At 39.4% G+C, this 72,089-nt stretch overlaps 1 long non-coding RNA gene across 1 annotated transcript; it reads left to right on the forward strand.

Annotated features, from left to right (window-relative positions):
* Nucleotides 1-6,853: 6,853 nt before the first annotated feature.
* On the forward strand, nucleotides 6,854-46,588 carry LOC144454812 (uncharacterized). The gene is made up of 3 exons (XR_013483366.1): nucleotides 6,854-7,299; nucleotides 43,694-43,745; nucleotides 45,473-46,588. It is a non-coding gene; the product is annotated as an uncharacterized LOC144454812 (long non-coding RNA).
* Nucleotides 46,589-72,089: the final 25,501 nt, after the last annotated feature.

Here is a 72,089-nt window from a genome sequence, read left to right on the forward strand (position 1 = left end):
GGAGGAAGGAAGGAAGGGAGGAAGGAAGGGAGGAAGGAAGGGAGGAAGGGAGGGAAGAAGGGAGGGAGGGAGGGAGGGAGGAAGGAAGGAAGGAAGGAAGGAAGGAAGGAAGGAAGGAAGGGAGGAAGGGAGGGAAGAAGGGAGGGAGGGAGGGAGGAAGGAAGGAAGGAAGGAAGGAAGGAAGGAAGGAAGGAAGGAAGGAAGGAAGGAAGAAAGGAAGGGAGGAAGGGAGGAAGGAAGGAAGGAAGGAAGGGAGGGAGGGAGGGAGGGAGGGAGGGAGGGAGGGAGGGAGGGAAGGAGGGAGGAAGGAAGAAAGGAGGGAGGGAGGAAAGAAGGATAAATTATATGGACAAGAACATAATCAACTGACAAATTTACTATCTTTTAAACTAAAACATATTTCTTAAAACTGTAGAATCTAAAAAAGTCCTGGGAATAGAGAGTGGAGACTAATAACAAACATTAGTTTCATATAATTGAGGCTCCATGCTGATAGGAAGAGAGCAAAGGTCATTACATTATCTGATTCTGCCTCTGTGGTTGACATAATACTGGCTTACTCATCAAATGGAAGCAAACTTTTAAAACATCTTTGGTGACTCAAAAGAATAAAATCTCAGATATGGAACTGCCCCCCTCCTCTCGTCCCTAGACCATAATCACAATTCTCCTTAAAAGCTGCTGTAGCTTTCATTCAGCAATCCACTCATAACTGTAACATCGAGTCTGATGCTCCTAGAGATTCCACCTGTAGCCTTTTTTGTGACTTAGAGAGGCCGCTCAAAACCATGAACTCCCACCCAAAGTTTGTCCATCTTCTAAGGCCATTCTGCAAGGATGGTGTGTTTTCAGTTCTGTGAAGGCATTGATTCTTTTTTGTGGATTCTCCTGACTTTAGCACAGATTGAAACTCACCTATGCCCTCTTATATAGAAGTAGATGACTGGTATAGTGGATATACCACTGGGCCTAGAGTCAAGAAGACCTGAGTTTAAATATACTTTCAGCTATTACTTGCTGTGTGACCCTAGGCAAAGCACTTAACCTTTGTTTGCCTCAGTTTCCTCAACTGTAAAATGGGGATAATAATAGCACCTACCTCCCAGGGTTGTAAAGATCAAACAAGATAATTAATTGTAAAGTGCTTAACATAATGCCTGGCACATAGCAGGCCCTTAATAAATATTTAATTCCTTCCTCTTATTTGTTTCTTATCTATATCTTTCTAGCAATCTTACATAGAAATTGCACCATGCATGGTCTTTTTCCAGTTCACTTAACACTTTGTGGATACCAGTGCAGCATTTGGCCTGTTACCTCTCACTCATTCCGTGAGTCATCTAACTTCTTTTTTCCTCTTTTTAATTTTTAAAACTTTTTTGTTTAACTTGTCCAACTTTTTCCTTTTATAAATGTCTTTGATACTGTCTTTTATACCATTTTATCCCATTGATGCAGATCACTGTAGTTTCCTCTTTGTACTCATTATGGGTCTTTCCATGTTTTCAATAATAAGAAAAAAATCTCCAATTCAATTGAAACTCAAATTATTCTAGCCCTCTGTTTTGGATGCGGAATTGAAGAGATAAGGCCAATTGATCGCTCATTTGTTTGGGAGTGGGTAATGGAAAAGCAGTGTTTTATTCAACTTGTCAGGTGACTCTCATCCAGTCTTCCTCACTTTAGATTTGACTCTGCTTAGGTACCTCAATCCTTTCTTTACCTCTCTGGGTTATCATCTCCAGGAAAAGAAATCTCCCAGTCTCCCCAGTAGGCCCACTGGCATATCTGAACACCCACTGTCAGTTTAGAGTTACAAAGGTGATCCCAAGCACCCTTAATTAGTTGACTTTGGCCAGCCATGACCAAAGCCATGGCCAGCCATGACTGGACATGAAGGAAGCCTGTGTAATGGACAGCCAACAGAAGGAAATAAATGCTAAGCAATCCCTGAATATAAAGACCTACCCAGGAGTAGCTGGGAAGAAGTATACTTTGCAAACAATGTGTGCATAATAAATACAAGTTGAGGCTCATAATCACAATAATAGTTAACATTTACATGGAGTTTTAAGGTTTACAAAGTGCTTTGCATACATACATGTCGTCTGACCCTGATAACTCTGTAAGGAAGGTACTAAAGTATTACCATCTCCATTTATAAATAGGTAATTCAGCAAAACAAATATTAATTAAGCACAGTGTTGGGGTGGTAGTGGAGAGGCATCTTCTCCCCATCTCTTCCTTCTTTGGTCCCTCCCCTGAGACAGAACCCAAGCAGCACAATGCAATGGCTACCCACACTCTTTCCTTATCTTCCCCTCTAGCCCTCTTCCTGGCCTGGGTACCCAGAACCTGTCCAGGCTGCTTGATTACTCTCACAACTTAGATAAGATGGGAGTCATCAATTGTACTCCTTCTGGTGAGATGGAGGACCACCCGGCCCTACCATCTGTCCTGGTAACTTCCCCCAAAGGCTCTTTAAACCTTCCCTACACCATGAAGCCAGCATGACCTAGTGAATAGAGTGCTGTGTCTGAAGCCAGAAAGACTCATCTTCCTAAGTTCAAATCTGGCCTCAGACACCTAGTAGTAGTATGACCCTGGGCAAGTCATTAACCCTGTTACCTCAGTTCCTCATTCGTAAAATAAGCTAGAGAAGGAAATGGCAAAACACTCCAGTATCTCATCCAAGAAAACCCCAAATGGGGTTACAAAGAGTCAAACACAACTGAACAATGACACAGCAACAAAAACATCCTGAAGATCCCTGGCACTATCATCCGACCTACTGATGTAACTGAAGAACCCTGGGCCTTACCCTTCGCCCTTTGGCTGGCTGCCTTAGTACTTCTAGATCTTTCCATCTGCCATCCAGCTGAACTTTCTTTTATATATTGCCACCCCTAATTAGACCTCCTTGAAGGCAGAAATTATTTTGTTTTTTCATTTCATATCCTCAGCACTTAATATAGTCCTTAATACATAGTAAATGCTTAATGAATGCTTTTTATATTCATTCATTTAAGCACCTACTACGTCAAACACTGCACTGGGCAGGCACTAGGGATTAAAAAACAAACAAAAAGAAATCATTCCTTGGGCCTTGACTTGGACAGGAATTGGCACCAGATCTGATTTTTGAAGGAAACTAGCAGTTCTGAGAGATGGAGGTGAGGAGGCAGTCTGTCCCAGGGATGAGAAATAGCCTTTGCAAAGTCATGGAGTCAAGCTCAGGGAGTAGGTAATGAGAGAGTTTCACTGGATGTAAAGCAGAGTAACGTGAAATAAGCCCAGAAGGTTGATAGGAAGCAGAATTGTGGAAGGCTTTAAATGCCAAGCTGATCAGCCTGAATTTTATTTAGAGGCAATAGGAAGCCCCTGAAAATGTTTGATTGCAGTATTAGTATCATCAGACTTCAGTCTTAGGAATATTACTTTGGCAGCAGCGTGAACAAAAATAGGGGAGGGCATGAGAAAGGATTCTAGTTGGGAAGCCCATGATTTCATCTACATAAAAGCTATCTCCTCACAGGTAGATCACTGCTGCCTCTCCAATTTAGTAGATGGTCTTCATGATTTGCTGTGGACCAAAAAAAAAAAATAAGTATGACCTGAGACTTTTTGTACTTAGACTAATTTTCATTCAACAGACACATGACCCACTCTGAAAACCAAAGCCTTTCCATAATTAGCAAAGCCTTCAACAGCCTAAAGTCACTTTTATGACACAATGGCACATTCATTACTGTAGTACTTTACTGGAGGGATTCTCCTATTCATGACTTATGTAAGAAATACAGCATTTTAGTTGTGACAAGATAGAAGGCGGGGCAGCTAGGTGGTGCAGTAGATAGAGCACGGGCCCTGAAGTTAGGGGGACCTGAGTTCAAATCCGGCCTCAGACCAAACACTTGACACTTACTAGCTGTGTGACCCTGGGCAAATCACTTAACCCCAATTGCCTAAAAATGAAAAAAAAAAAAGAAGAAGATGGAAGGCAAAGGTCACAAGCTTTATTAGGTTCAGTCAGCATTTTTCAGTCTTGCTCCTAAGTAAATTTGCATGCTGGTAACCAGAGCTACTGGGGTGGAGGTGATGTAGGGGTTGACTAGAGTCTCTTCACACCCTTTCTACCTAGTGCCTCTGCAGTTTTGCTAAATAGAGTCTCCAGGAAGGGTTAAAGAGGGTCTGGTCTAGTGATTCAGGGGCATGATAGGAATTAAAATGAATTGCAGAACATAATTCAAGTAAAATTTTAGTTTGAGTTGAAGCAAGGGTATTCAAAAGATAGATTTTTAAATGACTAAAAGCTTCTCTAGCTAGCTAACTAGGTACAAATGGCTAGGATTTCACATTGGTAAACATATAGATAGATAATAGATAGATAGATAGATAGATAGATAGATAGATAGATAGATAGATAGATAGAAAGATGGATGATAGATACATACATACATATATACTTACATAGATGGATACATAGATACATACATACATACATACACAGATGGATATATAGATACATACTTACATAGATGGATACAGAAAAAAAAGATATATACATATATACATACCTAGATGGATGCATAGATACATACATACATAGATCGATACATAAATAGATGATTGATAGATAGATAGATAGAAAGATGGATGATAGACAGACACAGACATACATATATACTTACATAGATGGATACATAGATACATACATACATACATACATACACAGATGGATATATAGATACATACTTACATAGATGGATACACAAAAAAAAAGATAGATACATATATATATATACCTAGATGGATGCATAGATACATACATACATAGATTGATACATAAATAGATGATAGATAGATAGATAGATAGATAGATAGATAGATAGATAGATAGATAAATAGATAGTTGTATAAGTATAGGTATATATATCTCCCCTGGAGTATGAGTTAAAGAGCTGTAAAACATCCTTACCCTCACTACAGAGAAGAAGATATCACAAATTGAAGACCAACTGTTTGCAGCAAAGAACATTAGCTCAGGGAAGGAACCTTATCACAGTTGAAAATGGCAACACAGAACACCAGCAGCAGCTCCTCAGATGCAGCAGAGAACAACTCAGCAGAAACACCCAACTGAGAGTAATATGACGAATCACCAGAGGACCCTGGCAACTCCATAGCTTCAGAAGTGTGAGTTACCCACGGGTCATACATATTCTCTGTCCTCATGTATTCCTTGTACACATGCCAGCCTATCCCAGGGATGGGAAACAGCCTTTGCAAACATGTGGAGCTCAAGCTTGGGGAGTAGGTAATTGGAGGGTTTGGTTAGATGTAAAGTAGAGTAATATGAAATAAGGCTAGACGGTTGGTTGAAGTCAGAATTGTAGTACAAAATGTAGTACAAAGTAGTACATGTTCCTTGTATTTCCATGTTTTCCCTGTATATATGGTCAACTGTGCAAGGATGTAATCACGTATCTTCTTGTTATATTGTGTTATGCTGTTTAATGAAGTGTCTTTTGCTTTGAGCTTAATGGGCCCTCTTGGTTTGCCTAGTAAAAGTCATTATTATACTGATGTGGGCTTATGAGCTATGGTTGTAAGTGGGTGGTGCCCGACAGAAATTCAGTAGTAGTTTTCTGGGAAAACACATGCGAGAGGAATGCCAGGTGCTATGTGATAAATGGTCCCAGAGGTTAGTCAGCCCATGCTTCAATATTTACAGTAACACAGTGTTCACAAGGCAATTCCCATGATTAGGAAGTTCTTCCTTATAATGAATAGGTTGAGTCTATCTTTAACCCCCACCAACTGAACTGGACCTAATGCTGCCTCCTGGAGCTGCCTAGAATAAAAATTCAATTCCTTTGCTTACCTAACAGCCCTTCAAATATAGGATGTCTCTGACATCTCAGTGCAGAATTCTGGAACTCCCTACATATTAATACATATTATCTTATGTCAAATGAGATTATGTATCTATAGTTATAACAATAAGAAGATATGTAAATGTGAGCCATTATTATTTGAAGCAGTGATCATGCCCCCTCAAAAAATCTCCTTTTCCTATCCCAAAATGCCTTAAGTCAAAGCAAAATTCTAACCCAGTAACTAGAAATTATTTTTCCTTCTTTTTCCCTAGTTTGTGTTTGAAGACAACAATTCAAGCTCATTTCTGGTTTGAGAAAAGAAAAAGAGTTGGGTCTGGCTAACATATACATACACATCACTAATATAAATGTACTGTGTATATATACCCATATCTACTATGTACATATATATGATATATTACATATTTTATGTGTGTGTGTGTGTGTATATATGTATATATATATACATATATATATACATATATATATATGTATATATATATGTATACATATATATATATACACACACACACACACTCTTCCTGGTATTTTAGATTCCTTTTTTGAAAAGACTAAGAATTTGACTGTGCAGTTTTAAACAAGGCCTAAAATGAAGATACCCTGGGAGGGGTGACATAAGGATTCAAGGTCACACTTTGGTTCTTCTTTTTTAGGGAAAATAGAAGAGGAAGAAGAAGGAACAAAAACATTGGATGGGGGGAAGGGCGAGTTGTCAGTAAAGAGATTGAAAGTGTATGGAAAAGGGAGCTTGGAGACACTAAAGGCAAATTTCATCATTTGTCCTGAGGCCAGTTCTGCAGGTTAGTCAGCATTCCACAGCTATATAGTATCATCTGACCTCATGAAAGGTTCTCTTGGAAATATCACTGAGAAATTCTGAGTGGGAGGAGGAGCTTGAAGGAGCAAGGAACCTGTACTTTACACCCTGCTGTTACAGTAAAATGTTGAGATAATGAGGGTTCAATAGTAGGAAAGGGGGGGTGATTATGTAGCTGTAGCTGTATTACGGATGTTTCCCTTCCAGAATGTGCCAGAGCTTAGAGTATGGCTAAATGTGTCTGGGGTCTCTGTGGGGACAAAAGGGGTTCATCAGAATGTTGGGGTGTTTGCCTCTCTGGTAGACACAAGTTCAGTTTCCTTGCAGTGGGAGTCCAAAGCATGGGGTGGTACTAAGTCTGTATGACCTCAAGGAAAGTGGAATGAGAATCATATGGATTAAGATCATGATATAATCTACATCGAAGTGGTAAGCAAAGTTATGGAAGAGAGTTTGTGTCAAGAGAGTGCTGAATGAAAGGAGATGTGGTAACTGAGGCTTCCTGAAATAGTGGGAAAAGTCGTCATCAATCAAGACAGCCCATCCCAGGGCAGAAGTTCCCCCATGGTTACAAAGCAGTGGGTAAGTCTATAAAAGAGAAGTTCAGGAAGTGGGGAGAGAAAGAAAATTATATCTGGGCAAATAACCCTTCAGATTAGACCCTGAATACATGAACTGAGGAGCTTAGGTTCCATGTTAGTTTCAGATCTTTTACTGAAAATTGCTGTAAAAGGGAGAGGGGGAAGGGGGTTATGCCAAGGATTTATGTGGATATAGAATGACAGAGAGGGAGGTGTGAAGATAAACACTTCAAAAATTACCTGCTGGCAACCCTGCCTCTCATGAGCCCATGTAGACAGACACAGAAAATGCATTTAGTTTGCAGTTGTTTGTATTGTGTGGTTTCACAGAATAGCCTTAATGGCTTAGAAGGGCTTCTTATTATCTGTTAGTGCACTAGAAAATGTTTCCAGCATTTCCCACAATGCTTGAGGCTGACAGAGCCTTACTTACTGGGAGAGATTTTCTCAACTATGTTTTCCCAAGCTCCTGTGTATAAACTCATGGCATGGTGAGTGTACTACAAGTCAGGAGGTTTCTAAAAAAAAATAAAGTCAAGTAATGAGGGGACATGAGCGGACCTAGCTAATAGTAGCACAGAGTGGAGAGGCAAGATGATCATGTGGAATGGTATAGCCATGTGTCTCTAAAGCCTGGCATCATCGGTACAGCATGATAATTCTGAGGATGATATGAGAGCTTTTAGCTATTCTCAATTCTGCATCAAGGGTCTCCCAGGAAAGTCTCCAGGTGGCAGAAGGCCGTGTACTGTTGGCCACTGGGAATGTAAATTGCAAAATGATACAGCATTCTAATTATGCAAGAGAGCCAGAGGAATTAAAAGGGAATCAGATTATTGTACCATGGAGGTGTAGGAGATGGCACTCCTTTGTGTATGCATGCAAAAACCGCCTGTTTAATTCTCTTCTGGGCTATTTATGCTTTTTATGTCTTAATTAAATGCTTTTACTACTAGATTTATGTCTGTAGTATGGTCTAGTACTGAAGTGAAAGTCCTATGAACTGGGCCATGAATTTCATAAATTATTACCCCAAAACAGCTACACTTGAGTTACATGAGTGAAAAATAGAAGGGCCAGAGGATACTCAAAAGCCAAGTTCTCTATTTTAAAGTCCATAGTCAAAGAGAAAGGGAGAAGCTCTAAAAATGAACATATGAAATCCTAAGAATTATTTGTTGAAAAAGGAAAAGGAAAAATTCAGTCTAGAATGTACCTACCATTAATCTGACATTTTACTGCAGGTACAACCTTTGCCTAGACCAATTCATTCTTGTCATGTACAGTAACACATTCTATGTCTCAAATCTCATTACACTCAGACGTAGATGTTATCTTATTTGTCAACAGATGCTCTAGGTGACTCCAAATTTCATATATTCCTCCATTCTTAGTCTTCATTTCATTCCATTTTTTGATTCAACAACAACCCAAAAGCACATAATTACAAATGAATGCACTTGAAGTCATGCAGAAGATGGAGTAGAGTGTTTTAGAGGAAATGCTGTTTGCTAAGCTCAAAATAAAAGAAGCAAGAGGCCAGTCTCAACAGTCTCAGTATCAGCCCACATTATTGGCAAGGATGTTTTCAACAAGTCTTATGAGCCTAGTACCTTTGCAATAATTCCCTTACAAAAATAAATATACTAAGAGGACAGGAAATTAATCATTGGAGAAACTGGATCCCAAAGACTCTACAATGAAAGGAATAATGAAAAGCAAGCTTTTGTTCCATGTAATTTAATTTTAAGCAGAGACAATGAAAGATTTTCAAGTTTTCAAATAAAAGTGGTCCTCCCATATGAGACAGATGATCTTTAACTCTCTCCTACTATCTATTTGTCCTTAATATTAAGGACATGGAATAAAAATCCTACATCTTCTAAATTCAAATGTTTGAAAATACAACCAACATTCATGCAACTAAGGAAGGCAATCATCCAATTTCCCCATCTTTACTAATTAGGTGCTCAGAACCCTTTCATATATTTACTTTCCTGGAAAAAAATTATAATAACACACAATAACGGGACGTGCTCATTTCAATGTTCATAGCAACAAAAAAAAAAACCTAAAACCAGCTAGAAACTATGAAACAGCAAGAAAAATAACATTATACCAAGAGATTAGTAGCAGCTATCTGGATCCGCAAAAGACAAAAGAGAGTTTTATACCATTAATTATACCAATTTGGAAGTATTACACAGTCCCATAACCCTCAAACTGTATCATTTACTTCAATTTTTACTTCCTACTTGGACCAGATGAAAACCTTGTCACCAAATCAACTGTTTTGCTCATAATTACTCAGAATTGGTTGGTTAGCTATATTCCATACAAGAGCCAAAGGCTGGTTCTTATAACTTTAGTTTTTGTATCTTATTAATTTGCCCCACTGAACCCTTCCTCATAACAAAGAAAAACATTTAAGCAAAATCAAGTGAGATAGTGAATATGTCAAACAATGCATAACTCTTCCTAGGTCCAAAAGCCCCACCTCATTATTGAAAGGAAGACACATTTCCTTATCAGTTCTCCAAAACCAAGATTGTTCATTATAATTCATTAGTATGTCTGTTTTTTTAATTTTTATTGTTATTTATACTATTGTTGCAAGCCTTTCTAAGTCCTCTCAACCCCTTGCCCCTAAAATCTTCCCCTCTCATATTGACTTATATGTACTCTCTATGTATCTTGTATGTGACTTTACTTGTTGTCTCTCTCATTAGAATGCAAACTCCCAGAGGGTAAGGTCTATTTTTTGCCTTTATTTGAATCCCCAAGGCTTAGCACAGTGTTTGACACATAGCAGATATTAATAAATACCTGTTGACTGATTGATTTGGTCTCTTGGTACTGTTTTTTTTTCCATAGCACCACATTGTATGTCTCCCCACATTTCTCCAAAATCCTCATATGGTCATTTTTTATTATGTGGTACTGTACATTTTCTTCTATTTTTTTTAGGCTTTGACTTTGTTTTAATATTTCCTATTGTCTCATGATGTCATTAATTTCTATTTGGTCTTTCCAATTTTTAGGAATTTTGTTGCTTGAATAAGATTTTGTACTTCTATACCAAACTATTCATTTTCTTTCCAATTCTTTCTTCCACAGATCTTATTTTTTCCATTTTTTTGTCTTCAGTGCTTTCATTTCATCTAGATAATTATTTTAATTTTTTGTTTTAACTCTTACACCATCTCTTTCAGGAATTCTAGTTGAACTCATGTTCACCTTGTGTTTTTCTTTGAGAATTTGCTTGTTAAATGCTTTGGAGTCATTCTCTTTTGCATTCATGTCTTGAGCATCCCTGTCACAACGATAATAATGCATTTCACAATGCATTAAGGTTTGCAAAGAACTTTATTATCTAATTTGACCTTCACCTTGTAAGGTAGTTGTTATTATAATCCTTATTTCATAAGTAGGGAAACTGAGGTTGTGTTTTGCCTAGAATCACTCAAGTCTTCCTAACTCCAAATCCAACACTCTATCCAATGTGCCACCTAGCTAGTTGTCATAATAGCTCTTTAAGGCAGGATTCTTTTTCTGTTAGTTTGTTCATTCTTCTGCTTACTTCCTGACATCAGACTGTGTTGGGGCCAGACTCTATGTACTTCTGTATAAAATGTCTGGATTGTTCAAGTGTCTTATTGGGTCCTGCTGTTGCTTTCTTGGGGTATTAAGTGTTGGGGTCTTCCAGAATCTCAGGGACAGTTCAGACTGAGGACCCCACAAATTTTCAATGCTCCCAAAGTGACTTGATCTAGAGAAAAGTCTGAACACTGATTCCCTAGTGTGAGCACTGCAAATTCCTTACCTGGGTTAAGCTTAGTTTGAGCAACACAACTGTAGTTTTATCCCTGGGTGGAATTCTAATAAACTGCTATTGGCCTCAGCCACTGTCAACCAGTTGGAAAGCTCTGCAGTTCAGAGTAACAGACCTGCAGGCTCCCCTTCAGTCTGGGATTACTGCCCTGGTTATTCTACTACCAAATTCAGCCTGTGCTGAGAGCTAAAACTGAGACTCCCCAGTCCCCTCCACTCCTAGGGTCAGAGTCACATAACTGCTGCTTGCTTCTATGCTTGTTCCTTGCTTAGTACACAGCCTAAGGCCTTGGACCACTTCCTACCCTGGAACACCAATTTTAGGTGCAGATTCCTCCTCTTCAGTATGCCCTGGATCTTTGACCCAGAACTGAATGGGTGCCAAGTGGCTGCCTGCTCCCTGCACAAAGTCAGGCTCCTCTGTGCAGGTCTGGGATTTCTTGTCCTGGTACTCAGTTACAGGCAGACCCTTGGTTCATTCCCCATGGTAGAAGGACCCACTCGGTCACTTTTGGCTCCCATCATCCCCAATGTCAGAAGACCTCTCGTCAGTCTCTTCATGCTGACCTATACTGAAAAAATGACACATGATTTTTTTTCCCTTGGATTTCCCTGTGAGGACTCAGTTTGGTATGTTTTCCAGGTCTCTGTGGAGCAGTTGTTGAAGAAAGCTCACCTGTACTTCTTTCTGCTATTCTCCCATCTTGGCCAGTTCCACCATATTTACCATTTCTTATTATGTAAAAATATTCCATTACATTTATATACCACAGCCATTTTCTTATTAATGGGCACTCATTTTGATTCCATTTTTTTCCTGCCGTAAATAGGGTTGCCATTTTGTGTATCTATAAAGCCTTTCTGTCATTAATTTCTTTGGGGTAAATTTTTTTTTAAAAAGCTTCCTTTTCTGATACTTCTGAAGTGAATGAGAAGTTGCTGGGAGGTCAGCTAAATTATGTAATTCTAGCTTCCTCAGTTGGGGCATCAGAAATGTCAACTAACCAACTTTCTACCGTTTGACGAGGACAAAGAAAAGCTCAGATTTATGTCTCTCACACAGTCCAAAAATGCTTTGAAAGTTTGAAGGGTTTTTTTTAACATGATTAATGATTTACTAGTCATTAAGATATGCAAAACATTCTATTTTAACCTAAATAAGATCCATAGTTGCATTTATCTCCTACTGAAAATGAAGGCTATAGAAATAACAAAACAAGTTTGATAAGTTTTGGTTTCTTTACATCTCTCTGCTCCATTCTGGTTACTTGCATTCTGTTTGAATAGTGGGTGGAATTTATTGACTGGCATAGCATACAAATTCAAGTCCTAACTAGATGACATCTATATAAAGGGAATTTATGACCATGCAACTATAGTACTTGGTACAATTTACTGTTTACATATTTTGTTGGTTTGGCTAAGCACCTCTCTGTACCTTAGTTTTCTCATCATAAGATGGAGGTGGAGGGGCTAACCTAGATGATTTCTAAAGTCCCATCCAGCTTTAAATGGCATGATTTTATGGACCTAGTAAATAATTTTTAAGTACTATATTTACATAACCATAGGCCAGACTTTTTGGCTAAGCTCTGCATCTTAATCACAAACCATTATCAGTAGATAAAAGAGCCCTCTTATGATGATTCTTCTTTGTCCCCGAAAATGTGGCTCTTCTTTTGATGAGTACCAACAAAAGATAAAGACCTTTGATAAAAAGACTTGATTTAAGGGCCTTCTGAAAATATACCCATAGTCCACCTTGAAGCCTCAGCTTGACTTGAAGAGAGACCTAACAAAAAAATAGCTTACATGTTTTATAACTTTTCTGGTTTACAAATCAATTTATGTATATGATCTCACTCGATCCTCACAACAACCCTATGAGGTAGATAGTATGGTTATTATTGACCCCATTTTGTTGATGTGGAAACAGATGCTCAGCAAGATTTGGGAATTTTGGAATTAGAAATTAGGGAATAGAATTTTGGAAGCCAGCGCTAGAATGGCCCTCAGAGGCCAACCAGTCCAAATCCCTCATTTCACAGGATGAGAAAACCAAGGTCTAGGAAGGTTTAAGATTTGCCAAAAGTCATATAGTGAGTATATGGCAAACTAGGACTCAAACTTAGGTTTTCTAATAGAAAATCCAGGAAGCTTTTGTTTTTTTAGGCAATTGGGGTTAAGTGACTTGCTCAGGGTCACACATCTAGTAAGTGTCATGTGTTTGGTCTGAGGCTGGATTTGAACTCAGGTCCTCCTGAGTTCAGGGCCAGTGTTCTATCCACTGCACCACCTAGCTGCCCCATGAAGCTTTCTACTACTGTGCTGTTTCACCATCCAAGGACCATGATAGATAGATAGATAGATAGATAGATAGATAGATAGATAGATAGATAGATAGATAGAGGAGGATAGATAGGAGAGAGACAGAGGGAAACAGACAAAGAGATCTCAGAAAAGAAAACATGGTTCTTGAAAACCTAAAGATTTGGGTCATTTCAAGGGGGATAAAGAAAGCAAATAGTGGCACTACTTTCTCTAAATATATTCACATAATCTTCAGGGGCATATAACAGTGAAAATGTTTGGACATTTGCAAGAACCCATCAATCAGTTATTTATTGAATAACTACTATTTACCCAAACATAACAGACCCATTAACTAAGTCACAGCATTTTCATTGGGTTTTTCTGTCTTCCAGCATTCTGGTTTCTCTTTATATTGATTTTCCATAGCCTTGCTAGAAATCTCTCCAGTTTCCAGGCCAAAAGAAAAAAGGAAAGTTTGGCTGAGATATTTCTCCCATGATTCATTAGCATACTGAGTTTCTTCCTGAAGTTGAGGGTTTTTTAACAGGCACCTAACTTCTCATTCTGAGTTCAATGAATACAATCTCTTCTACTGTAAATAGTCAGGACATTACTGATCAGAGGTCCCATATAAGAATTCATCATGCTATTTCCATTGTAAGACATGATGGGAGGGCAATATGTCCACATGTTCAGCAAGACAACTGTCCTACAACCTGGATTTTAAAATACAATTTTATTGATATAGTTTGTCTTTCCATCACCTAAATGTTCCCCTCCAGAGCCTGATTATAATTTGGAGCCAAACTTATCATCCATAGCCCATCCATAGAGTAGTGTGATCAGAGCACCAGATGCCACTGGGAAGAGCTGGGTCGAAGGGGAGGTAGAGAAGATTTCTGACTACGTAGTATGAGTTGGAGGAGCCTTAAAGGGTCTAGCCTCCAAATATCTCTTCCCTGATTCTATCCTGTCTCCCTTTATCTATCTTTCCTCCAAGTCCCCAGAACTGCTACAGTACAAGAAATTCTCATTTTAGAAAAAGTTGCTTAAGAGTATTTAAGTTGCCAGTTTACGAGGCATTGTAGCACAGTGGATAAAGAGTTAGCCTCAGAGGGGTGGCTAGGTGGCACGGTGGATAGAGCACCGGCCCTGGAGTCAGGAGGACTTAAGTTCAAATCCAACCTCAGACACTTGACATTTCCTAGCTGTGTGGCCCTGGGCAAGTCACTTTACCCTGATTGCCTCACCAAAAAAAAAAAAAAAAAAAGAGTTATCCTCAGAGTATAGGAAAACCTGTGGTCAAGTCCTGTGGTCTTAGGCATTAAATCACTTAGCATCTCAGTGCTCTGGGCAACTTTTTAAGTTTCAAAGATGGTAGCAGCCTGCATTGGCAAAGGGGATTTCCTCATCTGGGAGTTCCCTATATCAAGGAAACCTCTAATCCCTACATTCATGAAGACAGATATTATCTAGGACAGGTAACAGTATAGACCATTATAACTACAAATCACATGTGTGGTCTACACTTTCCTCATAGTAATCCTATGAAATAGAGGGTACAAGTATCATTTACAGATGAGAAAACTGAGACTCCAAAGGAGTAAGTAGCTTGCCTATGGTCATGTATCTAATGTCAATGGTGGGATTTGAACCCAAGTCTTAGATCTCCACATCCAGCATTCTTTTTACTATGCCAAACTATCTCTACTCTTATCTAACACTAACATGACTCCATCCTCCATTAGTGCTTTAGTGTTAACTGGTTTAGCAGATTAATTAACTAGTCTCCTCTGGATGCTCTAAAGAGAATGAGACATGAGACACATTACTTCTGAGGAAATATGTAAGAGATCTGGAACATGGTCATAACCTATAAAGGAAGGCACTTGGTCTGCCAGGAGGCACGAAGGACTGAGTACCTACTGGGTAGAGAATTCCCCAAAAAAGGAAGAGGAGATGCAGAAAGCAGGATCAGGGGTCTCCTCAGGTGCAATGCCCATTCCCCAAATTGCTTAGGGCCAGCCCTGTTTCCATATATTTGCCAATCACATCATATACACGTGGTGCAAGATCGTAAGTTATAAATTTAGAGCTTAATGAGGGCCTCAGAGGTCAACTAGAAGTCAACTCAGAGGTCCAAACCCCTTATTTTAGAGAAGAGGAAATGGAAGCTCAGCAAGAAGAAACCACTTGTCTAATGCCACCCAAGTAATTTCGCTTAGATTTAAATCCACGCCCCTTGTTTCCAAATCTAGAATTCAATTCCAGTGAACATTTTATTTAGGAATATGTTGATATAAACCAAAGATTGTCTTAAACAAATGTAACCTGTGGCCTGTTACTGAAAGTCTGATCTAACACAGACTAGGTTCAGTTTTGGAGATTTCTCAGGTCATTATACTCTCGAAACACCAGAATTAGGTTCATACCTAAAAAAAAGCCTTCAACTCCCATGCAAGTACTCAGGGCCACAAAACATTGACTGCAGGAGAAGTTTTTATTAAACTTAACAAAAGGAAGAATACCTAAGCTCCTAAATTATCAAAGTGATCCCCTTTCTCTCTCTGGTGTCTCTCCTCATCCTCCCCAAGAATATATACAATCCGCCAGACTCATAATGTCATGCTGAGTGTAAATTCCTGTTTCCATCAATGGAAAAGCATTTGAGATTGCTAGAGGGTCAAGCAATTCTCCTGGTGAGCCCCACCTTTCCAAGGGCCCATAGAGTCCCCTAGCCTTATAGGCTTTCTCACAACAGGAAAGAATTTGAATTTGCTAGGAAATCAAGAAACATTTCTCCTACCCTGGCACCAGTAGGTCTCTACCTGCTAAGGACTTAGAGCTGATGCCCCATCCCCAGACAGGGCAAAAACTTGCCACTGCTAGAGAGTGGACTACTATCCTCTGAATCACACAGCTCAAGTGAAGAGCAAGCTGGATGTGCTCCTCCATGTTGTATTCCATGTTCCTGTTCGATCTCCCCAAACTCTCTGCTCGAAATAAAGGTTTCCCTTGGTCCAAGAACTCCTTTACTTCAGCAGTTTCTGAACCACGGACGCTCTGCTGGTGCCAACTTTTCACTTCTATTCCTAGATTAGCCTAAGAAGTCCACACTCCACCACTTTTTCCATTCTCTGCCTTCCTAGTGGCCATGTGGTTGTTCAGGTCTCTCTCTAGAAAAGATCATTACTCAGGTGGGAAGCCCCATTTCTCCCTTCTGACCAGCCTCTCTCTCTCACCAGCCCTTCTGAACAGTGGCCTCCTAAAGACCAAGCCCAAATAGGTGGACCAGCCCTGGGTTTGAGTCATTCCTGGAGCTATAAGGCCCTTGTTCATCACCTAAGGGCTTCACTCCTTTTGAAGGAAACACAAGAGAGAGAAGGATTCTTGGGGCATACCTATGAATAGCTGCTATGCAGTCAGCCAGACCAACTCTCTGAGGTCACATAGTTTGCTTCAGATGCCACAGAAAGACTTCCTTTTCCAATATGTTGCATTCTCCTACGGATCATACCCTAATACTCTCTTTTCAGGATGTCCCCAAAGTCTTAGCGCAGTTTTAAGCCACCAAAGCTTCTGGGCCACCCTATGTAAATTCACGACGTCTGCTTTGATTATGATTTCAGTACAAATTCACCCAAAAGGGCATTTGCTGGACAGTCTGAGAAGGGGAGAGGGAGCAGGAAAGCCCTTTTGACAAATGTACATTTCGGCAAAGAACTTCAAAAGCTTGACACAGTGTTGGCTCTGAAGTCAGATGAGCTGGGTTCAAATCCCAGCTCCGCCATTTCTATTTGCGTGACCTCAGACACAACTCTCAGCTTCTCTGTCCTCTGTTTCCTCATCTGTGGAATGAAAGGACTGGACTGCATGACTTTCAAGTTCTGTTTTAGTTCAATATCCCTGATCCTGTGCCCCAGTGAAGTAATCCTCATTCCACTCCGTGGCTTAAATTTTCACATTCTTGTACATCTAAATATAATTTATTTTACCACAGTTCTCACACCATAGTCTAGGTCATCATCACCTCAGACTAATTCAGAGGTCATGTTTATGTGGAATAATAGCTGTTAAGACAGTGTTCTCAGAAGCCTTCCCTTCAATTAAAGAAAGAAGGACATGCCTTTCTTCTCACAGGCAAGTATCCTAACCTGCTGGCCTACCTGCAGAGTACCAGAATTTGAGAACACGCATTTTTCAGTCACAACCAAATGTTGCCACCTAGAGGTCCAATGAGCTCCAGTGTTCCACTTAGTCTTAAGTGATGGATGGTATGCTTAGGGTGTCCCAATAAAGCAATGTGACCGATTTGCATAAAGAATTCAGGAGAACAATGACTCCTTCTATACAGTCACACCCCATGCACATGGAAAATATCGGGTAGGCGTAATTGCACATTTGGCTGGGCAGAGAGGAGGGTGGGGAGATTCTCTAACAGTCTTTAAGTAAATCATATGCTGTTATTACCTAGAAAGAATGTGAGTCATGGAGTTTATGTAAATGGTTTAGAAAAAAAATAACACCAGTATATTTCCTTCTCCCAACTCCTCTTCAAAAGATCTTGTTTTTAAGAACTAAATCTTCTGTGAAATCTTCAAATACATTTTATGTGTTTTCATATCCTCTGGATTCCTCTCTTTAGATCACACTGAAGTCAGGTTAGAACCCGTCAGTTTAGATTAAAGATGGGTCTCCATGGGGCTACTAAATTAAACATTTTGGTCAAAAAAAACATTTGGGGTTTGTTTGTTTGCTTCTCCCTTTCTACAGAGGGTGAAGAAAGGAGAAATGGGCATATACTCCAGTGCAATGGTGTCAAATTCAAATAGAAACAGGTCACTAAACAATGCATAAGGACCCTTGCAGGCCTCATTTTGACTTATAAAACCTCATGTTAACATTATCTATGTTCTGTTTTGTTTTTATTTTATAAAACTACATATTAACATTATCTATGTTCTATTGTATTTTTATTTTGTTAAATATTTCCCAACTAGACTTTAATCTGGTTTGGACAGCACATAGAAGCCTTGACCTGAGGCCCAGTGTTTAATAGCCCTGCTCTACTATAAGACTTTAAGTTAAATATTAAAGGAAAGAAAACAAAACCCTAAGATGTGGCCTATAAACATTAGAGTTAGGTGGCTACAGAAATTGTTGAATGGTTGAACCCCCAAAATAGTCATTAGTGGTTTGATACCAACTTGGAAGGTCTCCCTAGTAGAACATCCCAGGGATCTCTGCTTGGTTTTGTGCTACTTTAATATTATTTATTAGGCTCTTGGGGCATAGATGGTATGTTTTAAAAAAATACAAAGAGATGGTACCAATAATAGCCAACATTTGTATACCTCCTACTATGTGCTAAGCACTGTGCTAAGTGCTTTGCAAATATCTAGTTTGACCCTCACAACAACCTGGGAGACAGGTGCTATTATTATTCCCATTTTACAGATAAGAAAACTGACACAGAGATTAAGTGACTTGCCTAGGGTCACACAATTAGTATATGTCTGAGGCCAGATTTGGACTTGGGTCCTCCTGACTCTAGGCCCAGTGCTCCATCCAGTAATCTACCTAGTGTGTTATACAACTGAGACAAGACCCAAAAAGGTATAGACAGGCTAGAATGTTGGGCTGACTCCAGTAAGATGTTGGATGAATGTCAATGAATGAATGAATGAATGAATGAATGAATGAATGAATGAATGAATGAATGAAAAAGCATTTATTAAGAATTTACTTTGTCCAAAGCACTATGCTAAGTGCTGAAGATACAAACAGAAAAACAAGATAATTCCTGTTTTCTGGGAGCTCAAATTCTAATACAGAAGATAACACATAATGAAGGTTTCAGCTCTAAGTCAGATGGAAAGGCTTTAAGGTCATTAGGGTCCAATGACCAGCAGAATGGTAATCATCTTCTTTGACATCATTTCATCCATACAACTATATCAGTTTCTGATTTTGAGCCACCTGACAGTGCCATGAACTTCAGTAGTGATAAATTTATTTTTCCTCTGTCTTTGTGGCTGCTGAGGAGATCAGGGGCTATAGGACCTGCTATGTATATTGCCGGGATATAGTCCTTCCAAACGTATCCCCATAGACATATTCTTGGGCTATGGCTGTGGGGATAGCTGAGTCAGCAGTTTGGGGACAGACGGAGGATGCATTGCTATTCCCAGGGCTACTAAGCTTAGGGACAGCTAGGTGGCCCAGTGGGTAGAGTGCTGGGCTTGGTTATGACTGCAGGGAAGTATAAATGGAAGTCCATTAATATGTTGCTTCCTCAGACAGATTTGTGCTTCCCTAGGGGAAGTAGCTCCATCCTAAATTCTCAGAGCCTGTGAAACTCTGACATTGTCTTCAGGTGCCTATCTGCCAGGTAAGGGTATTAAAGTTTGAGGAACAAGATAAATGGGCTTTCTGTATAAAGCTATCTCCAAGTTCTTGGCATATCACCATGTTTGCTTCAGCTTTGGGTTGGGAACTGGAGCTATCAGTTCTGTAAGGATGTGCCCATTCACAACATGATAGAGGAGCTTTCAGGTTCTGTTATATTAGATTCTATGTCCTATCACACTTGGACTGAAGGATCTCCATCAGCTTGGCCAACAGTCCCAACTGAACCAAGGAGCCATTAGGAGGAGGACATTCAGTATATCAACCCCTTACCCAAGGATTCTTCACTATTTTGTGTCATGGACCCCTAGGGCAGTCTGGGGAAGACTATGGACCCCTTCTAAGAATAATGTTGTTGTTTTTTTTTAATTCATAAAATAAAATACATAGAACTAGTTGAGTCAATAGGCATTTATTAAGCATCTACGATGTTCCCAGCACTATACTAAATGCTGATGATTTAAAATTTTTTGAAAGGAGAAAGTTAGTCCTTGTTTCAGAGAGCTCACAGTCCAATCTAATGGGGGAGATAATAAGCAAGCAACTATGTCCAAATAAGAGAGTCTTGGAAGAAAGGCATTAAGATTAAATAGGGCCTGAAAACGCTTCTTAGAGAAGGTGGGAGCTTAGCTGAGGCTCAAGCAATCTAGGGAAGCTAGAAGGTAGAGATAAGGACAGAGGGAATTTCCGGCATGGGAAACCATCAGTGAAAATACAGAAGTCTAGAGAAGGAGTGTCTTACTGAAGAACAGCAAGGAAGTCAGTGTCACTGGATGGGAAAGAATGTGGAAGAGAGTAAGGTGTGAGATTGGAAAAGTAGGAAAAGGTCAGATTATGTAGAGCTTCAAAATTCATATAGGGCATTTTATATTTGATCCTAGAGGTAATAGAATTTTGCTTATTGAATTGGGGGAGCGGGAAATGGGGAAGTTGGAAATGTGATATGGCTGGATGCATCTACAGAAATATAGATAAACAGCTATACATATATTCCATACATATGTATAATATATATGTAAATATATATGTAATTTTTCCATCTAAGATCTTGGGCGCCCTGAAATCTCTCCATGAACTCCTAAGAGATCTATAGATTCCAGATCAAGAATGCCTACCCTAACTATTGACAAATTGACAGCACACCTAGCCCCTAACTGCAACACCAAAGGCAGTGCAGAATACCGATTGACTCAACGTGATACTCACTTGTGACCCAGGTGTGTACGATAACAAGTGTCAGATTATCAGTGAAGGGTCTGGTCTTTTATCCACCCTTCCTGTCTGATGGCATAGTGCTGTCCAACAGGATGAATGGCCTAGATCATAGCAGTGTTTGAGCAGAGCTCTGTGTCTGAGGTCGAGCTCCCACTTTGGTTGGTTTAACATGCTTATGGCCAACTTGTCTTCTCCAGAGAGGCCATAGCAGTACAGAAAGAACTTTAGCTTCCCAACTGCATCTGGGGTTCCTGGCCTCTAAACTGTCTCTTTCCCTTGGCTTTAATTCATTAGGATCCTAACCTGCAAAACCCCAATCAGTTAATGGGGAAAATGGCTAAAGAAGAAAGGACTAGGAGAGGTCTGAGGATCCTAATGCTCTTGGCCTCTTAGCATGCATCTGCCCACATGGGACTCTAAGGAACTACTGGGTTGCAAAATCTTTTTTTTTTTTTTGCAGTGCAGCTGTTTTTTGCTTCTCAATTCAAGAAAAGCTGGGTTTCTTACTCATGAGACATATTTAATAAATGACAAAAAAAGAGATCAGAGATTTCCATATTGAGTGTTAAGTCACATGATAATGTTCTCCATCCCAACCTTGCCTAAATACAAGTAGTTTGCTATTGAGTCACTATCTACTGAAAAAGGTATGGCAGTCAGGAGCTTGCTGCTGCCACTATTTGAGCTATGTGGCTCCGTCCTCTTCTGGGGTCACATGGGACCCCATACTGCTTCTACTTTGCAGCCATCTTTGGCGTCAAGATGATCCTTGGGAGAGGCTACTTGAATAATCAGACTTCTCTCAACTCCCAGGGAGCTAAATCTGCCTCAGTATGTACTTCTTCTTCTAGCTCTAGTCTCTGTTCTTTCTCAGCTCTGTGCCTGCTCCCTTTTAAAAGCCAAGTCTAAGGGTGCAATTCAGAGTCATATTACCCAAATCCCATGACACAGTAAATTATCCTCAAATGCAATCACTCCGTCACTATGGATGTGATATCAATGAGCCAAGCAAGTGTTCACTCTTCACATCTCACCAAGAAAATATCATCAAAATAGAATTGTGACATCGGTAACAATATTACACCTTGTGTAAGGAGGGCCCTTCTGGTGTGGAAGGTCCATGACATCTGTAGAACCTCTCACCCTGGCACTGGAATATATTGTTACCTAACTGCCCCTCCAATGTGTGAATGCCATGCCACTCTACAAGGTTTTTCTTCCACTTGCATCTCCACAGCTTGTTTCCTGGAGTCCCCTTACTCTACTCCCATGTCCTCTCTGTTTTTAAATGTCCCACTATGCTTCCTGGTGATAGCATCACCCTGCAGGTTCATGCACAACACTGGGAAATGTGATTGAAAGATTCACAGTTGGCCCCAAACATTGCAGGAAATAAAATCTTGAGAATATTCTCTAAATTGGGACTATCCCATAAAATACAGAATATGATCTTCACATGTATCCATAATCCAAATTCTAGATTTCCTTGTGAGCTTCCAAGCTAAAAAATTAGCTCTCCCACTCTTTCTGACCCACTACCCCTCCTGAAAATCATGAGTCAGTGAAGGTCCCCCAGCTAAATTAGCAATTGATGAAATGATGTAAGTGAGGAACAGATAGGCTTAATGTCCAAATCTCAGGGGGCATTCCTATCTCAGATGGAAGTATCTTCATGTGAACCTCCTATTGGTGGAATTTTGTGGGAGATATTCTTGAGCAGGTGAAATTTCTACCTATGGGCACAGGTCCCTTTCCTATACCAGTCAGTGACTCTTTATCCCCGTTACCATTCCAGCAATGAGTAAAATGCATAGAAATGACTTTAACATCCACCCACCTTTCCTCACCATTTAGAGGACTCTAAAAAACGAATAAAATGTAGATTAGCATAGTGAATATTCCAAGGAATGGTAAAGCTAGGAATACAGTCATCTCCATGACTTCCTCTTTATTCCCATTTGAAGCATTCTCATTTCAAGGGGATAGTAGTTAGAATATAAGTTTGGTAAGGAGACTTCTCACATGCTTCATTATAAGCTCTGTAAATGTCCTCAGTAAATTTGGAGTTTTTCAACAGGCATTCAACTAATTATTCAGAGTTAAATAAATGTGACCTTCTCTGCTATAAACATCCAGAATCCTACTGTTCAGACATCCCATAGAAGATTTTCAATGTTGTTTTTGGTATAAGACGTCACAGTAGGGATGTGTGTCCACATGCTTAACTGCACAATTCCCCAGAATCATTCTGATTGTAAGTGGGGTCAAATGATGAGGTTCAGTCTGACCACAAAGGAGCATGATCAGAGCATCTGACACTCGTGAGCAAAGTAGACCTTGGGTATAGGTAGACTAGGTATATGTTTATCTATGTTATATAGTGTTTAAAACAGAGTTCACTCACATGGAGATGTGAGTACAGTCCAGGTGAGAGGTGAGAGGTGAGAATGGCAGCTGTCTGAGTAGTGAGAAGATGATGGATGTTCAAGATATTGTGGAACTAAAATCTATAAGATTCAACATTTGATTGGATATGAGTGGTGAGAGAGGGAAGATTTAAGAATGACTTCAACAAGGCAAATCTGGGCGATTTGAGGCATGGTAGTACCATTAAAAGAAATAGAGACTTTTTTAAAAGAGGGGAAAGTTTTGGGGAAAGATAACAAACTCTGTTTGTGACATGCCCCATTTGGGATGCCTGCGTTACATCCAGTAGGCAGGGGCTGGTGCATGACAGGAGATCACAGGAGAGACCAAAGAGGATCTGGGAGTTACAATGTTTAGTCATAGTTGAACCTAAGACTAGAGGATCATGGAGCTGGAAGTGTCCTTATTGGACAATAATGTCTAATCCCTTCATTTTACAGATGAAGAAACTGAGGCAAAGGGAGGTTAGTGGCATAACCAAGGTCATACAGGGAGCAAAGTAGTAGATTAGGGATTTGAATTCTTATCTTCTGACTCCAAATCTAGCTGTCTTTCCACTGTACCACTCTAAGTCCCTTGCAGTTTTTCCTCACAAACCAATATTCGTTTTCGTTGTTTTCATTACATAAGCAGACCAGGACTTAGTATCTTATAATTTATTATTGGAGTGTGTCAGAGGACAGCTGGTCAACATAATCACTGAGTGACCTAAACACAATCCTTTTTTTGTATATACTTTGGACTGGCTAGCACATTCATGAGGACATACCAAACCTTTATGGGTGAAAAAAATACATTGCAGGGGAGTACTATTAAAAATCAAGGGTTTTCTATACTTCATGACCATCGGTCATAGTTTAAGGATGCTTAAACTCTTAACCCTTAAACGTCTCCTTAGCTGCTAAATTACTAATTCCATTTAAACAAATAGTAGACACCTGGGCTCTTTACACTGGTGACTAAATCAGGATTTTTTTTTTTTATGCTTGAGGCCCATTTGCTTTTGCCTTCCCTTTTCCCTGCAGAGTCATCAAGGGAACCCTTCTAAACAAAAACCCATGGAAAATGTGAGCCAGACTGATGAGAGCTCAGAGAGAAAAGACAGCACTGCTGGCCCAGAGCACAATGTGAGAAGTGATTCTCCTATCCATTCCCACTATGGAGATATCGCTAAATTATGTGCCCGAAAGACTATCGTTCTCAGAACCAGTAAAGACCTGGGTTTGAATCCTGCTTCTGTTACTTATTACCTGAGTGACTTTAGACAAGTTACTGGCTTCTCAGCCTCAGTTAATTCTCCTATAAAACTGGAATGATTGTAATACCTGTAGTATTGACTTCACAGGATTATCCTGAAGATTAGATTTAATGATATATGTAAAAGCTTTGTAAATGTCAGCTCTGATTATGGAGTAAGGAACAGGGTGGACCAGATGAAGAAACTGAATAGCTTTTCATTTACAATGAAAAGTTCGTTAGAGATCTACTTTGTTTATGTTTATGCATTCCTGTCCTACTAAAAATAGAGAAGAATATAAAAGATGTGTTCCTAAAAAGGAGTACCAAAAAAAAGCAAATCTTAAATGGGTTAGGAAAGGAAAAATATTCAAAGAAATTGCTGATTATTTAAAGAAATTATTTAAATAAATCTTTTTATAAATAGGAGAATGCTCACAGAAAGTGGGTTATTTTTCTTTAATCATCTGCTTAATACATTTCTATTCAAAATCCCTGGATTTGGAATCAGAAGACTTGGATTTGAGTCTGTCATTTCTGTCACTGTGACCTTGACAGTCACTTCACTTGTCTTAGTTTCCTCATCTGTAAAATGAAGGTGTTATGTGTACACACTACCTCCAATGACAATTTTGAGGAAAGCTCTTTGTAAACTCTCAAGCGCTATTGAAATGTGAGCTAGTATTATCATTCAAAATTAGTGTTGAAATATCGTCATTGTTATTGAGTTGTTCAATCCCATCCAACTCTTTGTGACCCCATGGACCATAGCAAGCCAGCTTCTTTTATCCTTTACTCTCTCCTGAACTCTGTCCAAGCTCATGTTCATTGCTTCCATGACACTATCCATCTCATCTCTGCTATCCCCTTCTCCTTTTACCTTCAAACTTTCCCAACACAAGGGTCTTTTCCAATGAATCCTGTCTTCTCATCATGTGTAAAGTATTTAAGCTTCAGCTTCAGTATTTGACCTTCCACTGGGGAGTCTCAATTAATTTCTTTAAATATTGATTGGATTGATCTCCACTCTCAAAAGTCTTCTCTATCACCTCAGTTCAGAAACATTGATTCTGCAGCACTCAGCTTGCCTATTAGCCCAAGCCCCACAGTCATACATTGCTACTGGGAAAAATACAGCTTCAACTATATGGACTTTTGTTGGCAAGATGACGTCTCTGCTTTTTAGTACACTGTCCAGATTTGGCTGTAGCTTTCCTTCCAAGGAGCAAGTATCTTTTAATTTCATGGCTGCAGTTGCCATCTGCAGTGATCTTTGAGCCCAAGAATACAAGTCTGACATTGCTTCTATTTCTTTTCCCTCTATTTGCCAAGAAGTAATGGGACCAGAATCTTAGTTTCTTTGATATTAAGCTACAAGGCAGCTTTTACACTCTCCTCTTTTACCCTCATCAAGAAGTTTCTTAATTCCTCTTCACTTTCTGCCATCAGAGTGATATCATCTGCATATCTGAGATTGTTGATATTTCTACTTTGGCTTTTGATTCATCCAGCCTGGCATTTCACATGATGTACTCTGCATATAAGTTAAATAAGGGGATAACATACAGCCTTGTCATGCTCCTTCTCTAATCTTAAACCAACCAGTTGTTCCATGGTGAGTTCTAACTTTTGCTTCTTGACCCACATACAGGCTCCTCAAGAGATAAGAAAGATGATCCAGTACTCCCGTCTCTTTGAGGACTTGTTACATTTTGTTGTAATCCACACGTTCAAAGTCTTTACTGTAATAATGAAGCAGAAGTAGATTTTTTTTTTGGAACTCCCTTGCTTTCTCCATTATCCAGTGAATGTTGGCAATTTTGTCTTTAGTTCTTCTGCCTCTTTGAAAACCAGTCTGCTCTTCTGATAATTCTCAATTCATATATTGATTGCTGAAGCCCAGCTTACAGGATCTTAAGCCTAACTTTTCTTGCATGTGAAATGAGTGCAATTGTTCAGCAATTTGAACATTCCTTGTCATTGCCTTTCTTTAGAAGTGGGATGTAAACTGATCTTTTCCAATCCAGTGGCCACTACTGCACTTTCCAAATTTGCTGGCATATTGAGTGCAACACTTTAACAGCATCATCTTTTAGGGGTTTTAGTAGCTCAGCTGGAATTCCATCACCTCCACTAACCTTATTGTTAGCAATGCTTCCTAAGACCCACTTGACTTCATTCTCCAGGATGTCTGGCTCTAGGCCAGTAAACATATATTAAGATCTTTCTTATATAGTTCTTTGTATATTCTTGCCACCCCTTCTTAATCTCTTCTACTTCTGCTAAGTGCCTAACATTTTTGTCTCTTATCATCCCATTTTTGCATGAAATATTCTTTTGATATCTCTAATTTTCTTGAAGAGATTCCTTGCCTTTTCCATTCTACTGTTTTCTTCCATTTCTTTGCATTGCTTATTTAAGAAAACCTTCTTATCTTCCCTTGCTATTCTCTGGAATTCTGCATTCAGTTGGGTCTATCTTTACCTTTCTCCTTTCACTTTCTCTTTTCTTCTTTCCTCAGTTATTTGTAAAGCCTCATTTGTACTGTTGGAATCTTTTTCTTAGGAATGTTTTTTGTTGCTGTCTCATTTACAATATTGCAAGCTTCTATCCATGGTTCTTCAGGTGCGCTATCTACCAGATCTAATCCCTTAAATCACTTCTACTTCATATTCATAAGGGATGTTACTTATGTCATATCTATACAGTCCGATGGTTTTCCCTGCTTTCTTTAATTTAAGACTGAATTTCACAATAAGAAGCTCATGATCTGAGCTACTATCAGTTCCAGGTCTTGTTTTAACTGATTATATAGATTCTCCATCTTTGGCCACAAAGTATATAATTAATCTCATTTTGACATTGACCATCTTGTGTCGTCCAGGTGTAGAATTGTTTTGGAGGTTGTTGAAAAGAGGTACTTGCTATGACCAACAAGTTATCTTGACAAAACTCTATTAGTCTCTTCCCTGCTTCATTTTGTACTCCAAGGCTAAACTTGCCCATTATTCCAATTATCTTTTGATTTCCTATTTTAGCATTCCAATCCCCCATGATGAGTGTGACATTCTTTTTTGGTGTTATTGCTAGACTTTGAAGGTCTTCATAGAACTGATCAATTTTGGCCTCTTTGGCTTCAGTGTTTGGAACATAGACTTGTATCACCATGATTTTGAATGGTTTGCCTTGGATTTGAACAAATATCATTCTGTCATTTTTTTGAGATTATCCCTCAGTACTGCTTTTTTCACTCTTTTAGTGACTATTGGAATAATCCATTTCTTATAAGGCATTCTTGCCCACAGTAGTATATGTAATGATAACCTGAATTAAATTCACCCATTCACTACATTTGAGTTTACTGACAACCAAGAAGTCCACGGTTAATCTTTCCATCTCCTGTTTGACTATGTCCAGCTTACCTTGGTTCATAGATCGTACATTCCAGGTTCCTACATATTGATCTTTACAGCACTTGACTTTTCTTTCATCACCAGACACATCACAACTGAGCTTCCTTTCAGCTTTGGCCCAGCTACTTCATTAATACTGGAGCTACCTATAGTTTTCCTAGTTTCGGTGAACTATATGCAAGCCTCTCTGCTATGACAAGGCAATCAGGTATCACAGGACTGGAGAAGAGCAAACACTGTCTGCCTTTTTTTTTTAATGAAGAGAAGAGAGTCTGCAAACTCTAGGCCAATAAGCTTGACTTCAATTCCCAAGGAAATTCCAGAAAAGATCATTAAAGAGATGGTTGGTGAATATCTAGGAAGGAAGTGGTCATTACAAAGAGTCATCTTGGCTTCATCAAGAACAGATCATGCTAGATGAATTTCATTTCCTTTCTTTTCTTTTCTTTTCTTTTTTTTGGACAGGATTATTAAACTAGTAGGTGAGAGGAATGTTGTAGATATCTCTTAACTACACTTTGTTTGTATGAGGGGTTATGTTTGTTTGTTTTTGAGACTATAGGTCTATCTTGACCAGGCTGGAAGTACAGGGGCTACTAATGGGCTTGTTCACACTATTGATCAGCACAGAAACTTTTCCCTAGTATATTTGCATAACCCACCCATCCCCCATTGGTGAAAAGAATGATTACTTGTATTCCACATCCCTCTGTTAGGGTGGAATTGTCATGAGAGCTTGAGAAAAGATAGATCTTTTTCTTCTTTACTGCTTTGAGAGAGTACACACATGATTCCAAATCCTTTTTGGAGAGAAATCCAGAGTAAAAAAGAAAAACTTAGGAAATTAGACCTAGAGAGAAAATCTGCCACTGTTTCCCACCCCCAACATGTCCCTGATTTCCAGCTTGTGTCTCTAGGGACTTCAGGGAATTTCCCATTGGGTGAGATTAAGGATTCTCTCTCAGGAAAGTTAAAATATCTTACTCCCAGTGGAAGACCTAGTTCATTCTGTGTATTTTCTATTAGACTATCTTCTGTATAACTTCTCTGATTCCTTTTGGATATCTCCTTGGACAAATGGATTTATTTACTATTCACTATTTGTGATGGTCTTTTGTGCAACTAGCATTGGTGGGCAAGACCCAACCCTTTGGATATAAGCTGTACCCTATTTTCTTTAAGATGTAGTGACCAGTGAAGCAGCTTGGATCTCTAAACTAATAGATTTTAGGAGGGTAGACAGATATAATTCTAGCCCGGTATTCTCTCTCTATGCAGACCAGGGTTACTAGCCTTGTTGCCCCAACTTCTTTCTCACCCCCCCAGGCAAGAATCAAAGTCTCTTATGATGGGGGGGGAAGATTGAGATTTCAGAGATATCTATTCACACCTCCCCTTGAAACACATTTAGACCAAACTCAGGTGAACATACGTGACCTACATGGAGAACACACACCCTGTATCAGGAAAAACCTCCTAGCAATTGGAGCCGTCCAAAAGGAGAATAAGAGCTAACATTCCTCATTAGAGCTCTTCAATCAGATTCTGGACGATCGCTTGTTAGTGTTATAGTGGGAATTCCTCGGGTGCATGGGTGCATGGGTCGCACCGAATGGCCGCGGAGGTCCCTTCCACTTTTCAAGTTCTGTGGTTCTGTGACGATGGACTGCCTCAGGAAGCATTATTTCTTCCCTCATTAGAAGTCTTTTTATGGAGACTAGCTAGCCACTTGTTAGGGATATTTTACAAGGAATCAAATATAGGTTAAACCCTTAGACACTGAGGTTAAGTGTTAGGGACAGGGACTGAGCCTGTGATTTCGTGGGTATAGGGAACATCCATGGGAAGAAATTCCTTCTACCAATGCAAGTCAATATCTTCTTTACAACTGATAGAGTGGTGCAGTAGATAGAGCATTGGCCTTGAAATCAAGAGGACCTGAGTTCAAATCCAGCCGCAGACCAAACACTTGACACTTACTAGCTACATGACTCTGGGCAAGTCACTTAACCCCAATTGCCTAAAAAACAAAACAAAACAAAAAAACCTCATAGAGTTGCTTAGAGAACTTGCCCAGGTTACACAGCAAGTGTATGTAAGATGTGGGATTTGAGCCCAAGGTTTTCTGACTTCTGGCTATCTCTTTATCTACAACACCAAGGTACCTCTCAGTATTCTCTGTTAAGTTACATAATTGCAGTTGATGATGTAGAGAACATTATAGAATATTCCAGAGTGTTTTAGAATAGTAGTGAACACTATTTAGATATACTGGGGCCCTCTTTGTAAGGAGATAAAGATTTTCTTGGATTCCTTGAGATAGTTTCCCTTTGTGCCTTTCATATTAGAAGAATAAAGTGATCTAATATTGTTCATCTTCTGAAGGTTCAAGTTTCTTTGCATCTCCAGTCCCATAACTAGGAAAGATGAGGGCTACCTAACACCTGCTAGGATGAGTTACATATATCTTCATTTGTGAAAAAAGTTCTCCCAGCACAGAAATGAACAATTGACTTTCCCTATTATGAATGTTTTCTATGCCCAGAAACCCCACAAATTTCCAAAACAGCTTTTTGTTTGCCTAACCTACCAAGCACCATAATGTAGCTAACATTCTATGTGCTGTGGATATTCAGCTGAGATAGAAATCAATAACCAGGGTTCCTGCACAATTTCTTGTCAGTTCTACTGTCTCCTCCTCCCTGGCTATGAGCTGAGTTCTGTAGACATCACTGAGTGAATACTGAATTGATTCAAGTAGGTCACCAAGACGACTGAAATAAATAACCAGACCATGTCCAGTTTGCATTCAATCAATACAGACTGGCTATTTTGGTCATTTTAACAACTTTGATCCCAATTACTCAGCAATCCATTAAGTCAAAATCCACCATGTACCACATACAAACATCTAACCTATAAGGACATACTTGTTTTATTCTCCCTCACCCCACCAGCTAGCTATTTGGGCAAGTTTGACAATGACGAGGAACATGCCCTGGTTCTTTCAGGCTGTGTGCCTTTATTCATTCTGTTTCTTACCCTTGGAATGTCATCTTTTATACTTCCCTCTACTCCCTTCATCCCCTCCCACTGAAAGTTTACCTATCCTTTAAAGGCCAATTTCAAATGCTACTTCCTCCATAAAGAATTCTCCAATTCTCTCATTAGTAATGCTTTTACTCCAGATGAAATGCATAGCATTTCATTTGCATCTCTCATGTATTTATAGTATTTTATTATCAACATTTTTAATTATGTCATGTCTTCTAACTAGAATGTAAACTCCATGAATATAAGAATAGAATCTCATCTAAATTTTTATATCTCCCCCAACATCTAGCACAATGGTCTTCCCAACTATAGGCACTTAATACATGTTTATTGACTTAAATCATAGAGTCATTGATTTAGAGCTAGAAGAAACCACAGAAACCATCTAGCCCAACTCTCATTTTACAGAGGAGGATACTGACATGGGCCATAAACAGATGACTCCAGAACCATCCCTGTAAATGAACTGAATTGTCTAAGACCTCCCAAGAACCTCCTTCTCTTCCCCTACCCTTACTTCCCCCTGGCTAATATTGCACATTGAAAATGCAGTCAGCCACATCCTAAAGCGAATCAGAAGCAGCCAGGCCATTATGTTAGGTATCAGCAGCCTAATGGATTTGCATGAATTTATCCAAATTCTGTGAAGTGTCTTCAAGGGAAACTTTCTTTTGAACATGTTTTCTCCATTTCTCATCCTGGTGGGAATTGATAGCATCAACTTCCTGCAACTACTCTGAGAAGAATCACTTCCTTTCACAGATAGATGGTTTTTTTCTCTTTCTCATGCTGTGCAATAGTGAAAATGGTGTCAACACATTACTAGGCCCTGGACTTGAAATTGTCCTTGCTTTTCTTTGGTCTTCCTCCTCTGCTCAGAGTCCACTGAAGTCTGTTTTGTGACCCTTTTTTTGTTTATGTAATAGATACTTCAGTCCTCAGTCATGGTTCAGTTTTTCCTAGGGAAAAAAAATGCTACCATCTCCAGGACTCATGAGAAAAATTAAGAGCACAAACCAATTAGCACTCGTCATAGAGAAACATTGAAGAGTCCAAGTCATCAGCAAGGGATTATGCCTGGGGAAAAGTCAGTCAAGCAAAATATGTATACTAATAGAATTAAAGAGAAAGAAAGAGAGACATGATAACCAGTATCCTAAGGAAATAAAAAGAAAGACTGATAATGGGATAGGAGCACAGAGGTGAAAGATTTAGCCCCTGTGAAAGAAAACTAAATAGAAGTAATGGGATAAAAAGCACAAGAAGGAAATTAGTGATTGCCACAAGTCAAAGCATCATCATTTCTTAATTCTCTGGGAGCACTGTCATTATCTTCCTGGTATTTTCAGTGGCCTTGTGAGTGAAGGACATTAGGGGTCACAGGGAGGATAACAGTAGAGAAAGGGCACGTTCAAATATGGAGGTCATTTCTAGGCTTGGAGCGTTTTTTTTTAACTTGTAAATTAGTTTCATAAAAGGTTTAAAGGCCTGAGTAAATAACATTCACATTTCTTTTTAAACATTTTAAAATTTTGATTTATATTTTGTTTTAACACAAGATAAATATCAACAAAAAATACAGACAAAACCCCCAACAAAGTCTATTCTGTAAAACTGGCAACAAAAAATTTCTTTAAAGCACGTTGCTTTCCACTTTGGTAGTTTACCATTGGCTAAGTAGAAAAGAAGATGTATGTTTTAACTTTAATAAGTCAAGTCAAAAAGCATTTATTAGGTGCTTACTCTGTGTTAGGCACAGTGCTAAGTCCTGGGCATACAAAAGAAACACAAAAACACAGTTCCTCCTCCTAAGGAGCTCACATTTCTAATGGGAGAGACAACATGCAAACAACTACGAACAAATAAGATATTTCCAGGATATATTGGATAAGGATCACAGAAGGAAGATGCTAAGATAAAGAAGACCAGGAATGGCTTCTTACAGAAGGTGGCACAGTGGATAGATTACCAGGCCTGGAGTCAGAGGTCCTCATTGTCCTGAGTTCAAATCTGGACGCTTTCTGTGTGACCCTGGGCAAATCACTTCTCCCTGTTTGCGTCAGTTTCTTTATCTGTCAAATAAGTTGGAGAATGAAATGGCAAGCCACTCCAACATATTTGCCAAGAAAACCCCAAACAGGATCCTGAAAAGTCAGAAACAAGTAAAAATAACAACTGAGAGAATCCAGGAAAACCAGGTGGTAGATAATAATTTCAGTACCAACACTGTGCACCCAACATCGTTGTCACACTTTCCACAGAATTGCCTACTAGGGGTAATGCAAGGAATATTGTCTGTTAAAATAGTCATTCAAAAGTTATTTCTATACAACTTGTGGGCATAGCTACTACATAAGCAATCATGGGGACCTAGAAGCTGAAAGTGTCTTATGCCTGTTCCCATCTCTGTGCCTTTAAAGCTTGATTTTATCTGAAATGCCTTCCCCTCTGACTACTGAAATGCTACTCAAACCTTAACACCCTGCCCAACCCTAACCCACAAAGCCTTCCATTAATGCTATAGCATTAAGTGAACTCCCTCTCCAAAAACTTCTCGGTGCTTACTTACAGATTTCTTCAGTTAAAGTTGTCATCTGCTACTACAGCTTCTTCCTCAGAGGGAGCATATTATTACTCTTTTGTGAGACTGGCCCAAGTCAAACTGCCTCAGGGTGACTAATCAACACATTTTTAGCTCTTTTATTAGAAAGGGCCATGTCATCTTCCATATCACACATACACACACACCCCATTCATTCAAAAATCATAAATTCAGAGGGGCAGATGGTGGCGCAGTGGATAGAGCACTGGCCCTGGAGTCAGGAGGACCTGAGTTCAAATCTGGTCTCAGACTAGATACTTGACACTTACTTGCTGTGTGACCCTGGGCAAGTCACTTAACCCCAATTGCCTTGCAAAAAAAAAATTATGAATTCAGTTTAAAAGACCTTATGTATTCAGTCCTTCCTAATCAGAAGGAACTCAGTCCTATGGGTCACAACTCCTGCTAAATCTTTCTGAGGCTGTGGATAATCACATATACCACTTTTCATTGCCCTTTCATCATGCTCCCAGCCATGCAAATTGCCTTAAAATTTCTATGTGCTTTTAGTAGCCCTAGAGAGAAAGGGTCAGTGATAGTAACACTTACCTTGAATTATAGCTATTATGGCAAAAAATCTTTGTCACCCTTATACATGTTATAGTGAAATCTCAGAGTACCTAGTGAATGGTCATATAAAGGGTGCAATTTTCATACCTTTCTTAACATATACAAATTCTTTCTATATAAAACAACCTCTAGGCTAATAGCAAGTTTTATTGTCTCTGAGTAGCAAGCAGTCCATTTTGGCTGAAAAGGAGGGATTATCACTCAAAAGAGTATCACCTCAGTGGTCTAATTACATACCTTATTAAAAATTCCCTCTGCTACACATCTCCAAGCTGGTCACTCAGTTTCTACTTAAAGACCTTCAGTATATGGGGGGGAGGGGTGGTGGGGAGAGACTAAAATGGAACCAATATCCAGTGCCATATACTGATAACTCATTTATGTTTGTTGGATTGAATTTGAAGAGTTCTAAGGGAATATTCAATTATATCAGCCTTACTTTACATCTTTTACATCCCTTTAATTATGCTTAGCTATGAATAACATGAATGCTGATGTAAGGTACATGTGTTGCCCATGTAAGATGTGTACATCAGCATGGGCTGTCTATGTACAGCCCGTGGTGAGGCACTAATAGTTGTCTCTAGAATCTTGCCCACCGTTCTTCAAAGGAGACTTTGATTCCTGCCTGAAGAGAGGCAGAAGAAGTAGCCACAAGATTGATACCTGTGTTCTCTTCTGAGAGCAGAAATTCTGAACTAAAATTATATCTATCTGCTCACTTATATCTATCTGTTTATCCATATCTCTCTGCTAATCTAGGGGAATGACTTTTTTAGATTCAAAAGCAACAAAGCTGCTAGTTTCCCTAATCTCTCCCTCCTCATCTCCATCTCCAGGTTTCTCTGGGTTCCATCAAGTCCCACTTAAAATTTCACCTTCTTTAAGAAGCTTTTCCTGATCCGCCTTACTGCTAATGCCTTCCTTCTATTAATTGTCTCCAATTTATCCTGTATACATCATGTTTGTACATAATTGTTTACATGTAGCCTCTGATGCTAGATTGTGAGTTCCTTGAGAGGACTTTTTTTTTTAAGTTGTCCTTTGTATCACCAGTGTTTAGCACAGTGCCTGGCACACAGCAGTCAATAAATGCTTATTAACTGACTGACTGACTGCCTGACTGGTCACTATCCCTTAGAGGGAAGGAGTAATCCCAAGCTTACAACCATAAGCTTGATTTCTTCCAACCAAATGCTAATTACACAAAAGACCATCACAAATAGTGCATAATAAGTAAACCCATTTATCCAAGAAAATAGTGAACAGAAAGATGAGAAGTTTTACAGATTAGACTGTGACAGAAAATAAACAACATGAATGAGCTTTCCCACTGGGAGCTCAACCAAGAGAGAAACCCTAATCTTAGCCAGGAGAAAATTCCCTGAAATTTCTTGGGAGGCAAGCTGGAAATCAGGAATGTATTGAGGCACCAGCTCCTCTATATGTCTGCCACTTTCCAAAGTCTTTTTTTTTCTCTCCCATGGGTCCTTCCATGAAAAAAGTCTAGAATCCCATATGTCTCTCTTGAAAAAGAAATGAAGAATGTGTGTTTCTACTATGCAATGCTTTCTCACCAACTCTGCCCTTCAATGCAGGCATACAATATTGAGTCATCATTACCTTGACCAGTTAGTATCCAAGCCTAAATATCAGCTTGAAACCCTGATTATGTGTGTGTATCTGTGTATAGATACATATACACACATGTATATATACATATATGTGTGTATATTCATATATACACATATACATATATACATATTTTGATATATATGTGTGTGTATATATATGTATAAAGAAGTATATTGTCACCTCTGAATGCCTCCCTTCAGGAATGGAACAACACTGGAAATCCTAACCATGAGATGGTGGAGAAGCTTTCCTATAAATTTTAGCTGTAAGTTCACCATTTTGTGAGGAAGAAATAATATCCTGATCATCACACCTAGTATTACCTCATAGAATGGCAAGAAGTAATAGAGAAAAAAAATCAGGTTATAAAAAACTTAGTGAAAGACCCAACTAAGTAAAATTCCCAGGGTAGTTAAGGGTGAAACTGAGAAAAGGACAACAAATAGATTAAAAAACTGAAAAGATCTGCCATCAGAGAAATGTATAGCTAGAAAAGGTGGGCCTGTCATGTGATAGAAGTACAGGATAAAACAAAGAAAAGACCAAATATCAAGAGATCTACAGAAAGACAAAGTAAATGTAGCAAGTAGTACATTGTTTGGCTATTTGGGAAGAGCCAATGATGAGAGAGCATGGACTGGTTACTGAATGAGAGTAGCTACATCCATAAAATCAAAATCCATCACAGTATTCAAATAAGCTCCATAAAGTTTCAGAGGAAGAAATCGTTAACATTTCCAGGCATTATCTATCAAGGTATCCTTCCTGTTTCCCCCAAAAGTTCCTGGATTCCACTAAGTTGGACTTAGCTTTCTTTTGTTATTTCTACTTTGCCAGTATTGGGTCAAAAAATAGAAACCATGTTTGCCATGACTGTGCTCAAAATTTTGCACAGACACACGAACTGAGTTCATCTACCCTAGAGGTATAGATGCTAAGTACTCGTTCTTGGTTCTTTTACTCTCTCCATTAGAAAATAGCTACAAAGGCAGGTTTTCCCACAACCCTACCATGGTACTAAATATACTCAGAATGTTTCAAACTCCACTTAAATCTTATTCCCTTGCCTAAGGATTTCAGAAAACAGAAAAGTACCAGTAAGTAGTGTTTCAAAGTCAAAAAGATCAGACTACTTTCCCCCCACAAACCCCAGGGAAATATGACTGCAAACAACTCATTAGGAAGGCTGAAGCAAAGCCATCTTGAGAGGAATCCAAAATACCAAATCATTATTTGAAATTTGCCCTTCTATGCTTTTTTTCTCTGGCATTATGAAAGTTTGAAGAAAAGAAAAAGGATTTACATGTAAAAGAAGCATGCTAGGTCCTAAGCTCAAATTTAGCACACCCTCAGAAATTTCCCTTAGAAAGAGGTAAGTAGGATCTACCTGATTCTTCACCATAAGAATATCTATCACTGAGCTGGTTGCCAAGATGATACGTTTTAAATGAAATCCAGTTATTTTTTCCTGGTCCAAAATGTCTCTAATTGCACCCTGGAAATGTTGACATCAGCTGTCTTATGAGTCCCGAAGGAAAAAAAAAGTAACCCAATTAATTGTCATTGACTATGCTGTCATATCTCCAGCTCACCAGCGCCAGGCTTGTTGCCATAGTTACCTTATGAGGTACAGCAACAACTGCCACTCTCAAAATTAAAGTGTCACGGAACAGAAAATACCTGCATGTCATTTTTCAAACCATCCCCCACAACAGGCTGCTTATTAGAAAAGAATACTGTATTCCTTCTGGCTAAGCCAACAAAGACTTACGAAATCTAGTCAGGGAGATAAGAACTTGCATCTGTTTTCCCTCTTTTAGAGGACGGTCCCTTGCTGATTACATAACAGCTACTCTTCAGCCTCTGCCTCTCCGAGGGTAAGAGGGTATGTCACAGCTATGGGTCAATCTGGTCAATTAAGCTGAGGCAACAAAATGGCAGCCATAGCCACTAGCTGACAATAGAGTCAGACAAATGGAATGGTTGGCTGAACCACAAAGGTTATGCAGGACCAAAATCGGAGGATGATACCCCCCCCAAAGAAAACTATGACATGTGTGAAGCTGTCGGCTGAGTCCAGCTGAAAGAAACCAATGATCTTCTAAACCTCTTCTTGTCCTCAATGGGGCCTCCAATTCCTCTTTCCCTCTCTGACATTCTAGTACATTGCCTCTGTTCCAACCTCAGTTTTCTCTTGACTCTTATCTATCGTTGAACAGTTTAACCTCATCTTAGTCTCATCTCTTCTCTTTCCTATCACCATTCACACATTGCTCATCTCCAGCCCAGAATCATTCCCACCCTCTGCCTTCTCTGCCCATACTCCTAAACCATTGAACGCTAGTAAAGGAAGTCACAACATCGTGGGTCAATGACAGATCTGTCTTACCTTATCTCATTTTTGCATAATAACACAATTCCTCTTCCTTGATTGACTCCCAATCACACTCCTTTCAGTCTGTCTTAAAGTCCCCAGGACATCCTCTGCACCTTCTTCTCAACAGGTGTCTTTTCAACATACTGTTTTGAGAAAAAATAGAGACCATGTTCCATCCCATTCTATAATTTAAGCCCTCTTTGTCTTTACTCATCCTCTCCTTTACTTTTTTTCACTAAGAAAGAAGTGGCTCAAATCCTTACCAAGACCAAATCCCACTACCTATGGACTTGGTCTCATCCCCTGCCAGCTCCTTCAAGAGCTTGTCCCATCATTCAGTCAATTGTCATTCTCTTTCCCTCTGTCTTTCTCTCTCTCTTTCTCTTTTTCTCTCAGCTTCTATTTCTCTGTACCTTTGTCTCTCTCCTTCTGCATCTCTGTCTCTGTCTCCCCCATTTACTAACTTTTTGACTCTGCCATTACTTCAAGAAATTGTCCTATATCTCTTAATCCTTTAACTTGTTGTTGTTCAGTCATTTCAGCTGGGTCCAACTTTTTGTGACCCCATTTGGGGTTTTCTTGGAAAAGATACTGGAGTGGTTTGACATTTCTTTCTCCAGCTCATTTGACAGATGAGAAAACTGAGTCAAACAGGGTTAAATGACTTGCCCAGGGGCACACAGCTAATGAGTATCTGAGGCCAGCTTTGAACTCAGGAAGATGAGTCTTACTGCCTCCAGTCCTAGCACTCTACTCTAGTTTGCCCTAACCCTTTAATTGCCAAACTACTAAAAAGAACTGTTTATAATAGCTGTTTCTATTTCTTCAACTACATATTTACTTCTCTATCCCTTGAATTCTGGCTTCTAACCCTAGGTAGAATAAATGTGCTGTGTTATAAGAGAAGTACAGGGTGTCCCAAAAGTCTTAGTGCAGTTTGAGTTTATTAAAGCTGTATGTAATATTACAGGACTTCAGAGGAGGGGGTTCCTTTAAGAGACCTGTGCTTTTTTTTTTACAGATATTTTGTGAGTTTCATGAGCTTAACATTTACTAGCTGTGTGCAAGTCACTTAATCTCCATTTGCCTCTGTTTTCTCATCTGTAAAATGGGGATAATAATAGCATCTACCTCCCATGGTATGTTTTGAAGCTACTATTGTTACTATGCCACTTGCTTTGAGCTAATTCCACCTCATGGCATGACGTTTAAGATTAAATATACTGGTAGGGGCACAGGAGTTCAGCCTAATTTTCTGTTGAAGGTTGGTTAGGACAGGGTTAGGGAGAAGAACATCTGTAGAGATGTTTCTCATTTTCTCTCTCTCTCTCTCTCTCTCTCTCTCTCTCTCTCTCTCTCTCTCTCTCTCTCTCTCTCTCTCTCTCTCTCTCTCTCTTTCTCTCTCTCTCTCTCTCTCGTCCCGCCCAGCACTGATCCTCATGTCTGTGTATGTTTGTGTGTTTATACAAGCAAGAACAAAGAACACACATGTATGCACTGCACAAACCCATACCCAAAAAGAATCCATATTATTATAAAATACTGAGGTCACTTTGCCAGTCTTATCCAATGCTGTGATAAGTCCATCCGGGATCATTTCAATAATCATGTGCCATTTAGACCCATCATTACAGTTCCAGTATATCTTTTATGAGCACTCTAGCAAGAAGCCTTCTAACAGGAGAAATCACCTCTGGCTATTTTGTCTAGAGATTTCATGAAGCATTGACATTAGGGTTGGGCCTTGAGGACCAGGCAGAGTTTTGACAAGTAGAGGTAATACAGAAAGCATTCCAAGTAAAGGAAATTATATGAGAAAAGGCACAGAGATTTTTTTAAAGTGCCAAACATGTTTGGTGAACCCTGAGTAGTCCAATGTGACTGAATCATGTCCACAAGCACTAGGAAATGAGGCTGCAGTGGCTGACTGGGGCCAGGTCTTTGGAGTCTTAGAATGTCAGGGAAGAGCTCTTGCTGTTAGTCAGCAATGATGGGGAGTCACTGACAATTTTTAATTAGGAATGTGATCTGACTCAGCATCATCAGTTGGGGAGATAATGTTGTGGAATGGGAGATGAGATAGAATATCAAAGACACATGAGCAAGCAGGAGCGAGTATCAACACCTACTTCAAAATGAGACAAGCCAGAAGCCAGAAACGCTGTGGGGAGGAGGCAGGGATTCATGATGGCTGCAGTCATACCATTAATAATCAGCTATTCAGTCATCTTGCACATTACTCTCTGGACATAGAAAATGAGACAGATTGCCAGGCAAAAACACATCCCTCTAAGGGGCTTCCTCTTAATGAGTTGGGGCCTGGCCTCTCTTACAATCAGAAAGGTTGTCTGACTGGTGTTCAAGAAAAGGAGACAACAAGAGTGTTAGGAGTTTCAGCAAGATGAATCTGCCTTACTCTTGCACCAATGGAATCACAGTCCATTCCCTAACTCTATCCCTAATTGGGCCTAGCAGTAGATGAAGAATGCCTGACATTCAGACTATGATAGACAACAAAAGAGACATCCTATAGAGTCCATCCATCAATATCTCAGATGGATGCTGGAAAATAAATAATAAATTGAACAGAAGAAAAGGTGACTGGAATGCTTTCAGGGAACCTGCAAAATCCTTTGAATGGTCTCAAGCTTGTCCCTGAAAGAAATACCTATCTCCTTCAGCCTTATAGCCTTCTAGTGCGAGTCATGAAATGCTACAGTCTCTGAAGAAATGAAATCAAAACCATCAAGGAGACAGTAGAGAGATTGACAGTGAATGTGAGCCAGCTGTAGCATATCACAAACCAGCTGACACAGTGTGAAGGTTATGCCATCAGCCAATGTATGAGCAGAACAAAGATGGGAGCATCACAAGGGGAGAGTGAGGGGCAATTCATGCTCCTCCATTATCCTCTCAATGCCAAAAGAAATGGAAAAGCATTCTCAACACATTGAGTGAACCCCTAGCGGTGAATGTATGGCTTCACATGGACAAGGAATTTGCCAAGGATAAACCAGAGTAAGGGAATTAATTTAGGAAGTTTTGGAGATAGTACAGGAGAGGTGAAAAGTGGTACTTGGTGACTACGACATTTCTGGCAACTTCTGAAAAAGTTGTTTCAGCCTGCTGATAAAGGCAGAAGTCATATTTCAAGAGGTTAATGTCTTTGGGACAAGTACATGGTGAAGAAGTGGTGGTGGGGTGGGGAATACATCTGAATGTGAAGGGAAGGAAGGATTTATGATAGTATCTTCAGGGAGTAACAAAATCAAGGCAAAGGTATTCTTAGAGAAGAAGCCAGAGCACATATATATATTAAGAAGGGACAACAGAGAAGTAAAGATTGGAAAAAACTAACTAAGATGTTAGAAGGATTGAATCAAGAAAATAGGCTGACCTTGCAGAGAAGAGAAACCTTATACTCTGAGACAAAAAGGATAAAGAAGATTGATGAAGATAGATATTTGAAGCTGGAGGAGAAGGAAGTTAAAAGAGTTAATGTCAGATAGACTTAATATTCTCAATAAAATAAAAGACAAAGCTACTGCAGAGAATGAAGGGGTTGCAGGGAAGTTTGAAGGCTGGAGGAGTGAAGGAAAGGTTTGAAACACTCCCTTTGGGGAACAGGAAAAGGACCCAAACAATAAGACTGCTTCTAGCTCCAAAGCACTTGTATTTGGAGATTGATTGTACTGTTGAAGAGAATACTTTTTGCGTGTTTTTTTATTTGACTGACAAGCCATGTTAAGCACTCTCTGACTGCTGCTTTTTTCCCCTCTGTAAGTCACTACATAGTATTGCTGCTGTTTGTGTATATTTTTTGTGTATTTGCTAATTTTTATTAACTTCTAGTTCTTTTCATTAAATTTGACTTTCTTTTCTGTAATTCAGGTTTTCTCACTTTTTTCTACCTTTTAAAAGTTAATTACAGGTGTCTTATCTTTTTGATATGCATAATTGTTTATGGTGAAGTATATACATGTGTATGTTTGAATTTTTCTTTTCCCCCACAATAAGCAGTTTGTTAGAAATGTTGGTTTTAATTCAACTATTGTGAAGATCTGAACAGTAGAGAGGAGCAATTAATTATATTGGAATAACTGGCCAAGAGAATCTCCTAAAGCAGATGTAGATTTAAAAAAAAATTCATTCATATCCTCAGATCAGTTTTGTTAGAGGCTTAGGGGAAAAGTTCTGATTAAAAAATGTTAAAGATTAGGCTTTTTCTCCCTATCCTTTCACCCCAATTCCCAAAGAATTTAGAAAAAAAATCAGGCATTTTGTTCAAAAATTGTTCTTGTATTAGTTTTTTTGGGGGAAAAAAGGCATTGTCATACAGTATTTGTAACTAAAAACAAATCATTTGTTTAAAAAGGCAGTCTAGGGGGTAAAAGATGTTTTTGGTCTTTTATAATTGTCACTAAAAATATCTGACAAACTAAAAAAAAAATGGCGGGATTTGTGGGATTTGTCCAAACTGAGGATTGTTAGGACAGGCAAAAAATGTGAGGGTCCTATTGGGAGCATAATGGAAATGCATGACCTTGGGGTCCAAGTTGGGTAGTGAGACAAGTGATGTTAAAAATAATAATAATAATAATAATAATAATAATAATAATAATAATAAAATTAAATTTAAAAATAACGGACTAAGGCAGAATCAAAGGATTAATGTTCATGATGGGGACAACAACAGATTTGGTATGAATGAGAAAAAGAAAAAAGTAGAAAAAGAGGCCATGGATGCAAGAGGTAGTGTGGGCAATGTAGGATAACGAATAAGAACTAGCCTTAAAATCATAATTCAAGTCTGGCCTCTAACACACTCTGGCTTTGTGACCTTTGGCCTCACAGTGTCTCCAGGCTACTCTGTAAGAGTAGCAAAGCAACTACCCACCTACATTGGTAGAGGGTGTTCCAACATTCTAGGTTCCTATACCGATGAAATTTCAGGTCTTGCCTAAATATATGGATATATGTAGGTATATAAAAGGTTACATATATCAGACACATAAAGACATATATTCTCTTGGATAGCCACTCACCTCAGGAAAAATAACCATTTCTGTCAAATGAGTCAAGAAGTACTAACTTCCTTGATTCAATTTACTTGGAAACCTATTTCAGAGGTGAGTGGGGAGAGGGAAGACATTTTTGATGCTATTCTAGGCATTTAGCATCTGTCAACCTGGAGAAAATAAAAACAGCATTTATATCCCATTTTAAGGTTTACAAAGCACTTTGCATATGTTATCTCATTTAGCCCTCACAATAACCCTGGAAAATGACTATTATTGTTATTTTCAATTTACAGATGAGCAAACTACAGCAGTCAAGTTAAGTGACTTTCCAGAGCCACATAACTAGTAAGTATCTGAAGCAGGATTTGTGCTTAGGTCTTTCTGACTCTAGGTCCTACATTCTACTCAATTCACCCCCTACTTGCCTTAGAAAATAATGCTTAAGCTAAATACATATCATTCATTAACTACTGTCTATTTAACTTACTCAACTATATCACTTTAATGATCAAAAAGAAAAAATTCCCAGAAGTGCTTAGAAGAAAAATTCAAATCATCCTACAAACAGTTTGGTTGAGTATTACCAACAATTCACATTTTTTTTCAACCTCTATAATCCAAATTTTGGAAATATCTAGATTCCTTGACTGAGCATTGGTAATATAAAGACATAAACAGGTCAATGTAAATAAAGTATTCTGGGCCATTGTGGTTGATTTTTAGTCAGAGGACCTGGATCTACCTTTGCAATCTTAAACAATCTATTTTCTTTCTATGACTCTCAGTTTCCATACCTGCAAATGAGAGGATTGGTTGAGGTGATTCTTAAGGTCTGTTCCAGCTCTGATTCCTGTGATCTTATGTTTAGCAATGTCATGCAGTGCTCCACAGGGACCCAAGAACTTTGGACTATCAGCCTAATGTTTGCCCAATTCACATTAATTGGATTGAATTAAATTATAGTCCTTCTGATTAACTATTCCTGTCCAAACCCTGAGGAGGAAGGTTGAGTCTGTTTTGTCCCTTTGAGAGATGGAGAATTTAAGACCTAGGGCTATTTAGCAAAGAATCCAAGGTTACCCAGTAGGTCAAGTGGCAAAGATGGTATCAGACCTCCAGCTTCCTGACTGCCTAACCCCAAAGTCAGCCTGTGACCTTCCCCTTAGTTGGAGATGAAATCAAAGCTAAGGAGGGCAAAGGAAGCTCTAATTTAATTGCTAGAGAACATGGCTTGCCCAGGCTGGTCATGGTTGATTAACTCTTATTTAGGTTTCCCATATAAAAAATTAATGAGTGGACTCACCTTTGAATCCCCAAAGCATTTGTTAAAAACCAAAAAAGATATATGTATGAATAAGCTCACATTAAAAGAAGGACTTGGTGTTGGAAAGATATTGGTACAACAGAAATGAGCTTAGAGTAAAATAAAGAGTATACCACTTACACGGCATTGGAAGAATATACTCATATAGCATCAGAGAGTGGGTGTTCTCCTACAGTCTTTAGATGAGGATTCCTACGTGGCTGTTCCAACCCACAGAGTCCCTTATCTTTGGAGACTAGATCAACTTCACATCCGTCCAAACTCAAGGCCTAATACCAAATCCAATTCCCTATCCTAGATGGCCTGGTGGGTAGAATGCTGGGCCAGGATGCAAGAAGACTTGAATTCTAATCCTACCTCAGACCCTTCTTGGCTGTGTGACCTTGGGCAAGTCATTTAACTGCTGTTTGTCTCAGTTTCCTTATCTGTAAAATGGAGATGATACTAGCACCTACCTCCCAGGGTTGTCTTGAGGCTCAGGTTTGGAAAATTTGTAAAGTGTTTAGCACAGTGCCTGGCACATAGTAAGCACTATGTAAATGTCAGCTATCATCCAGTACTTAGCACACAGTAGGTGCTTAATAAATGTTTATTAAATTAAACATGAATTATATCAGAGAAGTCAAACTTCATGCTGGCTAAATTCTCCATTGGGTGAGAACCAGATTAAAATATAATTGGGAACTGTTTAACAAAATAAATAAAAATGCAATACAATATAGATAACATTAATTTGTGATTTTCTAAGGTATTATGCAGCCTGCAAGTATCCCTTTTCCACTGAGTTTGACAGCATTGTACTACCAGGCTGCCTCTCAGAATCAATCTTCCAGATCAGTGGATCTGATCACATTCCAGGGCTCCAGAAAGAGGACATCTTATCAAAACCATCAACAAACAAGTGCTCACTACCCTTGGGAATGCCTTGTGACACAGCCTCCATATAGCTCTTTGTGGACCCCCAAGCATGAGAGGAAATGCAAAAGGAGTCATGGTGAAGCTTATGCTCTGGCCTCAGGCAAGTGCCCAAAGCAAGGGATCATACCTGAGACTGGGACACGGTGAACCAAAGTGACTAACTAAACTGTGTAAATGAAAAGAATCAGGGATTTTGTGAGATACTAGGGATACAATAGCAACAATGCTTGTTGACTGAATGACAAAAAAGGAACAGTTTTTGCCCTCATGGAGTTTCTATTCTATCATCTATCAAAAACATTCCTTTCAAAGAAGGGAGTTGCCCAAAAACACCTGGCACTTGGGGTTGGAGGCCCATGACAATCTCTACTGGGATAACATGATGGCCAAGGTATCACAAATCATTGTCCAAAAACATAGCCAAAAAGATATCATTCCAGTCAAGGGTTAAAATGGTGCTTTCCTCTCTTATCCAAATAGGGAAAACAAAAATATGAAGGCATCTATCTAAGGGTCTATGTGTGTATAGAGTCATTGGTTTAGAACTGGAAGGAAGGAACATTAAATTGTCTGCCCCAATGGCTCATTTTAGAAATGAAAAAACAGAGAGGGAAAATGATTTGCCCGAGGTCACAGAAATAGTTAATATCAGAGAGAAAACAAACCCAGTACTACTGCTCTTGTTATTAAACCACACCCCCTACTGTACATACATACATACATACATATGTAGGTAGATGAATAGATGACAGGAGATAGGTAATGGATAGAAATAGAACAATGAGATAGATACATACATACATAGATGGATACATAGACATAAATACAAGATAGGTAGATACATTGATGGATACAGAGAGAGAGAGAGAGAGAGAGAGAGAGATTAGATAGATAGATAGATAGATAGATAGATAGATAGATAGATAATGGATAGAGATAGGCTGACAGATAATTGATAGATAATGGAGAAAGAGAGGCGGGGGAGGAAGGGAGGGAGGGAGAAAGAATATATCATGTTTGAGATTCAGCAGTTCTAGTCTCTGTTTGTTTATTTGGTTAGTTGTTTGGGTTTTTTTTTTCTTCCATGACATTTTAATCCTTCTCAGCTGCCTGGGATCCCCTGAAAGTTTCTCAGCTACATTTCCCTAGTGTCCCTATGTCAGAGGAAATAACCAGAAGGGAAATAAGAAAGCTATTACTTCATGCAGTGTCACTGAAAGGGAAGACAGAGAAATCCCATTCTCAGGCTAGGCAAAGGCTCCATTTGCAGAGAGGAAAATTACCAGAAGTCTTTCTAAAGTGACTAATAGGGTCCAGGAAGTGAGCGTCCTGCTTTCTCAGCATCTGAAACTGCACAGGTTGGATTGCAAGGCTCTAGTGAGATAATGGAGGCAAACTTTAAAGTTCCATATAAATGCCAGTTCTCATTATCATTATTATCATTATTGTTGTGATTATTATTATTAATCGGTCTCCAATCCCCAGGTCTCCCATGTATGGTGGTAACTTCTTTCCCATGCCTTCTCCTGAAGTCTTACTAAGCTCAAGTAATATTTTATAGGGCAAGATCCGAGTGTGCTGGTAAATGTTTGACAACTAGACTCCCAAAAAAAATGTATGCAGAACACACTTGTAAATTTAATCTGCATTATTAATACTTTCCTAAACCTGGGCAATCAACAAAACAATAAATCAAGCTCTGATTTGCGGCAATAGCTAATTTCTGAGGTATAAAGTGCTCACACTGAAAAATTTAACAAAGGACTTTTTCAAGCCTGGGAGAGCTGTAAATAATATTCCTTAGTTCTACTAGGACTTTAAAGATTTCAAAGCACTTTTATGGGTATTGTCTCAGTGGATGGACACAACACCTCCATGAAGTAGGTAGCACAAATATCATTATACTCATTTGTTCAGATGAGGCCAGTGGGGTTAAATAACATGGCCAAGGTGATACCACTAGTAGGAGACAGGGCTGAAAAGAAAACCCAGACTTTGCCATTTCTACTTCGGTGCTCCTTCCACCATAGCGAAGGACTGTTTTTGACTAAAAGGACAGAAACCGAGTAGATGAAAGCACCATCAATGCCCCTTATTGCCACATAACAACACAGCTACCATCCTGGCTTCAGAAATCTAATCTTTTCAGTTTTACAAATGTAGAAATTACAACACCAAGAAACTAGTTATATGTCCAAAGTGACATAACGAGCCAATGTTGGAGGTAGGACTGGTCTTTGGGTCTGTCTCCTGACTCCCAATCCAGGGGCATTACAAGCTTCCACACCACCATGCATTAGGTGGTTCCAAAGTGCATTGGGCACACCTAACAAGGTTTTAGGGCCTGCAGGAAGTAATTTCTCAGGTCTCCCAGGCAACTCTTTAAGAAAATAAACATCAGAGAAGGTGCCAATCTGGACTGGAAGAGGAAGCACCTCACCAGAAGCTATCTATACCTATGAAATCACAGGTTGGATCCAAAACCAAAATAAAACAGAAAGACAACAAGTGGGATGAAATGGATTTACAAGTGAATTTTTCCAGGACTTCAAAAAAATAGTCTATATATTAAATAGATTTTCTAAATACAAATACAGGTAGACAATTCTTTGTATAGGGCAAATATGGCCTTGATTGCCAAACCTAGACAAAAATGAGGCTGAAGGGAAAATTTTAGGGTGATATCATTAATGAATTAATTATGGTAGTGATTTAATGCATTTTTTAAAAAATCTATCAGCAAATACACATTCTAAAAAGTCTGGATTTCTGAAACTCTTTAGCTCCCAATAGGGGCCATTTTATCACCAGACTATTCACATAGTTCTACTATCTTCCTCAGCCTCCAATAGATGACATTTTTCCCCTTTGCCAAGGGATCAGCTTTCTAACAATTGGTCTGAACAGATAAGAACCTTCACATGTATTAATGATTCAAACACTTGCTTCCATTATCCTTAAGCCTTCTTTTTGCACACCTTTCCCACAATCCCAACCTTTATACATGAGAGGTTTGAGGGGTTGGAGAGGGAGATATTGGAACATACTTTCCTTGTACCTGACAAGTTGTTCTCTGCTTCCTATTTCATGTAGCTTCAAGATGACTTTTTTTTCCAGTGAGGCGATTGGGTTAAATGACTTGCCTAGGGTCACGAAGCTAGTAAATGTCAGGTGTCTGAGGCCAGATTTAAACTCAGGTCCTCCTGACTCCAATGCTCTATCCACTGCACCACCTAGCTGCCCCAAAGGTGACTCAATCACAAAATCTAACTTAAAAAGGACCTTACATTCTATCTAGTTCAGTGCAACATGAACCTAAGTAATAATTTCTTCTACAATATCCCCAACAAGTCAGCCTTTATTTAAAAGGGGGAAAATGAGGTAATTAATAAATAACTTCAGTAAAAACCATTGCTATAAGAACAATGCACAGACATTATCTGTTTATTCATTTACCACTGGATGATAACAGAAAAATGAAGAGAAGCAAAATAACAATTAAAATAAGAAAAATCTTAAATAACTAGTCATTAACTTATAGAAAGGCAAATTTTAATTATTTCAATGTAAATAAAGAATTGTATGAGTGGTGTGATATGCCCTGTATGTAGTTAGATTTATCCAATCTAGTAAAAATGATAATGCTTACCAAAGTAATTTATTGTTGTTGTTGAATCATGTCCAACTCTTTGTGACCCCATTTGGGGTTTTCTTAGCAAAGATACTGAAGTGATTTGCCATTTCCTTCTCCATCTCATTTTACAGATGAGGAATGGAGGCAAACAGGGTTAAATGACTTTCCCAAGGTCACACAGCTAGTAAATAAATGTCTGAGGCCAGATTTCAACTCAGTGAGATGAATCTTCCCGACTTTAGACTCAGCACTCTATCCACTGCACCATTTAGCTGCTCTAAGTAATTTATAGATTTCATGTAATGCTAGTCAATAGGTCGATTTGTTTTTTAATTTGGGGGAAATTTAAATTAGAGTTATGGTCAAAAAAGATTAACTTAGTACCATATGTCACACTATAAATTACAATAAAGATCAATTGGAATAATGATCTAAACATTTTTTAAAAGGTAGAAAGAGAAATGATATCTTTTTCCCAGTTGTAGAGAAGATAAAAATATATAAAAAACCATTGGAAGAAATATTGAAGACAAAATAAATGGATTTGATTACATAAAAATAATCAGATTTTCCATAGCAACAAAAAATAACAAAATAAAAAGAAACAGATTGAGGCAAACAACCTATTCAATAAACATATCTGATTAACATCCACAATAAACTGATACAAATTGTAAGCATGATATCCATTTCCCAACAATAAAATGGTCAAAGGATATGAATATACTTTCCTTTTCATAAGTCCCCCAAAATACTCCACAAATTGTAAATAACTACTTGGAAAATTGTTCATATATCTGACAGTCAGAGAAACAAATTTAAACAACTTTAAAGCACCATAATAAGTTCATCAAGTTGTTTTTAAATAGGTTAAAATGATGAAATTCAATGTTATCAGGACTGAAGAGAAACAGGCACATTATTTCTGGAACTACAAAATGGTGCAATATTTTTTGAGAGGACTTAAAAAAATGGATCATGTGCTTTGACCCAATGATACCACAACTTGGGCCAGTGCTGACAGGGTTTTGGTTTTGTTGGCTTGGTTGGTTGCGTTTTTTAGAGTACTATGTCTACAGAAATATTCTTAGGTTTACTTGGAAGACCAAAAAAATCTAGAAAAAACTGAGGAAAGGCTAAATAAATTGTCTATATCAATGCAATAGAATATTGCTGTATTGCTAAAAAAAAATAACAAATATAAGCAGAATACCCTTCCTCCATCCCTTTATCTTTCTGTTGCTATAAGGAAGAAGCAGCAAGGGGCAAGTAGGTGGCGCAGTGGATAGAGCACCGGCCCTGGAGCAAGGAGGACATGAGTTCAAATTTGACCTCAGACACTTCCTAGCTAGCTGTGTGACCCTGGGCAAGTCACTTAACCCCCATTGGAGGAAGAAGAAGAAGAAGAAGAAGAAGAAGAAGAAGAAGAAGAAGCTAAGTTCAGCTGCCTATTGAAACAGACCAAGAGTCCCCTCTCACTCAGGCAGAACATAATCAACATAAGGAGAGACAGGGAAATTAAAAAGATGCAGAGTGACAGAGAATGCAAAATGATAATAGGAATGAAGAAAGTCTCACTTTGCATCTGACCTGCCTGCCCTTGACTGTACCACATCATTTTACTAGCCATGAAGAAGCTGGAAGAATAATTCAAATTAATGTCCAATTCATGAACATCAAGATAGAGTGTCCGTGTCTACAGTCAAGAAGATTCATCTCCTTGAATTCAAATCTGGTCTTAGAGACTTAGCAGCTGTGTGACTCTGGCCAAGTCACCTAACCATGTTAGCCTCAGTTTCCTCTTGTGCAAAATGAGCTGGAAAAGGAAATGACAACCCATTCCAGTATCTCTGGCAAGAAAACCCTAAGTGGGGTCACAAAGGGTTGGACACGACTGAACAACAACTGACCAACAAAGCCAGTAAGCAGTTAGAGAGCGGGATCTCAGGTTAAAGCCAGTGATTGAACTGTGAATGGAAGAGCAGCAACATTGAGAGTCAGTACTGACTCCTGAGCTTTGGCCCTTTGGCCCAATCATGTCTCCTCCCCCAGAAATGAGTGGAACAGCATTAGGGGAATACTTGCTCGCACTGAAGGCAAAGGTGATGGATGGCATGCCCAGGTCTAGACACTTGAACTCTGGGGTTTTTTTGTTTGTTTATTTCTTTTTTTGCAAGGCAAAGGGGTTAAGTGACTTGCCCAAGGTCACACAGCTAGTGGATCTCATGTATCTGAGGCCAGATTTGAACTCAGTTCCTCCTGACTCCAGGGCCAGTGCTCTATCCACTTTGCCACCTAGCTGCCCCCTTGAACTCTGTTTTTCCTCAAGTACTGGGTTGGGGGTGACCAGAGTCTATAAGAACCGATAGACACACATCTTTATATTAGTATTGAAATGTATCTTTTCATTTGTATTTCTTTGATGATGCTATGCCTAACTGTAAAAACTAAAAACAAAGATACTGCATTCATTTCAGTGTTTTTGCTTGTGACCTTGTCTGGTCAACATTATTATGGACTTGTCAGGCTCAGTGTCATGTAGGCCATTCAGGGAGGAGGACAGAGGCTCAAAACTACTCTGATGAAGTAAATTCATGGTAACCACATCCATTAGAACTAGAGCAATGACTCAGAAAGAGGGTGCTGAGGGGAAACAAAGTCACTGGCTCTCAGAGAATCACTGGGAGTTTGGCAATTTTCCAGATCTCTCTGGAAAGCATGGAGTGAGAGGCATAAATGCCTGGCTAAGGTGGTATTTCTCAGGGCCTAGCCTTTGAATTGCCTGAGGCATTTCATTCTTTTGAACCAGAATCCAAGCTTCCAATAATCTAAAAGTGAAAATCTTCTAACAGGAGCTGAGTGGGTAATGAATAAGTTATAATAAGTATTTTATGATAATAACTGACATTTGTAAAGTGCTTTAAGACTTATGAATTGACCACATTTGCAAATGAGACCACATATATGGTCTCATTTGAGCCTCATGATTATCCTGGGAGGTAAGTGCTATCATTATCATTATGCCTTTTTTGCAGATGTGTAAACTGAGGCTTAGGCAGGTTAAATGATTTTCCTATGGCCACTCAACTAGAAAGGAACAAAAGGAGAATTTGATTCCAGGTTTTCCTGACCCCAAATCTAGCACTCTTTTGATTACCGTATTCTCAGGTGATTGGAATTGTTAAAAGTGGAATTCTGTCAGGCCAACAGAGCCTGGTTCATTTTAAGGGCCTCAATGTGATCCATTCATGGAGATCAATTGTACTATTATTCCCTTTGTAGATCAGAGGTTGCATTCCCATTCCCTCATTATCAATCCTGGCAACAACTTAGGGGAACTCCTCTCCAAGTTAGAGGAGGCAGCTGCCAGATGCCAGCTAAAAATGGTAATTATTACTGTTGTTGTTGTTATTGCTATTTCTAAAATGTAACTTAATTAACATCAATATGCGAAACTCATCCTGAAACTGACCCTCTTCTTCTGTGGTTCCTTCAGACTACTTTTGCCATTTCCCTTACCAACCACTGTTTCTGATGTTTGTGTTCCAGGTTACATTCCACAAAGCTTCCCTAGATTTTCATCTTAACTAGAATTCACACAGGAGAAATACTAGGCCAACGGAGAGGGATCATACTACTACCACCCCTCACACATTCTCCCAAGGATGCTCTGTCCATGACCAGAAAAAAAAAAACAGGCAGCAATGACTCTGCACACCTGGCTTCCCTATCATTAATAATAATAGAAGTTATGTCACTTATCATCTCAAGGTTTGTAAAAGGTTCTATATATGTTATCTTATTTGATCTATAGCCTTATCCCTCCAATCTAGGCTTATCCAGAGCAGGTCCAGTACTCTATATTTGTCATGGGAACTATATTTGTCACCCAACTACTCACCCAACAAAGGCAGAACATTCATAGATACACTGCCCAGCACCATGTCTCCTGGGTGTGCCCTAAGAATTCTTTCTTAATCAGCCAGTGCTGTGTCAGGAACAGTCACTCCAAGAGAGTTGCCAAATCTTGCTGTTTCTAACTTCCAAACATCTCTTGCATCTGATCTTTTCTGTCCATTCACAGAGACGCAACCTTAGTTCAGGGGATATGACTCCCCTCCTCTAGTGCTGCAACAGACTTCTAATTGGCTTCCCTGGCCTCTAGTCTCTCCTCAAAGCAATCCATCCCACAGACTGCCACCAAAAAGATTTCTCTATATGCGTAGAGCTGACCTTGTGGCTCTCCTAGTCAATCAACTCTAATGGCTTCCTATTGACTCCAGGATAAAATATAAACTCTTTTGTTCAGGTTTTAAAACCCTGAACAACCTGGCCCCAATTTTTCTTTCCAGCCTCATTAAATATTACTGCCTCCCCTTCCCTCTGTCTTCCAGCCAAAGTGGCCTTCACTCTGTTCCTCACTCATAATAGCCCATCTCCTGATTCTGTACCTAAGCCATCCCTTCGTGCCTTTAGTGTGGTCCCTTCCTACCTCCATTTCACAGAATTCCTCTCTTCCTTTAACATGCAGTTTAGACACCATCTAGGAAAGGTATGAAGACTTTCCTGAACTACACAACTGTTAATGCCCTCCCTCCCGAATGACTTTATACTTAATTGTTTCATATATATTTCTACGTATTCATTTTATATTGATTCTCTATATCTTTTCATATGTACTGCTGACTCTCCCATCTAAATGTAAATATCTTAGGAGGAAAAATTGTTTCATTCTTTGCACTAGCAGCCCCAACACCTGGCACATGGTACTTTACACATACATACTTTATATATACTTATTGATTGAATGATGATGAAAAGGGAGGAAAAGACACATTTGGTGCCATCTCCAAAGCCTGCTCCCCCATGTTCCAGGGGGCCAAGAGAGGCATATGGATAATCACCCATTCTGCCTGCAGCAGACAGGAAAAGACAATATCATCCCTCTGGTGACCAGGCCACTAGAAACCAAGCTCTGAATCAAAAAGTGCCTTCAGTTTAAAAAGATATAAAATCTGGCCCTATGAGCTTGGAGCAGAGAAAGTCTGTGGGCGGCCCCAGGGTCCTTGGTGGGCTTTTTGGTTAGTCAATCTGGTTCTGTATTCCTGCAACCTCCAGTTGGACAGGCTTCTAGGGAGGTTCCTAATAACTAGGAGAGAGAGGGAGAGTGGAAAGGAAAAATAAACAGAGGAAAGAGCCAGCTGGAATGGAGAAGCTGATGCTCTGTCTGAACTTTGTACACGGAGACAGTGCTCTGGCCCTCCTCTTCCCTCTTAGCCCAGGAGGCAGCCTTGTGGTCAATCAAAAATCCAAGTCATTTTTTCTTTTTGATGTCCACTGGGGATTTTCTGCTGCCTCCTAAACCTGAAAGACTGACAGAAGAAAAACCACTTCTGTTCTCCCTTCTTCTCCCTACTGTCAGCTTCTCCCTTCATTGCCTGCCTTGTCTCTCCACAAATTCACACACTCCTAAAACTTCCTGCTTTCTCCTTGGTTAAGTAAAGAATATTGACTGTCCCTGACTTCAATGTAGAATTTACATTCTAAGGGAGTGTGGAGACAGATGAAGAAACAAAAACCAAAATTAAAACATGGAAATTGAACAACAAGAAATTGAAGATTAACTTGGAGTGGGAAGACCTGGGTTTGACTCCTAGTACCTGTATGACCTTGGTCAAGTCACTCACCAAAAGGCCTCTCCACATTTTTCATATCAACCCAATTACAGAGTAGAAGAGGTAGGGATGGGGTTTTTTTTTGGGGGGGGGGGTGAGGGGACTTCAGCTGTGTGACTTTAAAGTTTGATTAAAACTGTATTCCATATTAAAATATCAATTTATTTAATTAATTAACTAAAATATTCTATATTAAAGTATAAGATCATAGAATTCAGAGCCAGAAGGAATCTTAGAGATTATCTGGTCTATCTATTTCGTTGTGCACATAGGAACCTTATGAAGTCCAGTGGGGAACTGTCTTGCCAGAGATCAACATGTAGTGAGTAAAAGCACAAGGAGTCAAACCCGGGGCCTCATCCCCCACCCTCTGACTCCAAATCTGCTCCGCAAGAATTTGCTTTGTTGCTTGGCTTCTATGGTATGATTTTGCTGTCTGTCTGCTTCCATGTTGTTAGGCTGGCTGAGAACGCAAGCTCCTCATTGAAGCTGGAACTGCAAACGTTCATTGCTTAGCCTTAATTGGTTGCTGTTTGGTTGTTTACGTCACATGTGACTGACTCTTCGTTTGGGTTTTCTTGCCAGAGATACTGGAGTGGTTGCCATTTCCTTTTCCAGCTTATTTGACAGATGAGGAAACCAAGGCACAGTGAAGTGACATGCCCAGGGTCACATAGCTAGTTAGTGCCTGACACTCAGGTCCTTCTGACTCCAGGTCCAGTGCTCTATTCACTGTACCACCTAGCTGCCTTATTATTATTATCTCAGACTTTTGAGTCTTTGAGTTTGGGGTTCTGTTCTGTTTTGTTTTGTTTTGTTTTTGATAGATTCAAAGTGAATTCCATTGGAAGTGATTGTCAAGGGCTCACAGAACTTAGGCAGGATTCAAACTTAGTTCTTCAGAACTCCCAAGCTGTGCACTCTATCCACTTTCCTCCCCTAGGTGATCGCTGCCTGGTGGGGGCCTTAGTGGTCCTCAAGGTTTGGTTTGGTTTTATTTTGTTTTGTTTTCATGTGTCTTTGATAGTTTCCAACCAGATAAAGAATGGCCATTGCTGCAAATCCCTAGTGGGCCCATATCTTATACCCTATCATGAATAGCAGTCACAGGCAGAGCCCTTCTACTCTCACACTGGGCATTTCGGCACTCTGCTTGACCCTGTCTAAATTTGTGAAGGTCAAAGAATAAAGTAGAATATATCAACTAAGATAATGTTGCCACCACTAAGAGAAACAGCATGAGTCAACAGAAAGAACATGGACTTTGGACCTGAGTCAAACCTCACTCTGTCATTTACTGCTTTGTGAACTTGGGACAAGTCACTCAACCTCTAGGTCCAAGTTTCCTTCTCTGTAAAATGAAAGTGTTGGAACAGATGACTCTATGGTCCCTTCTACCTCTAAACTATAGACTACCCCAACTATATCTTTTTATGAAATGAGGAGAGTGGGATTTATTATCTCTTCCTGTTGTTGTTTATCTGTATTATATAGATGGATAAACTGAGGCAAGTAAGTGATTTTACCATGGTCACATAGGGACTTAGAGATAAAATTGAAGCCAAAGCCCACGTGTCCTGATATCTCACCTAGCACTAATCTATAGTGGTTCATGACTGGGAACAGCCATTTAATGACTGGGTGAACCTCTCTTTTGCAGGTTCTGGGAGTTTATAGACCTTATTTGTAAGTGGAGGTAGAGACCTTGAGTTCTCTTTCTTAATTACTCTACCTTGAAGGCTCTGATGGCTGCCAGGATGTCTCCTTTTCTATTCAACACATGGTCTTATTTATACAGTCATCTCCTGGAAGTGAATGACCGGAAGAGATCTGTAACCAACAATGGGGGCTGCTGACAGGGTACAAGGAGGAAAAGAACATGCACAAGAGAGGACTTATCTTCTGCTGAGTTGAGATTGGTGTAGGAGTAGAGTATGATGCAAGTGACTGGGGTACTTGGGGGGAAAAGTACTATTTCAAGCACTTTGCAGAGAGAGCGGAGATTAAAGCTAATATCCAACTTAAGTGAAGCATTCAGATCATTTGGGAGCAGGAAAGAAACATTCCTGAATCTGAAGGACTGTGAGGCTTGTTTTTGTTTTCTTTTGTTTTGCTTTTTCATCAGGAGGGAGTTGAGCAGAGATAAGCCCTGTGGTCTCTAGTTTTAGGAAAAAGAAAGGAACAGAGCAATGGGAAAGGACAAGGAGGAAAAGGAGGAAAATGGTGAATCATACATAGAAGATAAAGGAGTCTAAAAACTGGAACTGAGGGACAGCAGTCCAGAGGAAGTGGTTTTCTTTCATTCAAGACATTGATTCATAGCAAGAAAGATTCACATGATACAGAAAAAGCAATGGGATGGTGAAGAAACCAGTGTGTACTTGGGGTTTGGAGGTGGAGGGAAAGGTAGAGAACAAATCTGTAATTCCACTGGTGCAGGGAAAGCCTTTTATCCATGAAGATCAGCACCTACTTGTAACTTAGGGTCTTAGAGAGTGGCCTAGGGTATTGAGATCCAGTGACATGCTCTGGTCACATAGCTGGGCATGATAGAGGAGGACCTTGAACTTATATCTTCCTGGCTCTGAAGCCAATTTTTATCCATTACCCCACATTGCCTCTTTTTATGGAGTTCAAGAGACAGTAAAAGACTACTAAATTCTATTAGATTAGAAGCATTTTCCTTTTAAAGACCAATAGTAGCATAAACACACAAGTAAGACTTCTTATGGAGTATAACTTCTAGGATTTGTATCTTGATCATAAAAATTAAAACTTCAAGGATCCTTCTTTCTTTTGCACCTTATTTCAAAATTCTGTGATGGACTGCGAGCCTCACGAAGGTAGAGCCTATGTTGTGTTCATCTAATTATCTCACTAGTTCTTACACAGTCCTCTCTGCATATTAATGGAGTTAGGAAGACCTGAGTTCAAACCTGGCTTCTGTACTTACTGTGTGATCTTGGGCAAGTAGCTTCACCTCTGCCTCAGTTTTCTTAACTGTAAAATGGGGATAATAAGAGCACCTACCTCCTTGAGTTGTTGTGTGGATCAAATGGACAATGTTTGTAAAGCACTTAGCACAGTGCCTGGAACTTAGTAGGCACTATATAGATGGTGGTAGTTATTATTATTGTTATCACTACTGCTTAATAGTAGTACTCTCCAAGATTCAAGTGGATCTGATCTCCTTGATTCAGGAGTTCCTTCCAACCACACATATTATGAATCATCCATGACTGCCCATTCTTTGGGATTCTTGTTCACATTCTCCCAAAAGTTCACCAGAAGGGGTTCACTCAATATGCCAAGGGAACACTGGCTGTATACTGATCAGCCTTCATTCTTTGCGGATAACTAGCCCACCTTTCCTTACCGATGACATCTTGAACTCCTTCGTCAGAGTTCCTTTGGACTCTAAAAACTTGTTCACATTCACTATGAATACAGTCTGTGTGAGTACTAATCTTAATTCACATTTACATAGTGCTCTAAGTTTTTCAAGTGTATTTGCGTCATTATACGTCATTCAAACCTCTCAACTACCTTGTGAAGTAAGTACTTTTACAGATGAGGAAACTTCAGTCTTACGTTTCTGACTAATTCATTTGAAGCAGAGAAAGTCTGTGGTCCACCCCAAGGTCCTTGATGGGCTTTCTGGTTAGTTAATCTGGTTCTGTATTCCTCCAACCTCTAGTTGGACAGGCTAGTCACAAAACTAGTAAATATCTGAGGCTGGGTTCAAACACAGTTCTTCCAGACTGCAAATCTAGAACTCCAACCATTTTTCTTTGCTACTTAACAAAGGCCTGTTGAATCATAAGGGATAAGGGTTTAGCGAAGCTTCTTTTCAACGCCTACAGAGGAGAGGAAAAGGGGATGAAAAATAAGGCTTGAGTGGAGAAACTTTTTCTCACAAATGTGTGGTTCATCCAAAATGAACCACAGCAGATGTCAGACCTACCAGTTCAGGTGTGAAAGTCAAAGCAGTAAAAATCATAGAGAAGAAAAACCTAAGCACTATAGGCAAAGCAGGAACCAGATGTCCTCTGGTTTCAGAAGTGCCTTTGGCATCATCCCAAAAATTGGAAGTTGAAAGGACAAGTCATGTGGAAAGTAGGGACACCATCTTCCATCCAATGTCCTGGAGTTTAAAGATTTTAGTGATCATTAAGCAGAAGAAAATTGGCAACACATCATTCAGCACAGGGCTCTCATTCTAAACCCTGTTGTTTTCAATTTGTCACCTGCGTTCTCACTCTCATTTCTCTGCATCATAGAAATATTAATCTGGCAAAAGTAGGTGAAGAGCAGGAGGCAGGGAGACCACTTGAAAGAGCAATGGCCCAGGTAATGAGGATCTCAACTAGGGTGATTATAATTAGAAAGAAAGGAAAGAGGGGAGGAAGAAAATAAAACAGAAATTGGAAGGAAGGAAGGAAGGAAGGAAGGAAGGAAGGAAGGAAGGAAGGAAGGAAGGAAGGAAGGAAGGAAGGAAGGAAGGAAGGAAGAAGGGAATGAAGGAAGGTGGGAAATAGGGAAGGAAGGAAAGAAGAAAGGAAGAAGGAAGGAAGGTGGGAAACAAAAATGGTAGAAAGGAAGGAGGGAAGGAAGGATGAAGGAAGCATTTATTAAGCTCCTACTATGTGCCAGGAACCCTACTAAATGCCTTTAAAAATATTTTTCTCATTTGATACAACTCTGGGAAATAAATGTCATTTCCGTTGAGGAAACTGAGGCACAGAGTGGTTAAGTATTGTGGCCCATGGCCACAACATTAGTAAGCGTCTAAAGCTAAATTTGAACTCAAGTCATCCTAACTGTAGGTCCAGCACCCTATTCACTGCACTGCCTAGCTGCCTGAGTAATCACAAATGGAAGATGATGAATTCCATTTTAAGTATATTGAGTTTGAGGGACCAAGGTATCCTGGTGGAGATTTGCAGCAGGCAGGTAGAAATTCTGTACTTAGAGCACTAGGGAGAAATAGAGTATAAAAGCATAACTTTGGAATCATTTGCGCAGAGATGATAATACCTCAAATGAGATAACATACATATAGCCCTTTGCAAACCTTAAAGTGTTATATAGATGTTAATTAAGATTTGAGGAGGATGATCATTGAAGTCATGGCTGTAGAAGAGATAGCTAAGGAAGAAAGCATAGAAAGATAGCAAAGTCTTGGGGGATGCCACCTTTAGAGGTCAAGAAATAAACATGAACCAAGATGTTAAGAAAGAGTGATCAGAGAGGCAGGAAAAGTTGAAAGAGAAGTCAAGGAAGATGAGGGCTGGGTGGAGACCTTTGGATTGGGTATTTAAAGACTCACAAATGAACTTGGAGAGAATAATTTCAGTAGAGTCAGCCAAGGGAGGTCAGACTGCAGGAGGTTGAGGAGGGGGTGGCTGGGGGGAGGAAATGGAGGTGGGAAAGAATAGAAAACTCTCTTTTAGAAGTTTAGCAGAGAAAGGGATGAGGTAATTTCAATAATACTTTAGAGAGTAGCAGGGCCAAAGGAAAGTTTTGCTGCTGTTTGTTTTTTGAAGATAAGAAAGCTCTGAGCATATCTGTAGGCAAAGAGAGAAAATGAAGTTGAGAGAAAGAGGAAATGACCAGTGGAAGAAAAGCCTGGAGGAGACAAAGGGGCTTAGATTAAGTACACAGTTAGAAAGATGATCCACAGCAAAAGGTAGTGCCCCCCTCATCTTTGGGGAGCAGGGAAGAGGAAGTAAGCCTAGCCCCCTCTGACCTTTCCAGTCTTCTCACACCTTACTCCTCAACACCTACTCTAGTGACATTGGCCTCCTGGTTGTCCCATGAACAAGGCACTCTATCTTTCAGCACCAGGCATTTTCTCTGGCTGTCCCCCATGCTTGCAACCCTCTCCCTCATCCCCTTCTACCTGACCTCCCTGGCTTCTTTTAAGTCCCAACTAAAACCCTACCTTCTAAGGGAAGCCTTCCCCAACTACTCTTAATTCCAAAGCTTTCTCTCTTTCTTATTTCCTATTTATCCTATATGTAGCTCACTTTGTACATATGTTTATGGTCTCACATTAGATTATAAGCTCCTTGAGGGCAGGGACTCTCTTTTGCCTCTTTTTATATACCCAGAGCTTAGCACAGTGCTTTGCACATAGTAGGCACTTAACAAATGTTTATTGATTGATTACAGTTAGATGTTAGGTCATCTCCTAAGAGAAGAGGTTGGAATTAAATTTTGTTTTGTATTTGCATATAGATCAAGCAATTATTGAACAAGCAATTATTAAGTACCTATTATGTTCTAGGCATCCTTCTAGAAGCTGGCAATAGAAACAGAAAAATGAAATAATCCTTTCCTTCTAGGAGCTTTCAATTTACTGACTGTGAGCCCAGTTCCATGATATGCCACATATGTTTTCCTCTCCATTTGATTGTAAGCTTCTTGATGGCTGGGACCAGTGGTGAGCTGGCAAATGGTTAACAACTGGCTCCCCCCAAAAGGATTGCACAGCACACTTTTAAGTTTAATATGCCTTATTAACATTCTCTCCATCACTTCTTTAAGTCTAGGCAATAAAACACCAAAGACAATAAAGACAAAAAATAAAACAATAAAGACAATAAAATAATAAAAAGAGAGAGTAAGAAATAGAGGAGTAAGAAAAGGAGAAAGGGAAGGATGATGGGAACTGGACCTCATTTTTCATTGATATAGGGAATACCTGAATGAGAACACGCCTATTGATGCCAGTTATCACCTTCTGTTAGAGTCAGGTTAAATGACTTGCCTAAGGTCACCCAATCAGTATATGTTTAAGGTGAGGCTTAAACCCAGGTTTTCCTGGAAAGAATCTGAAAGTGGAAAATTAGCTGGGCTCAGAATTGAATGGGAATAAGAGAGGTAGAGTTGCACAGTGCCTGTACATCATAGGTGCTTAATAAATATTTGGTTGTTGTTGGAAATTATGAAGTTATTTTAATAACTGCAAACTTCTCCCTGAAACAAAAGCCCAACCAACTTTTATTAACATTAAATATTCTTCTGGCAGACAATATGGTCCTGAGTCTTGGAACATAATATACTCCAAAGAATTGCACTGGAGAATCACCCAAAGGGCAACAGAGAGGCAGAAGAGTGAACGTAAGCTGTAACATATTACAAACGATAAATTACAAAAGAGAAGCAAGATTAATGGTGTCTCATTTAGAGAGGCATCTCTGAGAAAAGGAAGAGGGTGAAAGTGGTTCCTAGTGAAAGAAAACACTCAAACCTTCCCTGTTAGATATATTTGAGGATAATAACACCAAGATGGTTTGCCCTCTGGCCTCATTAGCAGAAATAACAAAACCAGGAAAGTCACATCTTTTCAAAACTAGGTGATGATGGAACTGCATACTGGTGGCTACATCCATTTTTCAAAATATACAGAATGAGGGGGTTTTTTGTTGTTTTTTTCTTAAGAGTAACTTAACAGCAAACAGAGAAAATCAAAATCTTCCTTTCTTCTTGGGCTCAGAGACCCCAGCTGTTAATTCAGAAATCAATGACATGTCAGAGACTTGATGAAGCCTAAATGTTTAATGGGTATGGCTAATAGTGTTGGTATATTCACAATGTGATTTTTAATTTAATTTATAGTGATGATTGTTTAAGTGACAAACCCAATAAGCTAAGTCTTTAAGTGGATATCTTCATGAGGGTCCCTGTGTAATGTCATTTAGCAAAGAAAAGTAAGACTTTTTTTTTCCCCTTGAGTATCTTCCTGCTAAGTTATGATGTAGTCAATAACCTTCAGATATTGATGAAAGGCCCTGACAAGACTAACAAGACCTTCTAGATGAATCCATACTGGCATGTTTTTATGCAGGTATGATAATAATGATGATGATGACGATGATGATGAGGATGATGATGATGATGATGATGATGATGATGATGAAATATGAATCAGGCTTGTGATTTTATTGGTACATGGAACACCCAGGTGAGGAAATTCCCTCCATCGATGCAGATCAGCACCTCCTCTGCTACTGGTCATCTTAGAAAGCTGCCCAGAGTACCAAGAAGTGCAACAAGCCAGTATATGTTGGAGGAAGGACTTGAACCCAGGTCTTCTTGGATTAAAGATTCATTTTCTATATGTTATACCACAATGATATTTTATTTTATGTTGTGCTTTAAGGTTGCAAAACACTTTGCATGCATTATGTGATTTTAATCTTGGCTAAAAGGCAAGCACTCTCTCATTTAGACTTGGCGTCTGAAAGAGCTACATTCAAATTCTGCCTCAGACACTTACTGTGTGTCAAATGTGTGTCAAACTTGGGCAATTCACTTAATAATAACAGAAGAGGAAGGGGAAAGGAGCTCTCAATTTCCTCATCTTTAAAATAATACCTACCTCACAGGGTTGTTTTTGGGAATCAAATGAGTTAACACAGGAAAAGCCCTTTGTAAATCTTAAAATACTACAGAAGCTCTAGCTGGGCACCTAGGGGGTGCCATAGTGCTGGACCTAGAGTCAGGAAGACTTCTGTTTGCCTCAGTTTCCTAAACTGTAAAAGGGAGATAATAATATCACCTACCTCCTAGGGTTGTTGTGAAGATCAAATGAGATATTTACAGAGCATTTTGCACAGGGCCTGGCACATAGTAGGTGCTTAATAAGTGCTTATTCTTTTCCCCTTCCCTTCCTGTTGTTATTATTATTATTATTATTAATTTTGTTACATTAAAATACACACATTAAAGCCCTGAATATGGGAATAATCACTTCAAAAAAAGCCACTTTCTGGAAAGACCTTATAATCAGAACCCTTTTCTTTTAAAAGTAGAAGATATTATACTAAAAGTACAATTAAAAGTAGAAGGTTGATCACAGTCAGAGAAAGATTCTGTGGCAAAATTGGGATTTGAACTCAGGCCTTCTGCCTCCAAATCCATCACCCATCATAACACACTGCCCCCTATCAAGAGGTAATTCTTTTATGTTAAATAAGCCCAGGAACCTTTCTTAAAGATCAAGTGTCTTTGGAACAGAAAACCATTAGCTCATGTTTCCCAAGCTATATTTTCTCAAAGTGTAGTCAGAGGAGTAGTAGGGGTCCTTTAAGAATTGGGAGGGGGAAAAGGGGAGAGAAAGGGAGAGGATTAGGGCAAAAGATGAAGAAATAATTCAATTCAATAAATATTTGTTAAGCATCTATAACATAAAAAGCTCTATGCTGGGCATTGAAATTTGGGGTTGTTTTGTTTTGTTTTTAATGAGAGTTCTTGCTCTCAAGGCACTTATAATCTAAGTCAAAGATGAGAAATGTACACAAATAAATATAAAACAAATTAGAAGATAATAAGCACAAAAGGAACATAAGGTGTTATGAGATTAGACAGAGGAAAAATCATTTTCAGCACAGGAAACAAATGTTTATCAAGTCGCTAATATGGATTTGAGTCCTGATGACTTCACCAAATGACTGAAGTCTGCATAAGTGATCTTCCCTTGAGAAGGTGGACTCAAGGAAATGGGTCTGATTCACTCCTTGCATATTAAAGCCTGCACTATTGTCTCATAGGCATTTACTAAACATAGCCAGGTGGACTCAAGGAAATGGGTCTGATTCACTCCTTGCATATTAAAGCCTGCACTATGGTCTCATAGGCATTTACTAAACATAGCCAGATAACAGTACAACTTCGAAGATACAAACAGGAGGGACAGAAGAAGGGAAAACTTAGCTAGTCAAAGGAATTCATTACATAGATAGTCCATAAGAACCCATTTCTTTAAAAGAAAAAAAAAGAACCTATTACTCTCAGCCTCATTTCTGACTGATACTTATATGTACTTGTATCTACTATTTCATTGATAATGGGCATTCTTTCCATTACTGTAGATGCAAGCACTCTACACTTTCTCATCTTGAGCAATCTTTGCCCATGTTCTCCCATAGGGCATCTATTTTTTTTTTTAATCCAAATACCATTTCCTAGATTCTGTGAATTAGACTTTTATATTTTCAAATACCAGATTCTCTTCCTTATCCGACACCCTGGAAAGCCATCATCTCAAGAGTAGCTATTATATATTCTTGCTTCTCAAAAGCTGTGTTTAATTACTGAATTCCCTTCAGTGGTCTGGTCAGACAATCACTATCTTAAAAACTGCCTGAAATTCTCAAAACAAGAAATCCAAACTATCAACAATCACTGAAAAAAGTGTTTAAAAAAATCACTAATAACCAGAGAAATATAAATTAAAACAGCAGACTGATGAAGGTTATAAAATTCTATGTCAGCAGTTATATGAATCATAGATTTAGAGCTGGAAGAGATCTTGGAGATCTTTGAGTCATTTTTCAGATGAAACAAATAAAATTGAGAAATGTCAGGGGACTGGTCCACAGTCACATGGTTATTACGTATCTGAGGTGAGAGGTGAACATAGGTTTTCCTAAATCCCAGTCCAGGAATTTGTCAACTATATCACACTAATTCATTGTTGGCAGATTTACATGTTGATTCCACCATTTTAGAACACAATTATGGAATTAGAGTTTATAGCACAACCCTCAGGCCTTGCTCCTCCTATAAAATTAAGATTCTGCAGAGAGCCAGAAAGCCCAACATGAACTAGCCCCATAACAGTCTGTGCTTTGAGAGTTCAGAAAGAGAAATAGCAGCTCCAGCCACAGTGCCTCCCAAACAGCCTTTGGTGCATCCATCAAAAATTAATTCCAACAAACATTTTGAAAGTGACAAAGATTTGTTAAGGATCTATGCTTGTTGTTCAATTGTTTCAGTTGTGTCTGACTCTCTGTGACATTTTTTGGGATTTTCTTGGCAAAGATACTGGAGTGGTTTGCCATTTCCTTCTGCAGCTCATTTTACAGATGAGGAAACTGAGGCAACCAAGGTTAAGTGACTTGTCCAGGGTCACACAGCTAGTAAGTATCTGAAGCCTGATTTGAACTCATAAGGATGAGTCTTCTTGACTCCAGGCTGGACACTCATCCACTATGGCGCCACCTAGCTGCCCCAAAGATCTACTACATGCATCTTATTTTAAGAAAAGGCACAATGCTACAGTAGAAAATGTACTAGGTTTAGACATAAACCAGTTCTCCTATTTGTCCAGGGTGGCTTTGGACAAATCATCTAAATTCACTGGGCCTCAGTTTCTGCATCTGTAGAAATGAGAGTGTTGGCTGTGATTATCTGTAAGGGTCCTTCTAATTCCAAATCTTATGAGATACCAAAAATATGGTGAAAGAAGAAATGAAAAATGCTCAAGTAAAGTGCTAACTTTGTCTATGCAGGTTAGTCCTTCAATTGGAACATAAGCTTTTATTTGTGCCTGGGAACAAGGGTAATGGTAAACATCTCTGTTTTTGTCACTTTAGAAGAGGGTAGATTTGTGTTTTTATTGTTTTTTTTTTCATGTACAAAATGCACTGAAAGACCTAAACTTTTCCAAATCACATTAGAAAGAGTGCATCATTTTTGCTGGGACCTTTCCCAATGGGGTGATGTGACGTCAGGAATATAGCAGTCTTGGAAACAGTTTCTGTTTGTAATCAAATCATATACTTGCCTTTGCTTCTGCTTGAAGTTGGTGTGCACTGGGTAATGTTAAATACACATTTCAAGCTCCTGTCAGAGAATTAGGTCCATTTAGTATCTAAGACATTTTCAAAATGGTGAAGATTGTCTATAGTCCCTTCCGTGTGTATATCAACTCTTTTTTTTTTTTACACGGAGTCCACCAGCATCTCCCAAGTCCCTAGCTCTAGTTTTTGGTTGAGGGACATCAGTATACAGAGTTAGTGCACCACCTCATGGCCAACCTGCAAACTGCCTCTTTTCCAAAGAGGTAAATAGGGATTTCAGAATAAATGTGTTAGGATACCACATACACCAACCTCCCACCCCTGAAAACGCAACATTGCCATCTCTCCTCCACTTATCAAATACATCAAATTGTGAACTGAAGTCACGTCCACATTTAGACCATTAAAAGAATATTACAGGCAGGTCACTTCACTTGTTGAGGCTTGAATTTCTTCTTCAAGTGTGTGGTTCTGCTATACAGAGATCGCCCTTAGCTTGATTGTTCTACACTCTATTAGCATTCTCATCTTGACTATCACAGTAGTATCTACTTCCCTAGAAGAGATGTGCTGAGAAATGTTTAATAACTGCCTCTCAAAAAAATACAAATGACACCTTTACAAGTTTAAATTGCATATTGAACAAGCTCTATCTTCTGTTCCTGTGATGTGGATCCATTTCCATCATTTTCTTAAATCTACTCTAGACAATCAACAAAATAATAAAGCAAGACTCGGTTGATAGCATTTGCTGATTTATGAATATTTACACTGGAAATTTTATAATTAACCCTCTCCAGCTGGTATGGACATGCTCCAGCGTACCCCTGCTTTCTACTCGCACAATTCAACTGCCCTGACTTCTTACCTTACAAAATAACACTTTGAAGAATTTCCATGATGTTCATTTCAAAAATTATGCAAAATTTACATAACAACTGCAACTAAGATAACAGTCTGGATCTTGTAAACAGAACCCAGGAGCATTAGGCATTTGGCCAATCAATTGCTGAAACTCCGTTCCCATTGTTCATTACCATTACATTGGCACAGCCGTCTAAGAATATGACTCATTCAATCCTTGCTTTGGCCCCCACTGACTTGATTAGCCAAGTCCCTTTCTTTGTCTTTCCTTCATATTGCTTCATTTATTTACCTTCACTCTAAGTCATGATTTACATACATAGTTGAATTACATTAGTATATGCATAGTAAAAGCAGAAGTATTAATCATGAAATGTGAATCCAGCTCCTTCCAAGGCAGACACCATCTTGCTGTGGTCTATTTCTCCTCTCTTTAATCTCTCAGCCACATCACATGGACAGGAGAGAGAGCTCATTCAATATACAGTGCCTTATAATAGACTACTCTCTCTTCATGAAACAGGAACTAGACTGTCCATTATCCCATGGCTGGTTTAGAAAACATTGTAGAAAATTAACTGATTCTTAAAGTCACATAGATACAAGAACACAAGATTGCTTCTCTATGGTCTCAACAATTCTACTCTTCCAGAGTCCTGGGTCATGCCCATGACCCTACACATACATCCTTACAGCTCCAGCAATGAAACAGGTCATTACTCAAATGCCCAAGAGTCTAATACTACAGGGTTCAGTCAGTTACTGTCTAACCCTCCATTTGTTATCTTTGTCCATCTGTGAGACCAAAAGGGACAGATTAAACTACAGTATATCAGAATATCAGGGTGCTAACAAAGAATTATTACTGATATATATATATTTACATATGTATCAGTAATAACCTTTGTGTATATATATATATGAATAATTTTTTTCTTTCCCATTTTTGTTGACTAAGTAAGATTCTTACATCATATAAAAAGAAGGATGTATATATCATGGGAAGAAGATAAAATTAGTTTGCCAAAAATTTAAAGCAAGATTTTTCTTTAAATCATGTCACAGATGGCATCAGGCAATTTATGATTTCTTTTGTAAGGAAAAATGTCAACCATGTGCATGTCTGTGTGTATATGTACAAGTTTACACATATATGTACGTGGAAATGTTAAGGGAAAATAGAAGCATTGAATGATAGAAATGAAAGGAATTTTAGAAATCAGATAGTTTGGCCTCCTCATTTTACAGACAAAGAACCCTCCAAAAGTGAAGTGACTCGCCCAAAGTTGCACAGCTAGTGAGTAGCAAAGGCACAAGTCGAACTGGCCCTCGTCTTTGGACTTCTGGTGCCATACTTTCTCCACCTCCCCACCTTCCCAACTCTCTGAAAGGACCTGCTCAAGGGCACGCAGCTTCCCTTTTAATATCTTCTGCAAGCGAGTCCAGGTCTCCTCGCTTCAGTCCAGGGCTCTTTTCTCTAAATCGTGCTCCTTTTTCTCTGCTTCTAGAAGCTAAGCCAAGGTCCCTTCGAAATCAATTTCACCACCGTCATGATGTGAGGGCTTCTGAAAATTGAATGAGCTCATCTCTAGTGGTCAAAGCTAAAAGAACATCTGTTCCTCCCTAGCAAATCTATGGAAACTAGAGAGGACATCGAATGTAATGCCCCCGGTATGTTTTTATTCAGAAGACAACAGTCATCACTTAAGGAATCTCTCTATCTTTTAAATGCAGTGGGGAATTGGATACTTGGAAGAGTAAGAAAATAAATTCAAGGATTCAAGACTGGAGGTATAGGAGTCATGTAGCAAAATGGAGATCATAGATGGCCTCACCTTGAGCTGACATTGCTCTTAGTGGGTGAGGAAGAGGAGGAGAGGGAATGACAGGGATGGGGTCTGAATGTTCTTTGTATTGCAGGATTGCAAACTAGATACAGGGGTGGGGAACCCCTCGAGGCCACATGTGGCCCTCTAGGTCCTCAAGTGCAGCCCTTTGGCTGAATCCAAATTTCATAGAACAAATCTCCCTAATAAAAGGATTTCTTCTGTAAAACTTGGACTCAGTCAAAAGGCCACACTCAAGGACCTAGAGGGCCACATGTGGCCTCGAGGCTGCAGGTTCCCAACCCCTTCACTTGACAGATGACACCATCACAGACTGTCAGAATTGAAAGACCCCTCAGAGGCCATTCAGTCCAGCCTGGAACTAAACAAGAACACCTCTCTACCAGAGGGACACCAAACAAGCAAACATCACACTTTTGCTTCAAATCCTCCAGGCAGGGAGGGAAGCCCACTCCCTCTGGAGGCAGCCCGTTCCATTTCTGGATAGCTCTGATTGACGGTTTTCCTTAGGTCCATACAAAATTTGCCTCTTTGTAATGGCACCCGATGTTCCTAGTTCTTTCCCCAGGGACCATACAGAACAAGTCTGTTCTTTCTTCCATGTGACAGCCATTCAAATTCTTGAAAACATCTATCCTCTCTTGGTTTCTTCTTCTCCAGCTTAAAAATGCCTAGAAACATCTGAGCAAACTGAGAAACAAATAACTGATAATAATCAACAAATTTATAGTTATTGAGGACTGGCTTTGTTCCAGGTAACATGAGTTTACAAATCAATTTACCAAATATTTAATAAATGCTTATTATGTGTGGTGTGCCATGTAAGACATTTTTCCTACTCTCAGAAGATGTATAATCTAATGAGGGGTACCAGTGCCCAGTGAGTACAGCACAGAGGAAATGCTAGATGCTCAAAGGAGGCAGAACGTCCTTAGGCTGGTATCATAATGGAAAGCTTTGACAGGGGAGGTGGGATCTGATAGGGCCTTGAAGAATGGGAAAGGTTCTGATAAGGGGAGGGGGAAAGTGAGGGTTTTGCCATTAGGAAAGGAGAGCATTGAGTAAAGGTTTGGAAATAAGAATGAGTATAGTGGATACCAAGTTCAACGTCAGGTCATTTGAGATGGAGCTAAAGGTTTCCTGTATAGATTAGAAAGGCAGGCTAAGGGAAGTCCATGGAGGGCCTCAAGGACAAAGCTAAGAAACCTGGGCTTTATTCTTATGGCATCAGGCCAATGATGTAACCCAGCACTAAGGAACAATATGTTATTTGGTCCAAAATATTGTTATTTGGACCAAAACATATCTCAGTGCCACTTTTCGGGTTCTCAAATGGTACAGTAGAGGAAAATGCTACATTTGGAGTCAAGAAGCTGTTAGTTCAAATCCTGACTCTGCAACTTGTGATCTGTTTGGCTCATCTTGGGCCCTCCACGCCTATCAAATGAAGTGATTGGACTCAACCTCTGAAGTCAGTTTCAGCTCTGAATTTATAATCCTATGATCCTAAGCACTGGCAAGATTAATTACTGAGGGATGGACTGGATGTAGGAGAAAATGAAGGACCAGAGAGCAATTAAGAATCCGTTCCAAGAATTCACAAATATGGTGAGTAAAGGTAGTGATAATATTGATGAATAGCAGCAAAGAGGGCTTCTGGTACAAAAGAAAGATTTGAAAAGGCTCAGGAATGGGGCCGTTTGGAAGTCTTCACTCCTTTTTTTTCCTATTTAACTTTTAAACAAAACCAAAGCAAAGAAGAGGAAAGGAAAGCAAGTATTTAATAAGAGGGGGAAGGAGTGGGGAGGAGGGGTCTGAGTCAAGTGGCCGGATTCCCCACGTGCTCCACTGGGTAGCTGCTCCTTGGAGACCACAGGGCCATGTGCAGCCGGGCTTAGACAGGATATACAGTGAACCCTGCCTCATCAGAACAGAGATGAGACTGAAGATTGAACATCGCTCCCAGCACTCCCTGAAATGTTTTTTCTGGCCAAATGGAATCTTAGGGAAAGCCCTCCCACAATATGATTCCCCCAGGGGCTCTGGGAGGGTAGGTCACTGTTATTCTCAATCCTATCTACCTTAAAGAGACTGATTAAAAAAAAAAGTTTGAAAAGTTCAGAAAACTCAACAGTAAAAGTTCAGCCAGTTTCTAGACCCACAGTCTCAGGGTGATCTTATTTCCACCCCATGTCCCCCTAACTTTCTTCCCCCTCCCCCAAAATGCACTTGACAGAGAGGAAGAGAACCCGGAGAGGACACATGTTCTTCTTCTTTTTTTTTTCCCTAAATCCTCTTGTTTCAGGGCCTGGAAAAAAAAAAAGGTTCAGCTTACATTCTGACCTAATTAAACTAGGTCCCTCTGAGACAGTTGCATGCATCAAGACAGGAAGTCAGTAGAGGTGACACGTCTCAAAGCCATCAAGATCTGCACTTATTACCCTGGGAAACATACATCAAGTTAATCATCTTAACCCCAGAATGATTTTGTTAAGTAGTTAGTCCTGAGATTCCCCCCCACCCCCTGAGGAGGGGGTGGTGGAGGAACCCACAGTTCTCATCTCTGTAGAGCTGGTTTTTAGAACAAGTCATGTGATCTCATTTTTTCGGCTGGACCTGATCCTAAGGAACATCCCCCCTACTCTCACCCCACCCGGTCTGATTCTATCCAGCTCCTGGTGTAGCCATTGGGAAGATTCTGCCCTTTAATTTTTCAGGATCGGGCTCTATTTTTAGCAGCAACTTCGACAATCAGTGGGATGAGATGGAGCATATTTCCCTGATGTAGCCTTGAGAAAATGCTGTTGCAAAACTGGGCTTTTGTTTTAGGGTATAT

The sequence above is a fragment of the Phascolarctos cinereus genome, unplaced genomic scaffold (genome assembly GCF_003287225.1).
Source record: "Phascolarctos cinereus isolate Bilbo 61053 unplaced genomic scaffold, phaCin_HiC Scaffold_7;HRSCAF=346, whole genome shotgun sequence".
In the NCBI taxonomy this organism is placed as follows: domain Eukaryota; kingdom Metazoa; phylum Chordata; class Mammalia; order Diprotodontia; family Phascolarctidae; genus Phascolarctos; species Phascolarctos cinereus.